The sequence below is a fragment of the Cajanus cajan genome, chromosome 7 (genome assembly GCF_000230855.2).
Source record: "Cajanus cajan strain Asha chromosome 7, NIPB_CcT2T_4, whole genome shotgun sequence".
NCBI lineage: Eukaryota > Viridiplantae > Streptophyta > Magnoliopsida > Fabales > Fabaceae > Cajanus > Cajanus cajan.
Genome location: NC_138523.1, coordinates 45,244,234 through 45,305,181, shown reverse-complemented (window position 1 = coordinate 45,305,181; position 60,948 = coordinate 45,244,234). Strand labels below are relative to the sequence as shown.

At 31.8% G+C, this 60,948-nt stretch overlaps 6 protein-coding genes across 7 annotated transcripts; 1 reads left to right on the top strand and 5 right to left on the bottom strand.

Annotated features, from left to right (window-relative positions):
- Positions 1 to 377: 377 nt before the first annotated feature.
- LOC109818107 (U11/U12 small nuclear ribonucleoprotein) lies at positions 378 to 4,988 on the bottom strand. Of its 2 annotated transcripts, none has more exons than XM_020383511.3 (5): positions 3,836 to 4,988; positions 3,488 to 3,602; positions 3,199 to 3,312; positions 1,687 to 2,378; positions 378 to 1,587 (listed from the first exon to the last, which is right to left on the bottom strand). In XM_020383511.3, exons 1-4 carry the CDS (start codon positions 4,909 to 4,911, stop codon positions 1,737 to 1,739), a joined length of 1,947 nt encoding a protein of 648 aa, XP_020239100.1. In that variant the 5' UTR covers positions 4,912 to 4,988; the 3' UTR covers positions 378 to 1,587; positions 1,687 to 1,736. The 2 variants fall into 2 exon arrangements, with proteins under 2 accessions (XP_020239100.1, XP_020239107.1); XM_020383518.3 differs by having other exon boundaries at positions 378 to 884.
- Positions 4,989 to 10,831: 5,843 nt separating this feature from the next.
- LOC109795110 (germin-like protein subfamily 1 member 7) lies at positions 10,832 to 12,051 on the top strand. The gene is made up of 2 exons (XM_020354531.3): positions 10,832 to 11,011; positions 11,262 to 12,051. Exons 1-2 carry the CDS (start codon positions 10,894 to 10,896, stop codon positions 11,810 to 11,812), a joined length of 669 nt encoding a protein of 222 aa, XP_020210120.1. The 5' UTR covers positions 10,832 to 10,893; the 3' UTR covers positions 11,813 to 12,051.
- Positions 12,052 to 15,034: 2,983 nt separating this feature from the next.
- On the bottom strand, positions 15,035 to 24,876 carry SEC (Tetratricopeptide repeat (TPR)-like superfamily protein). The gene is made up of 28 exons (XM_020378088.3): positions 24,471 to 24,876; positions 23,832 to 23,977; positions 23,607 to 23,705; positions 23,098 to 23,148; positions 22,684 to 22,800; positions 22,494 to 22,550; positions 21,602 to 21,721; positions 21,216 to 21,278; positions 21,045 to 21,123; positions 20,648 to 20,757; positions 20,495 to 20,548; positions 20,321 to 20,388; positions 20,123 to 20,225; positions 19,730 to 19,932; positions 18,792 to 18,888; positions 18,138 to 18,209; positions 17,954 to 18,030; positions 17,736 to 17,852; positions 17,533 to 17,617; positions 17,277 to 17,444; positions 16,921 to 17,031; positions 16,736 to 16,822; positions 16,502 to 16,629; positions 16,287 to 16,369; positions 16,016 to 16,121; positions 15,730 to 15,876; positions 15,476 to 15,596; positions 15,035 to 15,402 (listed from the first exon to the last, which is right to left on the bottom strand). The coding sequence occupies exons 1-28, from the start codon at positions 24,652 to 24,654 to the stop codon at positions 15,289 to 15,291; spliced, it is 2,967 nt and encodes a 988-aa protein (XP_020233677.1). The 5' UTR covers positions 24,655 to 24,876; the 3' UTR covers positions 15,035 to 15,288.
- A 5,269-nt stretch (positions 24,877 to 30,145) lies between these two features.
- Positions 30,146 to 39,659, bottom strand: PTAC3 (plastid transcriptionally active 3). Its single transcript, XM_020380536.3, has 13 exons — positions 39,182 to 39,659; positions 38,932 to 39,103; positions 38,127 to 38,344; positions 37,402 to 37,462; positions 37,049 to 37,121; positions 36,853 to 36,930; positions 35,940 to 36,097; positions 35,204 to 35,372; positions 34,132 to 34,597; positions 33,632 to 34,033; positions 32,734 to 32,937; positions 31,182 to 31,315; positions 30,146 to 30,483 (listed from the first exon to the last, which is right to left on the bottom strand). Exons 1-13 carry the CDS (start codon positions 39,641 to 39,643, stop codon positions 30,297 to 30,299), a joined length of 2,784 nt encoding a protein of 927 aa, XP_020236125.1. The 5' UTR covers positions 39,644 to 39,659; the 3' UTR covers positions 30,146 to 30,296.
- Positions 39,660 to 41,909: 2,250 nt separating this feature from the next.
- On the bottom strand, positions 41,910 to 45,181 carry LOC109794936 (GDSL esterase/lipase At5g33370-like). Its single transcript, XM_020354357.3, has 5 exons — positions 44,891 to 45,181; positions 44,675 to 44,802; positions 44,342 to 44,584; positions 43,909 to 44,161; positions 41,910 to 42,266 (listed from the first exon to the last, which is right to left on the bottom strand). Exons 1-5 carry the CDS (start codon positions 45,132 to 45,134, stop codon positions 42,031 to 42,033), a joined length of 1,104 nt encoding a protein of 367 aa, XP_020209946.1. The 5' UTR covers positions 45,135 to 45,181; the 3' UTR covers positions 41,910 to 42,030.
- Positions 45,182 to 47,815: 2,634 nt separating this feature from the next.
- Positions 47,816 to 50,160, bottom strand: LOC109795146 (GDSL esterase/lipase At5g33370). The gene is made up of 5 exons (XM_020354570.3): positions 49,646 to 50,160; positions 49,345 to 49,472; positions 48,914 to 49,156; positions 48,386 to 48,638; positions 47,816 to 48,296 (listed from the first exon to the last, which is right to left on the bottom strand). Exons 1-5 carry the CDS (start codon positions 49,881 to 49,883, stop codon positions 48,064 to 48,066), a joined length of 1,095 nt encoding a protein of 364 aa, XP_020210159.1. The 5' UTR covers positions 49,884 to 50,160; the 3' UTR covers positions 47,816 to 48,063.
- Positions 50,161 to 60,948: the final 10,788 nt, after the last annotated feature.

Genomic DNA, 60,948 nt, shown 5'->3' with positions numbered 1-60,948 from the left:
GAACAACAAAATTTTAAAAAAAAATCTAATATTAGATTCTTTTCTAACTGTCCATTAAATTTATTTTTTACACAATTTAGTCCTTTTTTGTTTGAACATCGATCAAGTTTTATAATTTTAAATGTAGATGAATTAAAGAGACAAATTTCATACCTTAAATCAATTAAAAGAAAAAATTAAAATCACATTCCAAAATTAAAAATAATCACCATTTTAAAATAACCAATTTAGTCCAAAGTTAAAATATAAAATATCGAAATGAATATATATAAATAAAAATAAATAAATAAATAAATAAATAAAAGAGGATGAAAAGTATAATTTTGTATTTTGAAAATTGAAGTTGGCACCTTCAAAAGTTGAGTTACTGTTACCAATAGAAAAGCAACGTGTCCAAGTTTATTTTAGTACCCCAAGACATGCACAGAACTGTTTCAAAGCTGTCAATAAAAGGACAAATAAAAACATATTACCAAATAAGTTCTTAAAATTCAAAATGGGAAATACAATTCAGAATCCATGTTTTGACATATAAGGCGACTCGGTTCTTGTGTAAAGTCTAGTACTCTGTCTCTCGCTGAGACAAGAGCCCAAGGCCTCAACAGTCGTTATGATTGCCATCTGCAGTTATGAATCAGAACAGACAGAAAACGAACATAGTAACCATTTTCAGTAAGATGCAAACAGAAACACTGGCATACAAATCTCGACTTGAACAGTTGTTTCCCTCACAAGTCACACCCACCCTCCTCCTTGTATTATTACCTCCTAATATCTGGACATGCAAACATAGATCGAAGGGGTTTACTTATCTGACCTTGCTATCATATTTGTAAAAGTCGCTCCATCATAGCTGGAACTCTTACATTAAACAAGGAAGAAACCTAATGAAGACAATCGAAGAATCTGTCACTCTGAAGCAGCAAGTATATAAAAAGAGAAAAGGAATTCAAGTAAAAATTGAAAGATTCTGCTGTTTCTAGCCAGTCTGAAATCAAATTGATCTCAGATAATGCTCCATACATTTATTTTCTCACAATAAATAAAAGGCTAAATTATGACACAGCTTGACCAACCTTGGCATTATACGCCAAGGTCGAGCAAGTAATTGGATGTTGTCGATATGAAAAATACTTTGGAAATTCAAACAGATTCAAACCAATCACTCCTTGTTAAAGACAAAAAAGCATAAAACATACATTTACCCAAAAAAAAAGTTAAAATGTTCAGGGGCTTCTTACAGCTGCTTAACCTCAATACCTAAAGCCTCTGTAAGCGCCATATAATTGCTATAGTAGTTAAAAGATTCAATATCCAAAGTATATCATTATCCAAATTGTTTCATTTCTCCATGAACACCATATGCATAACATAATTGATTCAAAAACGGTTTCCTTTAAGTAAAACAATCATAGAGTATAAACGACAACAATCTAGTTATGTAATAGATTCTACTGTTGGTTAACATAATTTTCATTTGTCTTAATAAAATCAAACTCCAAGGAAAGCTTGCTTAGATGCACTTTCACATTTAAGGATACAAAGGAGGATACATTGATAAAACCTCTGAGGCTTGGTAAGTTATTACTGCAAAGTTATGCAAAGAAACCACGTTAAATGTAGAACTTCACATTCAAATTTATATACATATAACATCTAAATAGGAAATGTACTAGGATAACTTACCCACAGGCCACTGCAAATGTAGTGTCTTCACAGTTCTGACCAAGACAATGCTAATAACTTTCCTTGTCATCAAGTTTATCTGACTTGATACATTTATTGTTGGAGATATCATCCTCACAAATATCAAGAGACTCTGAAGGATGATATCGGTCTGAAAATGCATTCTTCGGGAAAGAATCTGAATTGCGACTCCTGTGAGTGTCCTTTTGCCACCTATCCCTGATTCTAGATGAGTTATCATACTTCTTTCTATTTGAGAAGTAATCCTGTTTGTTATGATGACTACTATACTCTTGTGATCGACCATGACTTAAGTGTCTTTCAGAGCTTGTAGATGGACGATCTCTATGATATTTTCCTCGTTCTGCATCCCGTTGATCTTCTCGATAATAATGGCTCCTATGATGCTCATGTTTGCGTTGTTTGTGATCTCTAGAAAATGCATCATCCTCCACACTTTTGCTTTTGTCACAACAGTTAGTTTGTGATTGTTCCTCATAATTACGTGCATTACTGATTGTCACTTCAGGTGAATCATGATTAACTTTTCTTGAATTATTAGCTTCCATGGGAATGTCAGCAGGAGGCTTGGGTGGAAACAACCCAGTCTCTTTAGACATCTTCACAGGGCTCTCAAAACCTCCAGCCTGCTTGATTTGCTCCATGAAATCCTCTATCATGTACCGCATTGCCTTCAAGAAGGAATTTAAAATGAAGTACAAAATTAGCTAAAATTAATAAATTAAATTAAAAAATATATATTTCTTGAAATAAACAAATAATGTGCTAAAGATAGATGTTAGGAACACACTACTTCCTATTAGTTGAAATTTATTGGAGTGTTGTTAAACTATAGCAGCGTTAACACTATTGCATTGCAGAATTCCTTTAATTCGCTATCATGACTCCATCCGCTATAGTGGCCACTATAGTGTCATGTTTGCAGCCTATATCCTACAACCTCTAGTGATCTCTACTGAGTCTCAAACTAATTAAACTCAGAGTTAATAATTAATATTGTGTCAATTTTTATGCTTTTTACTTTTATTTTATACAACTTACTTTTTTATGCATATACAATTGATATATATCATATATTTTAACCGCTATGCAACTTCCGCTAATTGCCCAATATGATATAGCAGATTATTGCCTTTCCACCATTTTCCACAATCCGCAAATGATAACATAGACTGGAACTCCCAAAAAAAATGGTAGAGGTCTCGCATCATATTTAATGAATCTCTCTCATTCTTTTTTTAGTTTTTAATAAATTTCAAAATAATAGGAAAGAATGTGTTAGGAGTGTATTGTTAGCATTCCCTCATACAAAAGTGGCACCAAGCCACCAACTACAATAAGTATGATAATTACAAGATGCTATGATTATTCAGCTTCAACAGCGAAAAGGAGCAATTGGAAAATGAAACCATGACTAAGCACATGAAGTTACTATGATTCAACAATATAAGTTAAAAGATAAAAATCAGTAACTACTTCAGTACTTCTAACCTGTAAAGGTGATTGTGATTTATTTGCCTTCTTGCCACGATATGACATTCTTCGACGTTTGTAATCCCTTTCTTCAGCAAGCAACTCCTCCCGTGTCTTTTTTTTAGATGTTTCCTATAATTGAAGGCAGGAGTAACCAATGAGGTGCTAAAATTCATTCAAGAGGTTGACATTTTCTAACATAACATAGAAGCAAACTAATTCCCTAATTGCCAATATATCGGGCATTCCATCTAGTCAGACAAATTCAACAGGAGCACTTATTCTCCTGAAAAATAATCAAAAATACCTGATTGGATGATTGCTGCCGATGAAGGCCATCATGATCAATTAGGGGTTCATAATCAAGACGCTTTGTCCGCTCTTCATTTGCTTTCTCAGACAAATAAGAATGCTCAGCAGCCCTAGAGAAATAAAGCCCCATATATTCAGATTATTAGCTCACAATTTTCCGAATCATTTGATTGTATATGATCATAGACAAAATGTAAGACACCACTTATATTTCATAGGTTTCAGTTGGATTTAAATTGCAGCCTCAAGGACTAAAGCAGCAACAATCGCAATTTAGAACCATTTCACCAAAGAAACATTTGTGACAAAATATACAAAATTTAAAAAAGCATATAGAACATACAGCTGATAGTTACTTGGCTGCTGAGAAAACCAAAACCCCTTAATTCTCTGTTCAAACAAAGACCTTTCATGCAACGCCGCAACAGCCGCAGCAACTTGTGGCACAGAAATGCTTCTACTCAGTACACAGTTTTTCTTCTGCCCACACTGAGCACCAGGTTTCGCATTCTCAACGTCCCCACTCCCTGCACTTAAATTTCGGGACTCTTGCTTCGAAGAGTCGTTCCCTAAAGGAAACAGCAACAGAACCGACGCACCAACCATGACACATTTTTTCAAAAAATTAAGAACAAAAGCCTTTGCGTTAATTGCGCCGTAGAGGATCGAAACCTGAGACGCTAACCAAGTCAAAGCCTGGTAGGAGACGGGGCAATCCACGCGCGAGTCTTGGCTCTCCGCGGAAACGGAAGCTTCTTTGATAATCGACTTGAGGCATACGCAGCATAAGCGAAATACATGGCACTGCATAGCGGTATCGATAACGACGCCGTATCGAGGCGAGTTCGCGATAATCCAGTCCGTTAATTGACGGTCGTCGGCGGTTCCGAGAGCCGAAACGGCGCGAGTAACGGAGTTGGAGAAGGAATTGGGGAAATCGTTCCAGTAATCGAGTTCACGCGCGATGGAGAAGTAGCTAGAGGGAAGAATGGGCGCGTGGGTGGCGTTTGTGTGGGTGCATTGGAGAGATAGGAAGGAGGGGAGAGTGAGGGTGGCGGTTTGGGTGAGGGCGTGTGCAGGGGAGAAAGGTACGACGGCGGGGCAATGGCGGTAGAAGAAGTTGGAGAGGGAGTTGAGGTAGAAAGAGAGTTGATCGGAGGGGGGGTTGTGGAGGGTTTGGGGGTAGGCGAGAGAGTGGGTGAGATCGGGGAGGGGGCGAGGAGCGGAAGGGCAACGGAGGTGGTGGAGGAAGAGGGAGTGAGGGGGGAGACGGTGGTGCGGATTGAAGAGGCATTGGATTAGGTTGGTGTTTAGGGTTGGTGGAGAGGGGGTGAGGGAGAGAATTTGGTTTGAGAGATAAATTAGGTTGTTGAGGGAAGAGAGCGTTGAGGAAAGATTAGGGCTTGGACATGGATTCATTCTTGCTCCTCTTGCTCCTCCCCCTGCCTTCACTTTCGCACTCTTCCAACTTATAAACTTTAATGACAAATATGGCAAATACACGCGTGCTGTGCCGTGGTGTTTCTTCTAACAATGCTAATTGATTGTTATAAATTTCATAAAACTTCATTTTTAGTCATTAATTATTGGTCACTGTATATATACTTTTTAATTTTTCTTTTTTTACTTATTTTTGTCAAAGTGTGATCATTATTAAAACTCATTCGTACATTCAATAATTTATTAAAATTTGATTTTCAACAATCATTCTCAAGTTGGAAGATACATGATGTGAGTCAGTCGTACATAAATAAGCACAACATGATTAGAATTGGTCATATACTAACTATCATGTAAAGGCATCAAAGTCACATATTAAAAATACATGACTTGAATCAGTCTTGCATCGATTATCACATGAAGACATTAAAAATACATGACTTGAATCGGTCTTACACCAAATACAACGTAAGTAGAATTGATCGTACATCAACTATCACACAAAGACTTTGAATATAAGTGACTTAAATCCGTGGTATACTAACAAACTTATCATGACATGAATTGGTTGTATATAGACAAGTGCGAAATATTGAAGAACGTGATTTGAATCAATCATAAATCAACAAGTTCAACGTGACCTAACTCTATCGTACATCGACATGCACAGAAGATTGAAGAGTGCAACTCTTAGCGAAATAAATAGATAGAGACATTGAATACAAGATACACTTAGCAAACACTTAGCGAAAGTTTTTGCACTATGCAAGTTAAATCTATCGTACAACAATATATAAACTTAATACTATAGCAAAAGATTGAAATGCATAAAGGGTAGACACCTTTGTTATAAGAAATGATGGTATATGAACAACTCAATTCTCCCTAAACTTCCACTTGAGACGCTTAACCTACAACACCTTGTTGATGTTGAAACAAAGACATGAATGGCCTATGTAATTGCAATCAATTAGAATGTCTTGTGTTTTCCCATCGAATGTGGAGAAAAGTTTGTAAGTGAACATTTATTCCTTTTCAAAGAGGAAGAGTTAGCAAGTGTAGGGCTCATAAACCTTGGGCATGGAGTACACACCCTTTTTGGAGTCGTTGATGAGGAAAGTCATATGGTTGTGAAAGTCAAGGACAACATATAAGCCAAATAGGGATTTGAGGTTAGTGTAAAGTTGGCCTTAGAGAGGTTATAAAAGAGGTGGGTGTTGGAGCCGAGTTTTTTTGACACCATCATTTTTTTCGAAAGAGAAAGGTTTTGATGTGGAGGGAGCAATGAGAAGAAAATATTTGGTGTCGTCGTGTCGATAAGTACATTACATAACATTGTGATGAAATAATTCCAACAATAAATAAAAATGGCACACCATAGACCATTAATAAAAATAATCTACAATAGTATTTGTGTACAAATAAAATTATTATATCTTATTTTTATTTAGAGATATTTACGTCATTCTATAAATATATTCCTTCCTCCAATACTTATAATATCTAATTACCTAATTCATTTTTTATAGCACAATTACCTAATTCATTAGGATTATGAAAGTTGATTTAGTTGACAACATTAAATTTATTTTGAATTTATACTATATTTCAAGTATATGAGAAAAAAATGATTTACAATAATCAAGATTCATAATCATTTAATTGCACCACTTTTATTTTAATTATTTTTACTAAACTACCCTCCACTGAAATTGGATATCAAGAACAAAAATAAGTCATTAGGTATAAAAAAAAACTCAATTAAATTAAGAATATTTTAAAGATGGAATATATAAAATCAAATTAGTAAATTTGCTTATATTTGGGACCAACACCCATCTAAATTTTTTGTTTATATTCGATACTAAATGGAGTATTTTTTTCCCTCAAATTACCTCTAGTATTAATGAGATTCCTTATTTTTGTCATTAGGAAATATTATAATGACAAAAATAAGCTCTTATTTTACCAAAAATTCAAATAAATGATTTTAATTAAGAGTGTCTTGTAAAAAAAATTAAGACAAGATACATTTAAAATTCATTCTTATAAAAATGACTAAACAATACAAATTTTGTAAAAAAGATTGAAAAGAGTTTTTTTTTTTCCTTTTTTTTTTCATTCATAAACTAAACAAAGCATAAAGTTTAATTAGAGTGAGTATGGCGTTAAAAGGATAGGCGCTTTTTATATTTTTGGACCATTCTCATTTGTGAAACTATTCTAAGTGAGGCCCATCATATACTGAAAATAGCCCAATCCTTCTCCCATATGTGCTTCCATAATTACAAGCCTACAAGGTCCGTCTGAATTCAAGGAAAAAAAAAAAAGTTAATCACTATACACTGCTAGTGTAAAGTTTAATCAGAGTCGTTAATAATGTCTTTTTTATTTTAATTTAATTAAATGAGAAAATGAAAAGACACTATTAACGACTTTAATTGATTATTAATATAAAAAAATTTATACTTGCAGTGTATAGGTGATTAACAAAAAAAAAAATAAATGTACATTTGATTTGCAAAGAATTTAAAGATCTGATAGCACCAAAAAAATAATAATATTTAATTTAAATTTAAAAGTGGTCATGAAATAGTATAAAAAAGAAAAGGATAAAATACAGAACAACAAATACAAAAAATATTGTTACTCAATAACTCGAGACACGCAACATTATTATTGTAAAGATAAAAATCAGTGTTTTAAAACCCGGACCGACCCGGCCGGTCGGACCGGTTGGACCGGGAACCGGTGGTCCAGCCGGTCCGAATCTGAAGTTGGATCGGTTATGCAGTCGACCCGTTTCAAACCGGATTGAACCGGTCAATTTTTCGGTTCAACCGGTGAACCGGTGGGTCAAACCGGTTCAACCACTTTTTTTAAATATTTTTTTAAAATTTTTTTAAGGGACCATAAATCACAAAAATAATAATGAAAATTGAATCTCTTAATGAAAAAGCAAGGAGTCTTATTAAATATAACAATGACTACTTGTTCTAATATATTTGTTTGCAATATATACAACTTAAATAACTTTTATAGTATATTATTAATTTTAAATTATATATTTAATAATGCAATATCTATGTAAATATTACATATATTATTTTGTGATATTAATTGCAAGCATATTATATATGTACATATTGTTTATATTTTTAATTTATATTAATATATTGTTTAACATGTAATTTTTTTATGTATTTTTTTACAAAATAAAAATAAAAATAATTTTAAATAATATAGAAAAATTAAAATTTAAAATAAGATATGAATTTATTAAAATTTATAAGTATAAAATATATTTAATATGAATATTTTTTAATAAAAATAAATAAAAATCGAGTCATGCGGTTCAACCAGTGACCCACCGGTTCAACCTTTGACCCACTGACCCAGTACCTTAACCGGTTCGATGACCGGTCCGGTTTTTAAAACTATGATAAAAATGCTGAATTTATTTTTTCATTATCCTAAATCCCAACTCTCTCTCCCCCGTTAATGCCACCTACCATTATCTCCATGATCCATCACCACCCCACTATCAATGCCACTCACCATTATTATCTCCATCATCTTTATCATTGTTTTTATAATATATATATAAAATAAGATTTTCCATTATTATTTACCAAGTTATTTGGTACGCATAAAGCTCTAAATAAGATAAGGATATTATAGACGATTACACATGTATTTATCTAATACCATTGCGTATCAAAAATATATTTGTATTGTATATGGATTACCAAATGATAGAGGTGTCTTGTGACTTATGAGTTATGCCTCAACTATGCCGTACTTTTCCTTAATCCTTATTCTATTTGATCCTATATTATATATATCAAATTTTTTTGTAAGTGAGAATATTTTTAAAAATTACTATTGAATGGTGGTGATATTTTTAGAAATTATCTTTTAATGAAAATATTTTTAAGAGTTGTTTCACTCACATTAAATTACTGTATTTTCCTAATAAATAAATTGAACATTTATTTTTATTTTTATTTAATTTAAATATACTTCTTAATTTTAATTTTAATTTAATTAATCCAAAAAATATATCTTAACTATCTTAATATTTCATATATCCTCATTTTTTTCCTCTTTTTCCTTAATCTTCCCTCTGGTCTCTCTTTTTCTTTCTCTTTTGTCTTTCTCACTTCTCTCTTCTTCTCTTTGTTATTTTTTCTATTTTTCTGTTATGTATCAATATTGACATAAAATTTCTTAATATTTATTTTTTAAATTATTAAATATTTAAAATTTTACTTATGTTTATTTTTTACCATTATTCAATCCCAATAACATAACAAAGAAGATGTTAATACATAGAGAGTTATACATGAGAAAATGTTAATTAAGTTTAAGAGTATATGAAATTATAATTAATTGTTCATTGAAAGATTAAAAAATAGTATTAATTTTACTTTTTTATTCAAATTTTATCTTTTATATTATCTTTTCATTAATTGTATATATTTTTAAAAAAATGCATGTTGTCATGTGGAATCTCATCCTTTTAAGTCTTCTAAATTCTTATAATATGTAAAAATCTATTAAAATCTAGATAATAAAATCTTAATTATAAAAGTGTTTTAAAATAATTTTAAAAGTCATTACATTCCTATAAAATCTTTTAAAATTTATAATATTTTTTCATATTTAAATTTTCTTTTAAAATCAGTCTAATACACCTCTAAATATTTAAAAATATTTATTTGTTATAAATTTTAGTTTATACATAAAAACATTTATTTTGTACATTTCACACGTACTAAAAACATATAACATGAAACATACTGTTATGAGATATGAATATGAATTTAAGAATTCTCCCGTTCGCCTAAGATTATGGAGGGAAAAGAATATGCACACCTGTTTCCCAACTGCCCACTGTTTAAGATATTAATAGTGGGTATATTTGTCCAAAAGCATAAAGATAAACTAAAACACTTTATGCTTGAGCCTTCATAATTTTGCAATTGTAAAAGAGGGGGTCGAGAATAATCAACGATCCTTCCATCGGATATTCCAAGTTTCTAAATCTAATTTGGATTAAAATTTGAAGTCGTTGTCATGAAAACATTTTCATTACCTGCCTTATAACAACTCTTCTTTGTGTACAAATCCTAGTTTATTCTATGCATTTTTTTTTCTAACAATCTGATATCTTTATTGGGTAGGAATCATTCATTTACATCACTTGTGTGAACTATATTGCGAGTTGTCACACGCGTTTGAAATACTACGGTAGAGTAAGAAAATAAATCAAAGAAGCAAATTGTTTATTTATTACCCGGATAAAGATTAAGAGACTTTGTTGACTAGATAAATATGGATTCATCGGCTCTCTTTTCTTTGAGAACATAATTACTAGTTGATAATAAAAATTTAATCAATTTTCTACCTTAAAAGAGTCCATTATTGTCTTCCACTTACTCTAAAAGATATCTAAGCTGCAATATGAAAGACGAATTAAAGACTTTGGCAAAAAAAAATAATGAAACCACATTAATGTGTATATGGGGCACTAGTTGTAGTCTTCTAGAGTTTTAGAAATGCTCAGAAAATTTTAGCCGCCGGGTCTCAAAACTAACAACTCTAAATATGTAATTCACCAGCTCCCATTATAAAAGTAATATTTCAAGCGGGTAGTGGGTACTATGTCGATTGTACAAGGTAACACTCAAACTGAGAAAAATTGGTGTCATGAAGTTGATGATGTGGAGCAATCTCAATCTAATCAATATTTTGACAAAAGTTTAGTGTCATAAAAAATGATTCGACCATTTTCTTAAAAAAAGAAAGCTTCAACTACCAAATAGTTAACTAATCCTAGAATTGGTCAAATATATACCGATGTCTCTCTCCTATAAATAGATACTTCCCATGCACCAAAACTCATCAAGTCTCCCACACAAAACACAATAGTTAAGAGTTTACTAGCAAAGGAGAAAAATGAAGTTTGTTTACTTTCTCGTTGTACTATTGGCTTTGGCATCCTCTCTTGCCTTTGCTTATGATCCAAGCCCCCTACAAGACTTTTGTGTGGCTATTAATGACACTAGAACTGGTGGTATATATACTATTCTTTCATAAATTTTCTGACCACAATCGAGTTTACATATATTTTTACATTAATATTATATTGTTCATTTTAAATTTAAACATTTGTAGATTTATTTTTAGTTATCATTTTAAAGATTTTATATCATTAGAAACTTATGTTCTTCCTTCTATTCTAATAGCGTAAAACTTTGATTGAAGTTCTGATATATCATAATAAGTATCTTCGTGTGATTTGATTTTTCTTAATTAATGTGCAGTGTTTGTGAATGGAAAATTTTGCAAGGATCCTAAGCTTGCAAGAGCTGAAGATTTCTTCTATCCTGGATTGGGAGCCGGAGACACATCAAATCCACTAGGGTCAAAGGTGACACCTGTGGCTGTTAACGAAATATTAGGACTCAACACACTTGGAATATCCTTGGCTCGTATAGACTTTGCACCAAAGGGTTTGAACCCTCCTCACACTCACCCTCGTGGGACAGAGATTCTTGTAGTATTGGAGGGTACCCTTTACGTTGGTTTTGTTGCATCCAATCAAAACGACAACCGTCTCTTCACCAAAGTGCTTAACAAGGGTGACGTGTTTGTGTTCCCCATTGGACTCATTCACTTTCAGCAAAACGTGGGTTATGGAAACGCTGTGGCCATTGCTGGCCTTAGTAGCCAAAACCCGGGGGTTATTACGATTGCTAATGCTGTGTTTGGATCTAAACCACCTATCTCTGATGAAGTTCTCGCTAAAGCTTTTCAAGTGGACAAAAACACAATCGACTACCTTCAGAAGCAATTCTGGTACAACAATAGTTAACGTGGGAACGTGATTCGTGATACCATGCATCTTGCTCGATCGGACCTTGGATAAATAGTTTTCTCATTTTGCTTGTGCTTCATGCAATTCACTCTCTCAAGCAATTACACTGCAATATTAAATAAAATGCATGTGGCTATTATGTGTATGACGTAGTTGATTTGTGTGGATTTGAATTTGGTTTGATATATCAATGTTACGAGTATAATAATAAAAAGAAACAACTAATTTGGCTTTTATATTCATACTGAACAAAATAGTTACCTGTCAGTGTCCACTAATTAATAATCATAATAAATATAATTTAAAGATACTTATTATAAAAAATAATAAGCTTATGATACATGTTATTTGAAAGACCATTGTCTATACTTCATCAATTATATCAACTTTAAAGATTTTATTTTAAAATACAGTGTATACAGAAATTCCAAAGTCATTAATAAGCTTAAAATTAGAGGTAAGGACCTTAAACCTGAAAGAAGGTAAACTTGGAACATGAATCGTAATACCATCTTGCTCGGACCTTGTATAAATGGTTTTTTAAATTTCGTTTCATGCATGCAATTGTTTAGTTTGTCAATATTGCAAGTCTAATAATTGAGTCCATACAAGATCTGATATATATCAATCGGATGCTGTTAACTATAAAAAAAATAAAATAATAAATTAAATGCTAAAGATTTTAAATCTTATAGCTTGTTTCATATATTTTCCAATTAAATCCTAACATTTCACAACTTAAAGAAAAATATTTGTTTTTATCACTTGAGTTGCCCTGTTTAATTGAAAATGAGGGAAGATATAAGGAAAAAAATGTCTCTAATTTGATTTTGAAAGACCTCTTGTCTATATTCCATTTTTCATGTCATTTTTTAAGCTTTTATTTTAAAAATACAGAGTGAACACAAAATAATAAATTCAGAAGTCACTTATATAATTAGTGGCAGTTTATGTTACAAATTTCGCCAAGTACCAAATAAAAAAATAAATAGGAAAAATATACACACAATTTTATATTTTTAAATTTGGAAGGAAAAAAAAAAAGGCATATAGTTATACCTACTTTATTTTTTTTATTCAATAAAAATATGTAACTTTTTCTCACATCTTCATGCTTAAAGTCAGGATCGAATCTTTATAAGTCTTTTGAATAAAAAAAAATCAAAGTACTCTTTGATAATTCAACTTATTTAATTAACTAGTAATTTAAGTATTGTACAATGCATAAACTAAATATTTATTATATGTAACTAAATTTTATAATAAATTATATATTAAAAATATTATATTTGAATATATAAATCATATTTAAAATTTATGATAAATAATTTATATAGTAATATAATATTATTTTTATTTATTAATAATTTAATTAAAAGTAAAATTTTATTTCTTAAATAATTATAATAAATAATAATTAAATTAGATAAAAAGTTAAAAAAATCTAAAAATTCTATCATCCAAAAAAACTCTTAAAAATGTTCTTACATAAAATAGAAATGCATGTTTAATGTATAAGAATTAATTTAAATTATTTAATTTGATCACTCTATTATTAAAAAAGTTTAATTTAGTCCCATAATTTTTTAAAACAATAAAATGCAGTAATTTCTATCTAATTGAAATTAATAATATTAAATTTTTCTACAAATAACATATCAATTTTTATCACGATATGTATAAAAAAAATAATGCTTTAATTTCAATTAGACAAAAAAAATCACATCATATTATTTTAAAATATTAAGAGATTAAATTAAATAAATAAAATAAAATAAGGAACTAAAATAATAAACTAAAAAATTACTTTTCAGATTAATCATCACAAATATTTTACATTAATAATATAAAAATTAAAATATATTTTTATTTCTTTAATATGAAGTAAAAATCTAAAAAAATAATAATAATTTTTTTTGAAAAAGATAAAACTTAAATCAATAATATACATTTTTATTTAATACAAATATCATTAATATATATTTACATATGTTATCAAGATAAAACTCTCATTCTAATTAAAGAACACGTATCTAAAAATTATACCTAAATTTTATTTTATTTATAAATACCAAGGATTAGAAAGTATCAATTTTAAGTTTAAAGAATAAAAAGAAATATACCCTAAACTTACATTAAAAACATTTTTTTTATCTAAATAAATTACAAAAAGGCAACAAAAATCAAATTTAGTTGTCAACTTCTACCTAACAACTAAACTACCGAACTAAAGAAAAATATATATATTTAAATCATAGTATACTTATAAAAAAAAATCTACAAATTGCATTATTTAAAAAAAAAACTCCATTTAAATTTAAAGTAATAATTTTTATTTAATAGGAATCTAAAATTAACAAATTTATTTAATAAAATAGCCTTTATTAAGTTTATTAATTAATACACATAACAGGATTCATGAGAGAAAACTCCGTTTATTATTTTTTAGATAACTTCTTTAACTAAAAGTATTATTTTCTATATTAATTCTAACAACCAACTTTTAACACCTGTCCTGCCCAAAATACTCCCAATATATTAATCAAATAATTTTCAAGATACCAGTAAAATTTTTATTTCAATAACTTTATATTAAATATAAATTTTATAAATTTAACCATTAAATTATAATTTCATAACACTTTATATATTTATATTTTATTATATTTTAATATATATATATATTATATCAAAATTATTTTATAAAAATAAAATATCAAATCATCTCATCTTAAATTGATATAAAATTATATATATATATAATAAAAAAATACTTTCAATTTGATTAAATTTATAAAATTTACATCATGCCAATTAAGATTCCCAAAATATAATCTACACAGTTCAAATAAATTTTCATTCATAAACAAATCCCATAAAACTAATTTCATTATGTTTTATTTATTCAAAATTCCTTCATTTTTGGGTATTATTTAATATATTTATTTTACGGGAGAAATAAAAATCCTTTTAAGAATCCTGTAAATTTAATGTTCAAACATGATATTTTAAATTCACTTAAAAATTAAATCCTGTCAAATTTTCATCCAAATACAATAAAAGACGTAATATAACTGTAAATCAGCAGTCCTGCTGGTGGGGAAAAACCGCATAACTCCAAAAGCAAATAAATCATGATATTTTAAATTCACTTACAAATTAAACATGCAAATAAATTATACACACCACACTGCTCTGATGTTTGTGGAAAAAAAGGCATAACTCCAAAGCAAACACTTTCTATTATAAATAAATAAAAATAAGTCACATTTTTTACTCTCTTACTACTGCTACTACATGAGTACGTCACAATTTTTCTCTTTTACACTTTTACTAATACAAGGTAATACATCAACAATGAGCAACTAAAATAACCCACCAACATTTTTGAGTAACTAGGCCTCAACAATGTGGGTAGGCTAAAATACGACTCTCTTAATTTTCTTATCTACATTCCCGTCTAATTCCTATGTCTATCTGTCATAAGGACATTCGAGATCATTTTCAGTGACCTTGAAGTGTTGTGGGCGCTGACCTGAACAATGCAGATTCCACATTTTAAAATACGATCTCTCAAGATTCCTCACCTGCAACATTCAAAATATTTAACTGTGTGTACAGGCAATGGAAAAACCATAGATTCCAGTGTTTCAAACTCACCCAGCGCGTTGTGTCAAATAGTGGGCAAGTCATGCGAACAGATTTAAGCTTGTTAGTAAGAGCTTGAAGCTTCGGCCGATTCAGAGCCAATGATACAGCTCTATCTTCATACTCTTTCATGCTACTCGGTTCCACAGAAGTTTAAAATTAAGTAAAAAGCATCAAGTTAATAAAAATAATTGTCAAGAGGGCATAAGCACATGGTTATGTCTGGCAGGCATTACTAAACAAAAAACAAATTGGAAAGTGCTAACCTGCTAACAATCATTTCCTCCCCAAGTCCAGTAGCAAGACAGAGTGACCCAGCAACCCTAGTAGCCATTTTCTCAAGAGGCAGAGTAACCATCGGCAAACCTGCCCATAATATATCTGTTCCTGTTGTATGTGCATTGCATAAAGGCCTGGAAGAAAACAGAAAAACATATAAGATCAAGATATACTATGTAAACAGACAACTACATGTAGAACATAAAGAGAGAAAGAATCAACTGGATGCAACAGAAAAATGAAGCGAGACAAATAAAATGGATTAGTGATTACGAGTCGAGGAATAAGTCCGCTAAAGAACTCCGTCTGATGTGTTCATTCTTCATTGCAACATCCGTGAAAATAATTTGATCTGGCTGTACCCCTTGTGCAGCAGCATCTGAAAGAGGTCCATAAATTGGAAACAGTGAATACAAATAAGATAATAGTAACTTTAAAAAATCTATGCGTATTCACGAGATGCCCTTTGGAGAATTAATAAAAAAGAATCAGATATTATCGATCGTAGACTTCGATAAAAGTATAATTTAATAAAAACACGTACATGCTCTCAGTCTCATTTCGCCTGCAGCAGGAAATCTCAGGAGCCAGAGTGCACTGTTGGGTACCCGTTTAAGAATGTTGCACCTAAAAAAATACAAGCATAGTCAGACATGCGATGGATAAGATGCCAAATTTTCGAGGGAAAAAATGAAGGGAATATAATTGAGAGATCATATATTTTATATAAAAAGGCAACAAAGAACATCCTGGCATTACCATGTATTAAATATTTCAGGATCCATCTTGTAAAGTTGATTGAAGCATGCAAATATAAATTTATCCTCAGGTAGACCATAATCTGATCGTTTGTGGGGGCAGTTTGGATCTAACACATCTTGATTTTTCTGAACAAAACATGCAGAACAAAACCACTAAATGCCCATGCATATAAATACATAAAAGGCACAGATAAAATTAAACCCAAGGTTCTCAAAAGTTCATAAAAATAACCTGTTTATAATCATTTACAAAGTAGCAATGGGGGAGATGGACAATCTTCTCAGAATAAATATGTGCATACCGTAGTGGTGAAACAAACTGCAAGAGAAGTAACAAGAGATCAGGATGCATGTAATGCGAATTAATAAAACATTATTCCTTATTTATTTGGCCTTCCTGGAAGCATTGTATCTCACCTCATCAGTGACCAAGTAATCTATGTAAGTAGCCCCAGTTGTTCCGGGGAATCCCATATATGAAACTTGAATTGGTGCAGGTTGCATAGCAAATATCTCATTTCTGGCACCCTGAAAAATAATAAGGAGAATTACATCGTGCAATAGAAAAGAACTTGAGTCATCAGGAAAAACTACAAAAATCCAATCATAAAATTTACCAGGTCATGATCTAATTACGGTTTCAAACAAGGAAAAAAGTTCACTCACAAAGACTAGAGTCAACAAGTAAAATAAAAGGCAAGTTTGATATAACAAAATTTGCACTAATTATGAAGTTTAAATACTTCAAAGATCATAAAAGAATTACTCCCTACCTTTGTATAACCATTAAGGTTGACAAGGATATGTATCTTATTCTCATTGATCAATTTTGCTATTGCATCCGATGACATGGCAGAAACATCCACAAAGTGCTCTGCTTCAGACTGAATACGTTGTCTCCATTCAGTACCATCATTTGCACTCAAGGCATAGCAGAACACCTACATATATAAATTGATAATAACACAATGAGAACAGCAGGAATAAAATTTGGAAGACAGATAGGTTGAATAAAACCACATTAAATACCTCAACATTCTTCCTGTTGTGCATACCAAAAACAGATCCCATGAGATGTGATAAGGGGTGATTACCGAAGTCACTACTGACATACCTGCCAACCCAAAAGTTTCCCACATTTAAAAATGTAACATAAAACTTTTTGGTACAGATAGAACAAAAGTAAAAGACAGAAAATTATTTAGAGATTTGGCTGCATAAGTATGACATACCCAACCCTTAGTCTCTCATATCCTCCCTCCCGCTTGATTGGAATAGGTGCAGGATGGTTGAATGCAGGAAGAGCAAAACGAGATGCAATTACAGAGCAGTGTGCAGCATATTTACGGCTGCAAAGAGAGAACGGAAAGGACATTATAAACTGAATATATTATGGAGAATTTCATATTTTTTAATCGTTCATGCCTGCTGTGAACAGTATTATTCATACCTAATTTCCAGAGCAAGCATTGGGTCAAGTGGATATGCTATAGCATGGAAAGGCTGGACACTAGGAAGAACAGACATCTGAAAAACAGAAAGGATATCAATTGAAGGATATTCAAAAACACATGCTTGTATCATATATATTTTTAATAGAATAAAAGAAAAATAGAGTATTGATTGCTCCTAACATTAATCTGCCTCTTGATTATCCCTTCAACTTCCTTGAACATTTTCTCACGATCCTCCCAACAGCAGACACACTGCAACATGACAAAAGATTATAATGATGCCAAATGAAGTTACAAACTACACGAAAAAAATTAATACTACTACTGGCAATTGTTCATTTATCAGCAGAGCAAAGCATTTTCTAAAACCAGACAACAGAGAAATGACATTTAAATACATCACACACCAAAAGACAGGAGGATAACCATCTTAATTCCTTTTTGCCTTGTGGGAAAGGGCAGGGTTATATCACAAGGCAATGCTAAACATAAATGTAAATAACAATGAAAAAGGACACCAATGCATTATAGCATATTGTGCACTATTTAAATCATGACTTCAACCAACCATACTGAAAAGCATATTAAAATCCAAGATTATGATATAGTCCAATCAGGTTTAACATACAACAGCCAATACTTATTATTTCTTCCAACCACGTGAACCGAACAACTTCATCTATCTGAGGCTAATCAATGCAATGGTATGGATGAAGCATTGGGACAGAAAAAGATGATAAATTCATATAAGGCATAAGCAACAAGATCATATCAAAAGGCACTCCACCAAACTCGCTTTAAATAACAAACATTATAATAATTAATAGAGAAAACCTGAAGTGTATGTAGGAGATTGCAAGTTGCTTCAGGGAAGTCCGGACGAAGAATCAATGCCTGTTTATAGCTCTTCACAGCAGCCTCTACATGTCCACTGAAATAGGAGACATAATTTAGATTAGCTTACAGCTATGACCAACTATCTAAAGATGGCATTGCTGACACAAGTTACAGACAGGTGTTGCAAGGGCAACAGGAGGATAAGAAGTCTAGGCAACACAAGAAGTAACTTAAAACTAATGGTGCAACCAACAAGAGTTAAAATATAATAATTCTTAGAAGATGTAAATTCCACGGATAGCAGGATGCCCACTATTCAAATAATTAATATATATATATATATATATATATATATATTAAATAATAATTTATAAGCTTAAAAAAAGAAAAATAACCCAAAAATTCATGCATTAATCATTTGGTTGGACCATGGTTCTGCTGACTACCAAAGAACAAAACCACACAAGTAAAAAATGAAAAGAATAACAAAAATTTCTGTGCCAGCAATAAAGAAAATAAGGAAGAGAAAAAGGAAAATGAAGGAAATGAAAAGAAAAAATAAGAAAAGAAGGGAACAGAAAAAGGAAAGGAAAAAAGAAAAACTACAAACAGAACAAGAGACTCACTGGAGCAACAGCCAGCGGACCCGCTGGAGAAGAAGAGAGGAGGAGGAGGAGGGGGGCACACACACAAGGTCAACGAACAATAAGATAAAAAGATTTGAAAGTGGAAAGACAAAAACACCCTCATTAAATGGGGGTATTTTGAAATTTTGTAAACTGACCCAGACCCACTCTACCCCATCGATTCGCAGCCACTCCAGCCACAACATTGAAAGACCACACAACAGTATACTGTGGTGGGCCACTATTGACAACATAGATACTATGATGTGGGTTTTCACCACCATGAAGCTAAATTAAAAATTAGCATACCTATCTTTATAAGCAGAAGCCAAATTAGCATGGGCTTCAGCCATGGTGGGCCTGACAGCAATTGCACGTATGTAATCCTGGATAGCTTCACTAACTCGACCAATCTCCTTATATGTATTGCCTCTATTTACTAGCCCATCAGCTGCCAAGGGATCAATGCGGAGGACCTCATTGTAGCAGGATATGGCATCTACATAATTACCCTGCAATAATTTGTCAACAAAAGAATAAAATATTAGTAAAGATATACTTGTATCAACACTTTTTTGTAAAGCTTGTGATCATCACAGTTCCCCCGTTTTTATCAAGCCTACATAAACCTAACGCAAGTAAAGCATTAATAACTGACTCAGAAACACCATAAGCATGAGTTGTATTTCACATCAGACTTACCTGCTGCTTATAGATGATTGCAAGGTTGTTATAAGGAGCAGACAATCCAGTTGTTACATTCAGTGTAGCTTTATAATATGAAGCAGCAGCAGCAGCCATGTTCCTGCACCGCAGCAATTTTAAGCAAGAAAGCTCAATATTTTATCAGGTACGACAAAAATTACTACCATTAACATAAAGATACACGGGACCACATACCATTCCATGTATATATTTCCAAGATTGGTCAATGCTTGTGGGTGGTTAGGCTGTAATGTAAGGCATTGCTTCATCCCACAAAAAAATTACATTGAGTAAGGATTTTAATGGCATTAAAGCATAATGACTATAATTATATGTAATTAAGGCCACAAGATAAAAGATATAACATACATTATAGCACTGGATTGCTTCCTCTACTCTGCCAACATCTTTTAGAGCATTACCCTACAAGAAAATAAAATAAAATACAATATTATACAACTGCATACGAAAGTGCATATGAAGGTTTCTTTAACTAATCATAACACAAAAGAAGAGACCAACCAAGTTATTGTAAGCTTCCAAAAATCTAGGGTCACATGCAACAGCTTGTTTATAGTGAAGAATTGCCATGTCCAGTTGACCTTGCTCATAATATATACTGGCCAAATTACCTGTGCACCATTTGAAGTGATTAGTGCCATGGTTATACAAATGATTATTACTTCCTAAAGAATTGATTAATTATTCATAACAAGACTGTCCGCAGCAGCGGCACCAAGGAAACCTTTAGGACCAAGGCTAGAAACACGCAAAATACCATAACCAAACTTTTAAAAGAAAGAAAACAAAAATAGTCAGATCTTCATCAATATCTAAGATTCCAAAGTCTTGAGCTGATATTGTACAAAGAAAATAAATAAGCAGCAAAAAGAGAAAGAAATAAAACAACAAAACCCACCATAAGCCATGCCATAGTTTGGCCGTGTCTGAAGAGCATGTTGATAACATGCAATAGCTTCTTGAGGCATCCCTAGAGCCTGATAGGGGAAGAAAAATAAAACATTAAAAGTTTCCAACAACACAAATTTAAGTAGTAGTCCTATCCAACCAATCATGCATAACACCATACCTTGTACACATTCCCAAGGTTCAGATATGCATCAGGGAAGGAAGGTTTTAGTTTCACTGCTTCCTGAAATATTTAAAAATTAAAAAAAATAAGAGAACATATAATGACAGAATTGTCTGAGCAGCATCATAGACAATTATAAATATATCATGGCTTCGGGAGCATAAAGCAAACACCACAAATTTAAGGGAGACAAATGCATAGCGCATATGTATGATATAGCAAAACCTTCAGTAGTCCCTCTAACACAGCTAAGCATCATTTAATAATGAGAAATGAAACATCTTAAGCAAATTCAACAAAATTAACTAGAAAATCTGATGCACCCACTACTTTCTATCAAAAGTTTAAAATTTTCACTCAAGTAATGTAGAAAAGAGACATACCTTGTAATACTGAAGAGCCCTGTTGAAATCACCCGACTCCATGAATAGACCGGCAAGATTTGACCATGCAATAGCAAAGGTAGGTTGAATGCGCAATGCCTCAAGGTAACAACTGTATGCCTGCAAAAAATGTTAGATTCTGACTATTTGCAGTCTTGGAGATGGAAGTTACAACAAGAGCAACCATCATCTGAGCCCTGGCTTGAAGACAACAACTTGATATCTGTATCGAACTGTGGATAATCCACAGTTCCACGCACGAATTATTTAAATCAGTAACTTAGATGTAAAGAAAGATGTAGGGTACAAAATACTAAGCATTGAAGGAGCCCTCCAGGCTTCCCAGGCCAGCACACAGCCATTTTTATTATTTTTATCCGGCTATACAGAAAATGGAAGATGAGTATGACCATCATAATTCCCAACACTTGTCACTCACTCTAGGGAATCCAGTAGATATTCATCTCAAACTAGAAGCCACATTAGGGTAAAGAAACTAGAATGGCCCTGACAGAAGATGTGGTTACACCAAGATCTGAGTAAGTAGGTAGAAGCATTGGGGCAGAAAAGGTCTTAAAAAAGTCTTATATCCAACATAAAACGGCTAATCCAACAGGATGGAGTATCACTCATACATCAAGTAGAGCATTGTCTAAAAATGGGAAGCCCAATTTCTCTTTAGAGAAACTGTACTAGCTAACGAAGCAAGAAGAGGTACAACAAATCCAATTTCAGATATGGTCCACTGTGGCAGATACGTCATTAGGAAAAGACTAATCTCCCATGCGATAAGAAGTGAAGGTTCAAAAACCAATTATAGGTTGTAGAAAACCTCAAAAGTCAAAAGAATAACACATAAACAAGAAAATACATATCAAATGTAAGGGCTTACTTCTTGCACCAAGCCTTGAGCTTTCATTAGATTACCCAAGTTGCTATGAGCATCAACCTGTAGTACATAAGGAACAATCACATAAACTACATAACAAAATATAGAAAGTAAAAGATTACACACTTTATGCCTTCTTAATAACTACATAGCATGGGAAGCTATTGATCATCAAATAAAAAGCAAATAATACCATTAGAGGATTTATAGCAAGTGCTTGACGACAACACTGAGCTGCTTCAGTGAGTCTTCCTTTACGCATGTATGCGCTAGCTAGATTTGACCATGCATCAGCAAAATTGGGACGGAGCTACAATAGCAAATTCAAAAGGAGGGAAAAGGTTAAACAAACTAAATAATCAACAGAATCAGATCCATTTACTAGAATTGAAATTATACAAGATATGTTACCATAAATTTGATTTATAGTTGCTTGGTACAAATATTGGGTATTTTCTTTTGGAAACATGGGTACTGAACTAATACAAAATAATAATAATAATAAGACGTAAAAAAAAAAAAAAAAAAAGCTAAACCAAAGCAACGAATAAGCTCATAAAACATTAACAAAACAAACTACAGTTATTGGACGAGATTGCATACAGACCTCTATGGCAATCAAGTAGTAGCGAATTGCAAGGTCAATGTTTCCTTTTTCCTGCACAAAATAAAGCTCCATTAAATATGGCAAATGAATGAAATTTGCCTACTGCAAACAAAAAATAGTATAACAAGTTCCATCACAGTCATACTGGACTAACGTAAAAGAGGCACGCCGTATGTATTTTATTTAAAAATAAAAAATACTACATCACAACCTCTTCATAGAGTGGCATGTCCGTTACCAAAAGTGAGGTTAAACTGAATTAACGAATTGATAAGATACTGGCAAATATGTCCACATAGAAGTGAACTCGAAAGACGTGAAAGACGTTTACTCAAAAGACGTTTACCAAAAGTGGTATCAAACAGTATCGCCATTATTAATAGTTATAGTATAGATTATTATAGAATAGTATAGATCATTAATAGTTATAGTATAGAATAGATACAGAAGTATAGAGATTTATTAATACTAATAGTATAGATATAGAAAGATTAGCAGCGGTTGCTTACCTTCCATGCATTTGCCATATTCCCATAACACTCAGCAAAGTGTGGCTCAATTCTCAGAGCTTCTTCATTTTTTGCAACACACATGTCAAAATCATGCAACTGCCAGCAAATAGTACCATGTGTTAACAATGCAGTACAAAAGGAGCAAGAGATCATCGCCAAGGATTATAAGAAAATTATCCAACACATGAAAGACAAAGCCACAACAACAAAAGAAGAACAAACCTGATAATAAATTGCACCCAGGAGTAGTAAGTTGTCAGTACGGAGCGGATTTCTCTCATAGACAGTGTTGCTGTGCTCTAGGGCTTGCTTATAATTGCCAGTCTTGTACATTTGATGCGCAAGAGACAAGTGCACATCTTCATCAACTGCATCACCGAATTTTTTTTCAAATAATTAGAGCAAATTGTTTTATTCGATGTTCAGGATACTGAAAATTATTCCACCGTAAAACTTGTGACTTTTCTTCAAACGCTCTCACAATTTACCAACTAAAAAGACAAAAAGCTAATAAAATATGAAATAGGCTATTCCTGCTCACCAAAACAAGCCTCGATAAGATATAAAGGATTGAAAAATCAGTACAGAAGCTCCCTGTAAAAGATCCCCTATTAAACCCTAATTATGACATTGATGAAGCCAGAACAGAATCAAAACTAATTTCCAACACATTTGGCGCACAATAAGCATTAAACTCCAGAAGAATCAGCCTCCAGCTGAATTAGCAACATCAACAGCAACCAATAAACAACGCACTGAACCGAAAACACAAACCAACAAATAGTGCAAGGAAAAAATTAAAGTTGACACAAAATCAATAAACAACCGGATTTCTAGTGAGAAGTGATTAAAGGAAAAAACCTTCATTGGAATCGTGACCGCGTAATGGCAAAAGAGTGAGCGACGCGGGTTCCTGCTTGACGGAGAAGGGCTCAACACGATCCCCGGTGAACTGCGGCCGAGAAGTGTCGGCGGAGCCAGGGAGCTGCGGCTGGTGGTGGTAGTGATGGTGGCGGTGGTGGTGGTCGCCCTGTACGGAGATCATGGTTCCGGTGGAGGAACACGGCGAGAGAGATCAGAACCGAATCAGAGGCTGTCGAAGACGACGATCATGAAAGCGTGTGGGATCGGAATTGATCGCGCGAGATGAAGTGACGGAGAGAGAAGATTGCTCGAAAAATCCAAACCCTATGTGAGAAATTTCTCGAGTATTTCTTCTTCTTTCTCTCCTGTTTTGGGGCTTGTGTTTCTGTTAAAACTGGGAACGGTGACACGACGGAGGAGTATTTTATAGGTGATGAGGATCTTGGTTTGGGGAGATCTCAGCCGTTGATGTCAGACAGCGAAAAAAGGCCACCGTTCGGTAAAGGCAGATTTCATTATACACTGACACGTAAGTGCTGATATTTAATATTACGTGATGTGATTATTTTCTAATTTCTTCCTTTTTCGTTCCGACAAACCATGATGGATTTATTAACCTTTTTAATTTTTTTCCCTGCTTTCTTTTTGTTTTTTTAAATAGTAAGTAGAAAATCAAATAAAATAACTTAAAATAACTATTTATTTCATATATTTTATTTATTTTATCTTTTAATTTTAAAAATTAAATTTTAATTCTTACACTTATCTTTTTTAATTTTAATAATTTAAGATAAGTCTTTTAATTTTTATACTTGTAATTTTTTTAACCTTTTTATGCTATGTCGTTAATTTTTTTAATAATATTTTTTTTATATTGACATAATAAATATATTAATTTTATGTGTCTGATGTTAAATTTATTTTACTATAATTATTTTAAATTAGTTTGTCAACTCTTCACATCTCTTTTATGTTGAAACATCATTTTTTATTCTCACAAAATTTAAGATATCTACCATATCAATATAAATAATATTAAAAAAAATAATGATAAAAATTAAAAAATTAAAAATATAAGAATATATATATATATATATTAAATTATATGGAGTATAAAGGATTAAAAAAAAGTATAAAATTAAATATGTGTATTTTAAATTATAAATACTAAAAGGTAAAATAAATGAATCAATAGAAACTAAAAATATATTATGTTGACTAATAGAAAAACAAAGGATTATATATATATATATATATATATATATATATATATAGTCTTTAATATATTTGTGCGTTAAGAAATCAAAATTATATATTCATTTAATGCATTTTTAAATCTTTATGTTGACATATGGGTAATGTATTCTTTGAAGTTTTAGTTAATGACTACTTTTAAAATTTATTTTGTAGATATAAATTAAATATAAATTATAAGACGGTAAAATAATATATTTTTGTTAGATTCAACAAAAAGAAATCTTTATTAAACATAAAAATAAAAAAGAACAGGAGTGTTATATTGGTTGGTCGTATCACGTATGAGTACGACATTGGCATTTTGAATCTTTTACAAACATGGAAAATCCAAAAGGTCCTATTTGCACATGAGTCATTATGGGTTTGTCGAGATCCAATTGAGTGTAATTTGATAGGAGTTAAAAAAAAATGTTACATTTATTAATTTTTATTTGTTTGGATTGGAACGTGGTTTTTTTTTTTCTGTTGAAGATGACAACTAAAATTAGTATTGTGAAAATTAGTAATAAATATTAATGAATTACATTCATTCCAATTAAAAGTATATCACATATATATATATATATATATATATATATATAGTTAGGAGTATGTATGGGCAATGTGGCTTTTGAGAATTTAATTATATAAAGCGACGTGGTAGATTGATTTTAGGAATATTTTGTTGTGGATGGGTCTGTGACAATACTGCTGGAAGTCATAATAAATTAGTTATTGCTTATAACACCTGTCCCGGAATCTATGCCAAAGATGGAATTACAGGGAATTTGGTTGCTTTTATCTTCCAATGCTTTTGCTTTGCCTATGACTATTTCTGCGTAAATATTTTGTTGGCGGAATGCTGCACCATTTAGGGAAGATATTTAATGCCAAAGTACAAGTGACGATGAATATTGAACGACCAATTTTTTACAATTGGCTCTTCTGTTCCTATATTGTAAATTTAAATTCTCAATGTTATTGAATGAAAATGTTTTTAAATATATTTTTTTTATTAATCATTCTTAAATGAAAACATATTCAAGAATTATTGCTTCTCTTATCTCAATTCTCTCTTTCTATATGTGAATATTCTAATAATTAGATTTTTTTATATTAAAACTCTAAATCTGTTTAGATCATATATAGTTTGAATTGATTTTTCTAATATTTTTATCATAATTTGTGAAACATTTTTTTTTTGTATATTAATGTTTAGATTAGGGTAAGGTATAACTTTATGTAAAGTCAAAATTAATCATTAATTTTTTAAAGATTTTCAGTAGAATTATGATAACGTAAGTTTGCATGAAAAGATATAAAATATAAGAGAAATTGAATTCGATCTCAAATTATGAAAAAATTGTTTTTTTAAATTAATTTTAAAAAACATTTACTTTTCATTTTAAAGTCTGAGTTCACGTTCAAATAGTTATATTCAATTAAAGCATAAGTGCATGGAAATTTTAGTGGGAAAAGTTATGATAAAATGACGTGTGAAATATTACGTGTACAAGTGTGAATGTGTGAGTAACATTAATATTAATTGGATTTGTTGCAACTTGCATGCCAAAGGTTAAGTCAAGAAAGAAAATGTGCATAGTTTGAGCAAGAAGAATTATGGGTGCCTCTTATAGTGGTTGCTGTACAATCACGTATAGATAATGGTTTGGGGTTGAAGTGGCAGCATTGTACTGATGCAAATGAAAGGTGTACATATGAAAAACAGGATGCATGAACCACTGTTCCAAATGTGATGTTTGCCTCCTTATTCTTTTCACACTGAGCCACGTGACCATATTCTTACATGATTTGACTAGACCAACAATTTGATGCGGCCAATGAATTAATGTTTGACAAGAGAACAATATAGTTAAAGCAAAAACATCTTATAAATTTTAGAAGAGGGGAAGCAAAGGGAGAGATTAAAGAGTGAGAAATGAGCGTTTTAGAGTGAATGTTATGACTAAAGAATGAATATGTTAACTATCATATGATGACTACAACCGAGGCAGAGAGAAAGAAATTTCAGATGCCATATTGAATACCCAAAACTGTGCCATTGTTGTCCACTAAAACTTTGTTATTACCATCATAGGTGGCATTTTGGTGTGAGATGATAGGTCCTCATGGATAAGATGTTTGATAGGCCCAGCGTTAGAGAACCATGCAGGATCAGTAGCTAATGCAGCCGGCACAAAGTATTGTTAGATGATTTAGCCATGAATGTTCTGATCAGACCTAGCTAACTTAGCATTACCAGGCTTTATGGTCAAATTTTCCACATTCTCTGTCCTTGTCAGATTTACCATTATTTCTGCCACCATCTGCCATGATAAATTGATAATTACCACCAGAATTCCCAAAATTACCTCTTGTGACCTTGCATTGACTGAACATTTTTATTTTATTTGTAACATGTTTTTGGGCTATGTTTCCGGCTACAAAATCTTATCTCAGTCTCTTCATATTTGCTCCCTCCACTCTCCAGGCTCTTTCATCCTCTCACTTCCTCTAGCATTGCTCTTTATTGTCCTCTATTGCCTTCTCTTGTGAGATTTTGCACATCCATTGCTTCTTCTCATACAATTTTGTTATTATTATTTTTTTTCATGTGAAGCCGATTTGACAAAAACTAAGTTCCTTGTGTCAAAGCACACAACATAAATTGACAAGATGCTCAACGATATCAGAAAATACAAAGAAGATAAACTACAATTGTTCATTCCTACGTTGCATTTGCAAGGCTGAGCAGGAGTAGTTTCCATTGTTAATAGAATAAATCCATTTGATTAAACTTAATATATATATAAACACTTATAGGAGAATAAAATATAAAAAACAAACAAAATTTCTCCAAAAATTTAAAATTGAACTTATAAAAAAAACTTATTTCATTTTTTCTTTCTCATTTTCTTATGTTAAAAGTTAGAGCCGTCAAAGTAGGTTTCGACCCGTAAATCAACCTGATCCACCTTGAAAATGGGTTGGGCTTAACCAAAAAAAATGAAAAAATTCATAATGAATCAAAAAATGTAACTCGATCCACTTTTGACCTGGCCCATCCGGGTTTAGCCCGTGACTGACCGGACTGCTTACCTAACCCACTTATACCCCTATCAATCCAATTCACTAACAACTCACTTAATTATTTATTATTATATATGTATTATTTAATTTAAATTTAATGTTGTATGCATGATACTTAGTTTAATAATTTTTACTTTAGATTAAAAATTATTTTATAACAAAGTTTATTTAAAATTAGAATTTAAAAAAAATTAGGTAAGTTGATGAATTAACCCGTTTAGCCCACCAATCCATAATGGAACTAAATTAAGAAATTTTGAACAACAAATTTGATAGATCAGGTTCTTGCAGGGTGGAACCGTGCAGTACCAGACACGAGATAGATCTTCCAAAGAACAAGGCTTTTTTCAAATAAGCCAATTCATTTGGGATCCTGCGGATCCACTCTTTTTCCTATTCAAAGATCAGCCTCAGAAACATCTTGTTCTTTCCAGGCGATCGGAAAATAAAGAAATAGTGAATTTATTCAAGATAATTATGTACTTACAAAATACCGTCTCAATTCATCCTATTTCATCATATCCGGGATGTGATATGGTTCCGAAGGATGAACTGGACAGTTCCAATAAGATTTCATTCTTGAACAAAAATCCGATAGACTTATTGGAGGGAGGGTCCCATTGGCGTGCATCCAGTAGGAATTGAACCTACGAATTCGCCAATTATGAGTTGGGCGCTTTAACCATTCAGCCATGTTTAGGGTTTATGAGTTGGGCGCTTAAAAAATGGATTGAGGTAGGCCGAATTAAAAGGATCAAACTGACCCATTTTCACAACTCTATTAAAAGTGCTTACAAAAAATTCAAACATATTCAAATCTTGCTTCAACACTATTGCATGCACCTAACTAATGACTATAATTGGAAATTGGGAATTTAACTCTTTTAAAATAAGAATATACTTTAGAAAATAAAATAAACTCACAATTGTTAATTATAAAATTAATAACTAAAATATGTGATAAAATCAATTTCTTATAAAATAAAAATATAAAATAATGGTTATTGATGCAGTTTATACTTAAAGCACAATTTCATCACTTTAGAAGAACTAGATCCGAGTCCTATATATGTCATTAACTCCTTCAATAATTGTTATTAACAATTTTAAACATTTTATATGAAATATAGTACTAATCAGTCAATGAAGTGGATCGAGTCTTGACAATATAATCACACTATTATCCACCGTGAAATCCGAGTTATTGGTTGGTTGGTGACGTTGAATTTTCAACAGCATCATTTCGTGTCGGTGGAATGAATAAGCATTGTCGTACCAACAGTGATGCCTGTCGTTGCTTCATTTTGAAACAATAGATGGTGGCGGAGTAGAAGAGAACTGAAAGCTGGGAGAGAAGAGAACAAATGCTACTAATTTTGGTAAACTTTCTAGGCCTGATACTATACATACATTAGGCTCAGCACAAAATTTGCACATTTGTGCAATGATCAATCATGATACATTAAACTACAACCAGTACAGCATGGAGATATAGTTTTACAATCCTGCATCCGTTATGTCACCATTGGAGGTATTGTCAATCCTCTGTTTGGCAGAAATCACCCTATCCAAAGTCTGGTCTGAAACCGAGATCCCTGTGGTTTCCAAATCTGCAACTACAGCAACAGCCGCATCCAGTTCCCCAAGATCAACGCAGAGAGAGATGATCTCATCATAAAGAGGACTGTAACATGGGGGGAAATGGGGAAACAGTAAGCTGAAAACCAAGACTCGGGATGGCAGAAAACCAAAGATTGCCTTCATTTTGCAGTTCGTAATCATAGTGAATAAAACGTTGCATAATCTAATCCAACCCAGTCAAACAGTTATGCCTTCAACGATAGGAATTCAAAAAAAAACAAAGCACACAGTAGTTAAATCCAACATCTCATTTTTAAACACGGCAGTAATACACAGTTTTTTCACTTTTTCATTCCAAGGTGAATTATGCAGTCCATTATGCTTTAGCTCTATAGGGAACCGTGATGACTATTTAAGCCCTCCCAACCTTAAAGTCTAGAGCCACAAATTGGAAAAGAGAGTTTCTTGAAATGTAAAATGACAAAGGTAAAGGGCGCTACTAAGTCACTTGTTAAAACTCAAAATTGGAAAGTATTAAAGAATGTAAAATATTTTAAGTTCACAAATGCATCATTAAATACTTTCTATTTTTCATTCCTTAACAAGTGTCCTTAAAATAGTGAACTATAATGAGGAACAGTTAATTCATATAATTTAGGATGGTAATTCTTTCCTCGGAAATCTCAGTTGGTTTAGTTTTCTTCCCCCCTGATCAAGCATATAAAAGGTCTAGATTTTTGTTGTTTGGGTTGGGTTACTCACTCGAACAAGAGTATTGTTGTATAAAGAAAATAGGATTACCTCCCAAACTTATAACCAAGGCCATGAGTTGTTTGCAAAATTGTCAAGAAAGCAGAAGGTAGAGGTGCCCTTATAGCTGCACGCAATATCATGGCACAATCTCCTATAGTTGGTGTCCCTCCCAATTCTATGACCTGTACAGTACAGCCCAGAATCTCATTCAACAAAGACACACCATATGACTGAAGAATGTTGTTAGGTTAAATAAATCCAAAATGATCAAAGTAGTATTGCTATTTGCTAATAATAACTATTTATTGAATGTGTTAACATCATAAATCAGAGGGAGCTTCAAACTTAAAACATAATTAGTGGAAGTCTCAGCAATATTTACAAGAATGATGAATATATCTTTACTAAATTGTAATATATAAGCCAAATTTCAGGAAAAAAAGTGATAACCTGAAAACATAATCTCAATAGTATTCCTTACATTTAACAAATAACAAATGTAGAGGGATATCCTCCAGTATTCAGTATGTAAAATGGTAGTGAGGCTTTGATGAATCTTTCTCACAGTATATTTCATATTCTCTCTATTCCTTTTTATCTGTCGGATTTTAGTAAAATTTTGTTTCTATTTACTAGTCATTTTCGAATTTCAAGACAACATTAATTGTTATGTTATCGATTATATCCTTATATTTCACCTAATTTTTAATTAATTTATACATGACAATTAATATGCATTTATTATGAAAAAAAAAAAAGAAAGAGGGTATAATAGGAAACATTAAAATCATTCCATGGAAAATAGGTAAATTTATTATGTTTCTTGCTTTGTATAAAAAACCTTAAACAACTATTCTAAAGGAATGGATGTTGTAGTTTTTATGATATTCAGTTTCCTCATTGAGTGAATGAATAAACTCAGAAATTGGAACTAAAAATAATTTACGGAATAAGCAACAGCACCCAAAGTCTCAAACTAATGGAACTTCTGGATTCTGACCTTCACTAGTATAAAGGAGGGAAGAAACTAAAACAGGGGATACAATAATATCCCCAACCCCTACCAAGTATGGGTATCAAAAAACAAAGACAGTTAACCAACAAAAGCATAAAATACAATAAAATAAAACACTTTCATTTTTTATTCGACTATCAGCTACTTAAAATAACCAAAACACGCTCATTAAGTAGAACTAAAAGCCAAATGACAGAGCCTGAGTCTTTTCCAAAGGTGTAAAAGCCTTTTTGTTAAAAGTTCCAACCTAGAAGTGAATATAAATTTTATTGTGGCATCAAATACACTGATGGTTGAAACCTGTATGAAAATAGATGTCTTAATATAAGAGCATGTCAATCATGAGTACAAGATAATTAAAACTATCAAAATCAAAATACGAAATTTAGTGTCATTCATTATACATCATTTTGGATTTAAGTTTACTTTCAAGTGAAGTGTTATATAGTTTTTATTTGGTACATGTGAAGAGTCAGTAATTCTGCTGTCTGTCAAGAAACTGAGGAGTTTGATCATTTAAAACCATTTCAACAAGAAGCAAGGTTGCAGTTAAACGGAAAAAATAGTCAAGGTTTAGTTATATACCTTCTGCATAACTTTGATTGCCAACTCAACTTCCCATTCCTGTGACCATTTACGAGGGGGTTTGTTCTTCAGTTCTCTCTCCCATGTCCATCCCCAAGCATCTGCCAATGTATACATGTCTGACACATCAAAAATTTTCCGCTTCCTCATTTCCTTAAACGCCTCAAACAGGTCCAGGGGGAACCAATCATCATCATCATCATCCTGCCAGGAAGCAAGATTAGATTCACCAACAACAAAATGTTCTCATAATGTAAAAACTGCAACAATGATTGAAAAAAACATAATGTTGAAGTGAATGTGGATTCATGGTCCAAACATGAAACTCTCCAAGAAGTACTTCGGACTACGATCATAGGAGGAACAATACCTAAACCTACATGTGCTCCAGAATCTTTTTGATTGCTTGTTTGAAAATTACGATCTTTAGATATGGAACTGAATCAATCACATATTCACATTCCACACAAATGAAAAATAAAGTAAATATTCAAGAGGCCTGAAAAGATCAAGATAAAAGATAAAGAGGAGTGAGCCAACTTGAATTTTGGCATTATAACCCAAAAGAGTAGCTTTTGTATTTATAATTTTCTTATCATTAGAAGAAAATTATAATCATAGTATTAGATTAAATAAAGAAGTTTCAAACTTCTATTATACATATCTGCTTTCATTACAACCAATATTGGAGTATTTTGTTTGAGCTGTACAGGATGAAATTCTCATACCAAAATCTCAGGCTCCTTTATCAGTTTTATCATGTTAGTTATTACATCCCAATATTTTGGGATCTTTTGTATGAAGACAATTGCCTGTATGTCTAAACAGGTTGCAGAACCTCACTCTCCTACCCAAACTTACAAAGGAAAAGAAGAATATCATGTAATTATCTATGTACCTGAACATGAAATTTGGAAGACTTCCTAAACTTTTTAGATGTGGTAGTAGGTTGATCAGAATCTTTCAATAACTGGACTCCAATCATTTGAAGAGGCTTTTTAGCTTCAACTTCCTTGTCCTTTATCCTGTTTACATCTTGGGTTTCTGCTGGTTCTACTTCCTCTTCAGCCTGTTCTGCTTCCTCCTCCTCCTCATCCACTTCATCATCTTCAACCTCTTTTGCAGCATCTTCTATAGCATCAATGTCATCTGGAACTTCTGGGACCTCTGCTTTACCTGCATCCGTTGGCATTTCCTGATCACCAGTTAAGCCTTCTCCTAAAAAGCGACGTTTCCAGAACTCTGTATTTCCTTCCTGCAGCTGTATACGTGAAATTAATGCATCCAGCTCTTCATCCACCTGGAACATGAATCACATTTAAGTTTAGGCATATATATTAAGGATCAAGATGCAGAGAAAAGAAAAACGTATTTAACTTAAACAAATGAAGAATCAACCTCTTCTTCCTCCTCTTCAATGGGAGGAACCCAAAGGGGCCTACCACGAGAACGATTTATTCTCCTTGCTTTCTGTACTCGCTGGTAAAGAACATTTCTGGTTCCATCAGTTGGCAAACCTTGTGCTTCTAGTTCTTCCTTCAATTCAGACACAAGCATTTTACTAGCAGCTTTAGGCTTTAAAACATTCTGGTCAGGTCCCTTTATGAGTTTCTTTAGCCTCTCCTGCACTCTAATATAATCAGATTCAGATACACCATCCCCTAAAGCTGCAAGTCCTTCATTCTGCAACGTCTTTAGAAGCTTTTTATTGTACAACTTCAACTCCTCCTGGCATCTTTGTTTGAAGGAGGTCTCCATTGGGTTTGAATAAATAAATCCATGAGCATCAGGATCTAGAGGTGTTTTACCTCTTCGAGGCACCCACCGCTTGCGCTCCCCAGTTAGGCCACCCTCTGCAATATATCTGTTTCAATTAATAGCAATCAACACATTAAAAAAACAAATCAACACAATAATAAGCATTAGTTCATTAAGCCTATCAACTAACACATACTAGATAAGTGATAGAACATGCCTGCATTAAATAAGAATAAAAAGAAAAAAAGAAAAAGTTGTAAACTTTTCTAACTAGAAAATTTACTGCAAATTCTTAGGACCGCTGCTTATTTTGATTTCCCCTATTTTGCCAATATAGGCTACTTTCAAAATATTAAAGTTACCCCTGGTAGGCAAACTAAGCTGCACACAAACACAAACCATAGAAACACAATTTACGGATCAAGAGGTAATTTAACGTGCATTTAGTGTGCACACTGCTCTTTGACAGCATAAAAATAATCCAGATGAAACCACTAATTGAAATAAAAGAAACAAAGAAAAAAAAACATGTCAAATTTTATAATAATTTCAATTCAGGTTTCAGTTCCCTAGCTGAGACTATATAATAATTATATATGCAAACATAAATAAAATAAGTAGTTAGATCAAAATAATAATAACAAGTTAACAACAATAACCACCACAACAACAACATAAAAAATAGCAACTCTTGCTGAAATAGAAACAATACCTAGCAATATAATCAATCTCATAGCCAAGTTCAGCCTCCTCTTGTAAAGGTTCAATCCATGAGCTCACTAATGTCCGGTATTTTCTGCTCAATATCATTGCCCGTGAGGGGATTGGCTGGTTATCTTTGGCCAAAGCTTCTAAAGCTTCAAGCATTTCAACAATTCTTCCTGAATTATGACAGTAGGTTGAGGCAAAGCATTCCAAGACAATGACAGAGAAGTGCAATATCATGATGACTATCATTAGTTACAAAGTTCTTGGTCTTTACAAGGGCAACAAACATATAAGAAAATAACTTCCGAGGAAATGATTATGTCTTGTGGAACCAGATCATCTACATGTAGTGGCAAGGTAGATTACCCATCAACTACTCCCCTGAATGTGCTGAAATTTTATTACTACTGTAGAATACATGTCATCGATCTACTTACATTTCATATAGAAGGGGTGATTTTTTCTTGGGCAACAAGTGTTTTAGGTTAGGGAGATGATGCCCCAATTCAATGAAGGGAAAGCCTCTGGTTTCAAAGAATACTTATGAAAGGCTTACATTTACTTCACCTCAAGGAGACAAGTGAAGGTTCAAAATTGTGACTTGTCAAATGCGAGACCATGTCCCATTTCACTCACTCAATCTCTTAAGGTTGATTGAATGGATTTTAAATTTTTATACCAATAAAGACAACATTATCTAAGAATGAGAAAACTAAAAATACATAGCCAGTATAGCATACCTTCCCGACATAATGCCCGAAGATACAAAGAAAGTGGATCTCCATGGTTCCCTTCATTATGTAGAACTTTTGTACCCCCTTCAAAGTTTTTAAGGGCACGGAAATGCCTAATAGCTTCACGTACCACACAGTACTTGGTGAAACACTCCACTAACAACCTGAAGAGACAGTATTGTATTAATTAGATCAAGAGGGCATTTCATAGACATATATTACAAAATTCATCACCAATAGGAAATTATTTTTCATTTAAATAAAACAGCTTAATGGGTAACTTCCTATATGGTCCCTAAAAAACTACAGGTCATTACTCAGTTTACCTGATAATCCAAGGATCCTTCAGAAAATAGAAGAAAATTTTCAAATTAAAGAATGGCACAGAAACACTAAGAGTCAATATATAGTTGAGTGGAGACTACTTATAGCATGTTTTATGTTTATTTTTTCATTTAACAGGTCCCAAACCCACATTCATATGAAATATACAATTTTTTCTTCTTGGTAAAAGGAGCAATGGAACATGAGCCTATGGAGTATATCATGCATCCAAACATGCTTTTCGTCATTGGTGTGAAGTATACTCCTTGTTAGTAGGCAGTATCACTAAAATCTATATATTTGATTGGAGAAGTATGCTCTTGTTTTCAAGGGAACTCTTAGCCCATACAATTGTTATGCTAAAGATTCATGTTTATATTTTCGCTAGGGTGCTCACTCATTATTGTTTTTAAGGGAAATTTCCTGACTGACCCGGTTTTGTAGCAATTTTTAGCCTCATTGTTTTTTCCTTTTCACTTTTTGGATTAGGAAGGACCTCATCCCCCCCCCCTCCTCAGTATATTCTTGCTTTACTCTAACAATGTTTACTCTTTTTAGGATATAGGGTTAACAATGCTAAAAATATGTGTCTTACGCATGGGTCTTCACATTTGGCTGTATCCGTTTGTGATCTTCAACCATCATGCCAAGTAACTCAGCAACATCTTGTACTCTAGAAGTCACACAGAAACAAGTTTAATTGGATCACATCATAACAAATATAACTCAATCCATGATATATTTAATTAAAGAATTTTAATGGGAAACATCAGAGTGTTTAAATATCTAACCTGTCATAAGATTCAGCTCTAGTATATGCTTGAATAACCCAGTTGTATGTCTCGGTATCAGGCTTCATATAATCTGTTATGAAACAAATTAAAGATAATTTACCTAACATAGAATTAATAATGAAGAAAGAGACCTCAACAATTTAGAAAAGAGAGCCCCACATCCAACAACATAGAAACAAAAAAAAAATGAAAAATAAGAAAATGCCATGAGAATTGAAAAATGATTGTGAAACAAGAGTATAAGAAGTAGAAACAAGCTGCCCTTAAAATGGTAAATGAAATTTTTATAAGTAAACAAATATAAGCATCAGAAAAGGAGGACGAAGAGACAGGAGACATAAACTGCAAACCTTCTCCATATTCCATATTCTCAAATGTTGCAAAAGCTATTTCAGGTATTCCGCAGGTAGCCTAATTAATTTGAAAGAAATAATATTAAAAAAACATAATGCAAGGAGAAGATCAAACAAGCTCATAATTTGCTTTATCACAGCTAATTGAAATTTGAAAAGCTAATTAAAAAAAAAAAACCAGAAGCTCAGCATCGTTTGCCTTAAACATGTAAAACTGAAGAACCATTGTATCATATTCCATATCAATTACCTCAACAGATTATATAGTAACAAATATAATGAAAAATCATGAAGCAAGAAGGATTTGATAGATGTTTTCAAAAAGCACTTATCCATACAATGATAAGAATCATTGCCGTAGGATAGGAGTCACATAATTAAATCCAATGATCAGTTTGATGGACAGAGAAAAATGAAGGTACAAGATATGTATGAAAGATTTTTTTTTCTAGAGAAAAAAGGACCCCTAAACGTTTTCAATCCCATTTTTAAGATGACACAAAACCAACCACTAATAGTCATAAAAAACAGCACCTGATGATATTGATTTCACCATTTCCCTTGAAAATTCTAGGAGACAGGAAACAGTGTAAAAACAACATGACACTTTCATAATTATAAACAACATCATTACCAACATCTGATAATGAAAAAAAAGACAATCCAAAGGTCACCCAAACTGACCTCTAGAATCAAAGAAAAACTAAATCGAGGAAGGTAACCTGCACACTGAGGAGGCAATTGAAATGAAATGTGGTTGCCATCCGGCCAGCCGCCTCCATCTCATAGGCAATGTCCAAGGCATTAGAATGGTCCCCTACTTTGCAGTCTTCCTCTATGAGAAGATCATAAACCTCATCAGTAGCTCTAAGGCCACCCTTGGCACCCTTCAGGAACACTTGGTTGGCATCTTCCAAATGCTTGTTCTGAACAAGTTCCTCTACATAACACACCAATTAAAACACACCATAAAGAAGAGACCAAAACAAAAACAATAAGTAACATTATGTTTGGATAAATTTTCTCCATAAAAACTTAAAAGTTAAATGAGAGTTTCTATAAAAGTTAAGTTCATAAGTTAATTTTAGCTTATGAGATCTTAAGAAAGTGGAATATGGGCCTAACTCAACCTCATAAATCAGCTTGTAAGATGATGATTGTTCCCTACTAATATGCACTAATATGGCCTTATTTTTAGTCGAATTGAGATCTTTAACACACATCCCTCACACTGGGGACCGGACATATCCAATGTTCCCATAGTAGCATGATAGCCGGTGACACGATAGACCAAACAACAACCAATAATTGTTGAGATAAACTATGGTAAGAAAGTGAATTATAGGTCTAACTCAACCTTACGAGATGAGCTTGTAAGGTGAGAATTGCTCCCTAATTATATACACTATTATGACCATATCTCTAGTCAACTAAATTCATTTTAGCTTCCTATTTTCTTATCTATAAATGCTCATGAAGAATTTTATCCAAATAGAACATAAATAGCAATATGATAAATGAATATACCAATAAGGACAATCCAAGCTTGGCGAATATCATAATTTAGCTTCTCCATAGCTGCAAGTATTTCTAGACCTCGAGTGGCGCGACCTTTGGACCCAAACAACCTCACCAATGCCAAGAAGGTCTCGTGAACCGGTCGAAGCCCCGCAGCCAACTCTCTTCTCAGCGATTCCATCTACGAAACAAAACAACAATCGGTTAAATTCACTTGGCAGAAACGGCATTTGGCATCGTGGTAGAGAAACTAACATACCGCAGCTTCTTCGTCGCCGTTAAGGGCGTGAGACACTACCAAGCCATGAAACGACCGCGGACCGGGGTTGAGGCCAGCGGCGATCATGTCGTACATGACTTCCGACACGCCGTTTGAGTCGCGGCTCCTGGCGCGGTCCATGAGCTCCTCCATGAAGCTGAAACGGAGGCCGTTCTCAAGTGCGGTTTCGTCATCCTTCGCCGGCTTCTTCTTCCTGCTCCGCTTGTCCGGGGATGAAACCGCCGCGCGAACCGTCACGGTTCGGGGAGAGAAACGGTTGAATTTGAAGGGGAAATTAGGGGCGTAACCGTGAGTGCAGGTGTAAGGTAAGATGAGTGAGGACATGAATGCATATATAGATTTGTGTTGGAGGGTGTAGTGAATGGGTTTTGGTTGTGAGTTGTGACAGTGTCCAGTGAGTGAAGCAGCAGTGGTGTGTTTGATGATGATAAGGGCATACATACACGGCTGCACTACCGAATTCAAGTTGACCGAATTTACTACCGAATCCGACCCCACTTCTCTGTTTGGGCCTTACACTAGGGCATTGCCTCACCTACAAGGTTTATTATAATTACCCGTACTAATTATTAATTAATCTCGCAATTACTTTCTCTTTCTCTGTTTTCTTTTTCTGTGAAGATAATGTAAGTTAAACAACATATTTTATTCGAACAGTATATAAATTTATTCGTGATTAATGATAGAAATAAAGTAAATAAAATGACCAGTGTTTGATTTTATTTTATTTTTAGAGAAAATGATAAATTGGAGAACGGAAGTTAATTCTGAATCCATGACAACTTCTAATCCCTCTCTCTATAGTAATGAATGTCGTGTTGTTTTACACCGATAAAAATAAATCAATCAATAAATAAAATAATAATATAATATAATTAATTTTATGATTAATTTTTTAAAATGCATACAATACAATAACTATATTTAAAAATATTATAAGGAATATAAATTAAATAACTAACATGGTATTTTTTTTCAAACATAATAATTATTGTGAAACAAATGTAGTATAAGCCTTCATTAATTATGTCATAATTTGAAGAAAAAAAATTCATTAAATGCGATAACAGATATTTACTGAAGGAAAAACCTTAATTAAATATACTGTAATACCATCCTAAAAATACATAACACTTGTAAAAAAAAAATTACAATAACATACGAAGATTAAGAAAAGCTAGTCTTATTAATGAAGATAATTTTTTTCTTTTTTAAAGCTATCCCTAAACTAGTAATTTAACTAATATTTATTTTATTTTAGAAATAATAATTGGTAATTTAATTAGTGGATATTAATATTTATTATCAATTATTATCATTTATATTTATGTTATGTATTATTTTTTTTTATGTGTAATTATTTAGTTATCATATATACTTATAAAAAAATAGACTAGTCATCTCTCAAAGATAATATATTAATCATATTCTTTTTTCTCTCTCATGTTGTCTTATTTGTTCTTTTTACTATAATCTATAAATAAATGTTTCGTACAAGAAAAATATTTCAAAGACATATTTTAATAACACTTTATTTTATTATTTTAGGAAATGAACACAAGAAAAATTTTAAAAAATTATTAAAATCAACTACCAGTAATCACGCAACACAATCATATTTGAAAAAATCATAGCTTTTTAGTGTTTACATCTTTTATTTTTTTTAAAGTTAATCTTTCTCATTATAATGATTAAAAAAATCACTTAATATATCATTGTTAGGTTGACTTTAAGGAAAAAATAATGTTAAAAATTAGAGAAATTATTCTCCTTATAAATGTATTAAAAAAAGAAATAAAAATTAATCATATTTTCATTAAATTCCATTATTCTTGTATAAATCACAATCAATTTAATATGCATTAATCTCCATCAATTTAATAATGATATAATAATAAATATATACGATGTAATAATAAATATTTATGAAAATACATAACACCAATTGTATTAATAAGATTTGAAATCAAGTCTTTTAAAATTTAATAACACAACACATAACATGTTAATTATTTCAACCAATTCAATTAAGAACAATATCAAATTACAAATTTAAAGAACTCATAATCCTTTTAAGAAATTATGCATAAATCAAAAAAGATTTAGAATTCGTTTCACTACCCACAATTCTTAAAATTGTTTCAAATATTATTTAACATACAATTAGATAAAATTATTTCACTTACAGTGATACTCTTATTTATATTTATATCATATTTCAAAAAGAAATTCTCACTTCCGGTAAAAATTAATTTCTTTTCAAATTTTGTTTTATTTTTTCACTTATTTTTATTGTTGCACAATTTTTTCAAATCAAGTAAATAAAAACATTCCTAATTTTTTTTTAATTTGATAATGTCTTCTAAACTATTGAAAAATGTTTTTATAATGTTATTTACCATTTTATGATTTTCTTAAATTATATTTTCAACAAAAAGGCAGTCATATTTCTTCTTCTTCTTCAAATATATATATATATATATATATATATATATATATATATATATATATACTAGATGCCTCAAAATTATTTATATCACCCAAATAAGAATAGGACGAAAGACAAAATAGAACTCTTAAAAATGTCTTTATAAGAGCGCGCGTGCCCACAAACACTGATTCTCTATGCGGTTTCTCTTTGCTTTTATAGTAAAGGTACTCTCATTGGATCGACCAGAACATGTTTATTAGTTCATTAGGTGATATATGTAGGAACTAATCGTTCATTAATTTGGCTCCAAATTTATTTTTCTGGACATTCCAATACGGAAATATCACACAAATTTAACGCAGCTAGCTTTTTCTGTAACTGTAGTGTATGGGAGTAGCTATATATTCTTGGAATCCAAGGCCAAAATGGTGCTGAGATTCATGGGGTGAATGTACTTTGTGGTTCCTGACATAATCTTCTGAACAATGAACTTGTTAGCCCTTTCCGATGGATGGAATGGATCCCAAAACGCATAAGCGTCACGGTTTGGACATAAGTTGGATGCCACCGTGCACAGTCCGATACCATTAAAGGGTCCTTGACCGCAACATGCTACTTTTGACGTAACAAATCCTGCGTGCATGCAACAAATTGTTAGTTCAGATTCAAATTTTCTTTCATATAATTTGAACACGTAAAATAAAATATGAGATTCCATGTGAAAATAATGTGATTTATTCAAAAAATCTTAAAAGCCTTTAATGTAAGAGTGAATGCTCACATTTAGTATATATTAAAAATGACGAGAACCATGTGAAAATAGTTGTAAAATAGAGTAATTATTAAAAAATTAAAAAATACCAAAATTAAGTCATTGGTAGTGATTTTTTAATCTAGTACCAAAGTTCAATCTTTTAATTTGGACATAAAGTTGTAATAGGATATTCATTTTATTTTTGTACGAAATAATCCGGTAAAAATGAATTATATTTCTTTATTAAATAATAAAACAATATGAATAGATTATTTTAAATATTTTTGACAAAATGAAATAGGTATGCCTCCGATCCATACATGTAGCAGATACTATGTATTGATCTTACATATCCACACCTCACGATATAAATATTTTAAATTTACATTATAATTGGCTTATAATATAAAATTAACTCTTCGTTTCATAAATAAAAATTATATTTAAAATACATTAATAGTTAAACTAGTTAAAATCCATCAATATAATTAATTTTATTAATAATAATGCATATACATATACTTGTAGGTTTCTTTTAGTTTATTTGTCTTCCCATCACTATAACAAAATTTGTTATTAATGACAATTATTTAATGGTAATAATTTAATTGTCGCCATATATAAAAATATTAATGGCTAATATATAATAGCTACTAAAAATATATTTATATTACACTAAAATTTACTATTAATGACAATTATTTATTGGAAAAAAGTTAAGTCCTACATCAATTAGAGATAAGATAATTAAATAGTATATAAGTGAGTAATAACTATCACCTTACAGGTTTATTTTATAGGATTGACTCCTAATACACTATTCCAAATTGGTATCAAATCACCTATTATTACCAAATTTAATAGTGTTATAAAACAATTAGAGAACAACTTTCACCTTATAAATATCACATTTTTTAAGAGACAAGACAATTAAAAAAATAAATTAAAAAATATATAAATAAAAGACAACTCTCATCTTACAAATTCCACATCGAATAGAGATAAAAAAAAAGTATATAAGTTATGAATTTAGAAAAAAAAATTATAGGAATAAATTATTTAAAATAAAGAAGACAATTGAAAAAAATAACTTTTAATAGCCTTTAAAATGACTACTAGAATTGTCACTAAAAAAAATAAATTTTTCTGACAATTTAATAGATCTTTACCAGCATTTTATATAAATGCCGGTAATAGTATTAGCGATACTGGATACACCAATCTTTATTTAAATGTTAGTAAAAAAAATAATGATCATTTATATAGTCACTAAATAATAAATTAATAGTTAAAAAAAATTAATTTTGGTGTAGTGCATTATTCCTTTGGTCCCGATCTAGGGTGGTTGACTTTTGTATTGTTGTAATATGTAAAATTAATTGTAAGCCTACTCTCTTCTAAGCTCGCTAAGCGTGTGAAAAATATTTAAGGACGTAATGATATTTGGTATGGTAAAGGTGAATGCAGGAGGATCATCAATATATATATATATATATATATATTAAATATTTAACTAATTACCAAATGCTTGTGGATCAGTGACGAAATCATCGTGCACGAGTTGTGTGTTGACTGCAATGAAGACATCCGAACCAACTTCCTCATTGAGTTGTCGAGTCATCTCAACAAGCTGTGGATTGAACAAGGACGAGGCCTTCTGTAGCTCCTCTGAGCATTCACCATTTCTGCCTCTCAGGGCTAATTCCGCTGGAACACAACCCAGTGGACCAGTTCCTGTCACCAACACCCTACGTGCTCCAACATCATATAGCCTCTGATCCAATCACCATTATAGCATTACTCATATATATTACCAAATTATCATGTCATGCAGTGTGCGTTCGCACGATATTTGTCTAGGAAATTATAAGGTGATAGAGATAGGCCATATATATATGTGTGGAAAGAAAAGAAACTTATAACATAGAGAAGGTTAATAGTTTGAGAATTATACCCGTAGAATCTTACTGTACTCAGAGATCACATAGTTGACATAATCTGGTAAAGCAAATTGGCGGGATCTAGCAGAGTTAGGCACCAAGTAGTAGTTATTCACAAAATCGTTACCTCCACAAGTGATAAGCACTAGTGCTCCATTTACTAATTGCCTTGTTTTCTCATCTCCGATAAGGCCACTTACTCTTCGTTGATATTCTTCGAAGTATTCTATTTGTCTTGACATTCTGATGATGTTTACCTGCAATACCAAACGACATGTCATTCAACAGAATCGCACATGTGAATCAGACGGTCCATATTATTATTATATTTATGTGTGTTCACATACAAATTGGACTCCAGTGTCATTGAGGACTCCAATGCCAGCAGAAGCAAAGTTGGCACCAACAAGCAATTTTTCCCCGTCTAGATCAGGACTTAAATATGGCAACGTGGACTCTGACCCAAGTTCTTGACCTGCAAAAATTAACTTACACTATATAATATTAAGCAATACAAATCAATTTAAGGATGGAGAAATCGAAATTAGAGAGGTGAACCGAACTGATAAAATCAGGAATGTTGAGGCCATTAGAAAAACGGCCAGTGGGTCTGCGAGTTGGATAATCAATGCCATAAGGTGGAGCATCTGCACGAGCTGTGGTGATTAAGTAGTTGTTGTTGCCATTATCAACGAGAGAATCACCAAACACAAAGAAGGCACGAGCTGCCTCTGCCCCCTTCAAATTGAAACTGCTAATTGCTAGTGCCAAAACAATGTAAGACGTGAAAACCGGAAAACTAGCCATGATTGGATGAAGAGGATTAATTGTGATTGGTGGCTACTCTAAGAGATGTTGCACACATATATAGATTTGTCAAGTGCAAGCATGGAAATAGGTCTTGCATAGTTCGGACTCGGTGGTTGTGATTTTAAAAATCAATGACCCACAGGTAGTTGCATTTTGCATATGTGGTTAATTGCATGGATAATTAATACAGTTGTATTGAAAATTAAGGTCGCGACTTTGGGAGGTTATACCAGACACAACTGCACTGGTTCTAGCATTATCTAACAAATTATTCATGCAAACATATGCATCATATATTGTGGGTAGATTTGACCCTTTTTTAGAAACTTAACTATGTATACGTTTAAGCCTTTGTGATGTAATTAACTAAACTAGTGGAAGCATTGGCAATTTGATTCCACCCATGTTTCTGCTGGAATTTTCCCCCGTTAAATTAAAAGAAGAACATTGGATATTTGCAGCATATATGTTTCGTCTTTTGTTTGACTCTAGCCTAAAGTAATAGAATTAATTTTCGGGAAAATACTATTTCCAGCCTTTATTTGTCTATAAATTACTACCAAGCTATAAGGATACTAGCTACCCATTTGATTGGCTGTAAATTACTAGCTAGCTACCCTGTTAATTGTCTCCTGTAGCTTAGTGGGCACTAGGCACAAATTCTTTAAGTAGTACATGATGTTAGGTTAATTTTAAATGAATCTATATACTCATTCAACCCGTACTTAGTTTTTATCATGAATCTATATATTCGTATTCAACCTGTACTTAATTTTTATCATGTGTAAAAACTCGCTATAGTCACCCTGTTGCAACCAATATTAGTCTTTGGTCTAGTGTACTAAAAGATAGTCATGGCTGAAAAAAAAACTCGCACCTTATTCACTTCTCTTTTGTTTTGCATGTACACACATTTATTTCTTTTTCATATAGCTTTTCTACTAAAAGGGTGTAATTTTTTTTTAAATTCTGAAAATGGGCAAGTTTTGAAATTTTTTTCAAAATACGATAAGTCAAAGTCGTGTTTCTCTAACATGACTTTTACTTTATATTTTTTCTCTTAAAAAAAAAAAATCAAACTCGTGTTTTGAAAACATAACTTTTTTATAAATAAAAAAATTACACAAAAATTATTATTTTAATGTTAAAAAAAATTAAAGAAGTCGTGTGTATTGTCTCTCAATTTTGCCTTTGAAAAAATAAAAAAAATAAATAAAAGTTTTGTTTTTAAACATAATTTTTATAAATAAATAAAAAGAAACCATGTTTTTAAAAGAAAATCGTGTTTCACAAACACAACCTACCCTATTTCTAAAAAAATTTAAAAGCTTAAAAAAAAATTACACCACCCTTTTGGTAAAAAAAAAATAAACCTCCCCGCCCGCCAGTAATAAAGTTCAAACATTAATACGCCCTCGTGATACATCCATAAAAATAAATGTGAAAATAAAACCAGAGATATTAACATTTGTTGACGTACTTGTGACCATAAAATACGGCAAGTTTTAATATTTGTAGAAATTTTAACCAGAGACCTTAACATTTTAAAAATGCTTGTGCCCATAAAAATAAATAATATATTTTTAATATTGCATGTACGTATGTATAGGTGTACCAAGTCTTTATACATTGTTTCTATGAAAATGGAGAAGGAGAAAAAGAAAGGAAAAGGATATAATAGCAATACTAAATTTATAAGTTTGTTAGAGAAAATAAATACGATTAATTAAGATTTTTCTTTTTGGGAACACAAAAAAAGCCTCCGAAATTGGTACGAAATAGGAGACCATAGGCACTTAATGGTCTCATATATACTACTTAATACAGTACTGTAGTAATTTCTTCACAATGACAGTTTCAATGTTCAACATCTGCCTCAAAGTGCATAATATTGCTGATCTTATTTATGCATGTTACAGGCAGGATACCAATTAAACATGATAGGTGGGTCAAAAAATGGCTTCCGAATAAGAAAAACACACTGTAGTTTTGAAAGTAGATGATAGCTGTGTTGGTGATCTAGGCAAGGCTGGATTTACTTAACTAATCTCTTTTAGAAGATCTAAAGGCACTTAAAAGTAGGTTGGCCTTTTTAACCATGTTTTCACCATACACCACCTATTGTTCATGCCCAAAGATCGAGACCATGCATTTTTTCTTGGTCCTACTTATTTATTGAAAGCTATGTATATGGGAATTGCTACCTAAGCTTGATACGCTCTTAAATGCTTTTGGGCTGTTTTGTATATATTGTGGGTGCAGGCCCTCACTTATTACCGCGTAGCGTATGCATGACATGTTATTTTAAATTAGTGTGATTTTTATTCTTCTCATTACAATTGAATCTGATAGAATTTTCACATGTACCCATCCTGATTCTATCATCTTATATATCCGAGTTAGTGTGTATTATAAAGATGAATATATAATAATAAGTATAGTCTTCTTCATATATTAAGTATACATTTCTTAAAAATAATTGTATCGCGAGCTGTCTTCTTGTAGATCCGGCTAAACTAATGTATGATTAAATTTTCCAAAAGTAATTTTCTTATGCAACCTGCGAATTATTGTTTTTATCTAAATCACAATTTTTTTTTGTGGAACGCAACCCTATTTAAGTTAAAACATTTAGAACATGATGAGATTAATTTACAGAACTTGACTATGACTTGGAGTGGCCGTTAAATGTGCATCGCTCACGTGCATTATCCACCATTAAACATACACAAGACTTGAGTTTTACTCAGATTTCTACAACATTTTTAGGGAGCACATAAAGTTGAGAGCTAGCCATATATGATCACAATAATTAACATTCTCCAGTACACACAAAAATTCTCACAACGATGCAATATCAGAGGGACAAGCCACAAACGACACTAGCTAGGGGATCATCATCATCAGATAACAAAACTTGGGGAAATCAAACCCTGGAATCTAGGACCATGATGGTGCTAAGATTCATGGGGTGCATGTACTGGGCAGAGCCAGTAAACATCTGTTGGACTATGATTCGGTTAGCTTTCTCCGATGGGTGAAATGGATCCCAAAACGCGTATAGGTCTCGACTTGGACACAAGTTGGAAGCGGGTGTGCAGAGTCCAACCCCATTGAACGGGCCTTGCCCACAGCAAGCTATTTTCGATGTAACAAATCCTGTTGGCCCAAGCCCATAGCAAAAGTTTAAAAGGCGAAATAACAAAAGAGAAAGAGAAATTGGACCTAAAACTAAATTAAGTAATTACCGTAAGTTTGAGGGTTGGTAATGAAATCCATGTGCATTTCATATGCATTTACAGCAATGAAGACGTTAGCACCAATCTCTATGTTGAGTCCTTTGATCATTTCAACAAGTTGTGGATTATACAATGACGCAGCTCTCTGGAGTTCCACGTCACACTCACCATTTCCACTTCTGAAGGCTAACTCTGCTGGCACACACCCCATTGGTCCTGTACCCGTTACAAGAACCCTACGACCTCCCAAATCATACAGCCTCTGCATTCGTTAAGCATGTGCATGCATGCGTATATAAGATCCAAATAGTGTAATCAATGTACACGGTGATCTTTAATGTGCTTAACATAATTTATTATAAAAGTTTTCTATTATTATTGATTCATTCCTTGAGGGATTATGACAAATATTAATTTTATAGGATCACTATTATTACCCTTTAAACTAAAGATCTCTGTTATTCTGCAATCTCAAATTCTTAGGCATGAAAGGGCGTGCATGGATGAAAGATATAGTATTTATTGGGAAATTAATACCCTGAGAATTCGGCGGTACTCAGATATGAGATAGGTCACGTAGTCTGGGAGAGAAAACTGGCGAGATCTTGCTGAATAGGGGACCAGGTAATAATTGTTCACAAAATCGTTGCCTCCAAGAGTGATGAGGACTAGTGCTTGTTTTACATGACTCCGAGCTCCCTCCTCACCAATATGTGCACTCAACCTTTGCTGGTAATGCGCAAATAGCTTCAGTTGCTTGTAGATGTGGATGATGTGCAGCTGCCAAAACAATTTACATATATATATATATATATATATATATATATATATAAGTAAATTAAAAACATGTTAGAATAAAGTTTAAAAATATCTTAACTTCTGTATTAAAAATAAAGAGTTTCTTTTCTAGTAGTAAAGTTCTAAAAACACTTCTAAATTGTATTTAGATATAATTTAATTAAACTTACAAATTGAAATCCGGTATCATTGAGAATTCCAATTCCAGCGGAAGCAAAATTGGCACCAACTAGAAGCCTCTCTCCCACGAGTAGAGGGCTCAAATATGGCAAAGTAGGCTCCGAGCCAAGTTGCTCACCTGCAATTAACCATTTCACATCATCATACACATGAAACAAGCCCAACTTTCAGTCATGCATGCATGCAAAAGCAATTTTCCATCACTAAATTCGGTCACAAATCCATTCACTTTTTAGTAGTATAGTTAGTTCAACATGTTGACTAATTTTCAAACATGGCACAAACTCATACTAATAATGTCAGGGATGTTTAAGCCATTAGAAAAGCGTCCAGTGGGCTTGTGTGATGGGAAGTCAATGCCATAAGGGGGAGCATCAGCGCGTGCAGTGGTAGCCAAGAAATCATTGTTGCCACTGTCTACGAGTGAATCGCCAAAAACGAAGAAAGCTCGCGCTGGTTGAGCAGAAGCAAAACTTAGGGACATGAACAAGCTTGTCACTATTATACAACACACTAAAGAACTAGCCATGATTATGAATATGGTTATTGTTGCAAGACTTGATGGATCACAGTGTAACACTGGTGGCTTGGGAAGGGGTATATATATAAGGTGTGAGAAGTTGAATTAACATCTTTGGAATGAAGACCACATTCATAATTCATAAATGTGTGCTTGTCTACCACCTCTACAAAGTTTGAAGGAACCGCCGAATGAAGAAGAGAAAGTACTTCAATTAATTGGTGTGGTTGATTGTTTAAGCAAATGTGTGACTTTTTCCTCAGACGAACACAACATTGTGGTCCGCCAACCCCCGTTACCAGTGACTACTCATTACTAGCCGTCTATAAAGCGTGGTAAAAATCAGGGACTGATGCGTCTTTAAGCAACTTCGAGTTAAATATTTTTACCTACAGCTTCACTTGTCGATGATATGCCTATGCTATACTATATGTTACGATAGAAGGGTCTTCGCTGTTAAATTTGAGTTTTTCAGAAAAAAAATTATCCTAATCAAACATAAAAATAATATATAGTTTAATTTGATTCCATTTAAATGAAATATCAAATTGTGCTGATAGAAATGCTATTATGGCAGAGTTTTAAGTTATGCTTAGCCAGCTTTGGCGTCAAGCTGGATCTGGAAGTTGTTAGTTCCGATGTCGTTTGAAAGTTCAAACTGACCCCATGTAAGCAATGTCGCCATGTGCCTCAAGTTACTTGACTTCAATCTCGTGATGCTTTTAATTATTGGTTAATTAATCTGGTGTGAATTATATTCATTAGAGACTTTGTTGGAGAAGAAAGACCAGTTGGACCAATTTAAAATTAGAGCTAATATATAAAACTATTTTACATTATTAACCGATGACAAATTTATAGTATATATAATTTTTAAGTAGTTTTCATAAAAATTAATAAATTTATTGTACATGATAAATTTTAAATAAATGTTCCACATTTTCTGCATATATATATTATTTTTCAATAAATTATTAGATTTATATAAGAAATAATAAATTAAATAAATTATTTCATATGTACATTTAATATTACGGAAAAGATAAATGAATGAAAATTTAAAACAGTAAAAGTGGATAATGAGAAATGTTTAATAATTTCATTCCATGATTCATTTTATTTTCATCTGAATTACAAAATATCTAATTTTGCATGGTTAGTGAAGAAAGGGAATGGAGTAAACATGGAGAAGGACGCATGAAGAAAACCTGAGACATAAAGACAGTGTCCTAACTACGGAGTCCGGACAGTGTTATTTTCCTGATATTTAAGTTTGAGGTGGTGCTTAATCAATAATCATTGATGTTTCTATTATAGGGGTTATTTATAAGTAATTTCCTGTGCCACATCATTATCACATCAATGCTGATCTATTTTATGAGTTGTTTAAATTTTAGCAAAGTTACTTTTATTTTGCTAAAATTTAAACAACTCATAAAGTAGACCAGAATTAATGTAGCAATGATGTGATACAGGGAGTATAAGCAATCCTTATTGGAGATGCTCTTAAATCCTATTGTCATTATCATATCTCGGTTGATTTCGACCAAAATAGGAAATGGAGAAATGCTCTGTTTTGAACAAAACACCATTTAACGAGGTACCTAACCCAGGTGTTTTCCTTCTTAATAAGGATTTAGCTAACCAAGGGTGGGGACCAAGAGGGGATATATACATATATACACATAATACAAATACATGTGATGAACATTAATAGGGTGTGGGGTTAGCCACAACAACTTCCTCCGGTCTCACTGACTCTTTGCTTTTATATGGTTAATACATAACATAACTTACAATCATAACTTTGCCAAAAAGGCACGTGAAACCGCCTCAACCAAAAGCCTGATACAATCTTAGCCAAACCAATCTGCATCACCTTTCTTATTTTTATTTTCTTCCCTATTATGCTTGTATCTACCAATCTGCTAACAGGAAAAGACTCCCATGCAATGGTTTTCCAATAAATAGGACCATCCATTGTAAGTACAAAAGCTTACACTTCTCGGAACTTAGATAGCGACAGAAGACACTGATTTTTTAGGGTCTCTAGTACTATATTCTTTACTTTAATCAGCATTTGTACTACATTCTTTATTTTAATCAGCATTTGAGGGATGACTTGTTTCTGTATGTTGCGCGTTTATTTTATATATATACATAGAGTGAGAGAGTTAATCACTTATATATTATCAGTGTAAAGTTTTTTTACATTGACAACTAATCATATATTTTAATAGTGTCATGTTAGTTACTTATTTAATGAAATAAAAATAAAATAAAATAATTTAAAAATATAATTGATTGTCAGTGAAATTTTTTATTAATAGTGTATGAATGATTAACTCATATATATATATATATATAGTTTGATTACCAAAATTTAAAGAAAAATAATAAAGAAATATTTGTAAATTTTTTCAATTGAATAAAATTGTGGGAAAAGTCTATATAATTAAATCAATATGGATAAAAGCGATAAAGGTTTGATTTTACTAGATCGTCCACATATGCATCCAACAATAACTTATTAGGTTCTAATTCATGTTAATTAATTCAAGAATTAATTTTTTTATTTAAAATCCTAATCTCTTAAGTGTAAAACTCTAAATTCCAATGCATATATAAAAAAGGACACCCTTAATGTCAAAAGAAAACTCTTTTTTATATATATTTTAATAAAGTGCAGAGCATATTTACTATGTATATACATCATATCAATAAATATTATATTTACTAAAAAGTAGATATTGATAAGACAAATTTAATGATTTGTTGGAATTTACCAATATTTACTTTTTTTATTAATATAATATCTATTAGTGTGATGTATATATATAATAAAAAAAATTACATTTTGTTGGAATGTATATAGAAGAGACAATTATTTTAGACACAAAAAGTGTCATTATATATATATATATATATATATATATATATATATATATATTGATTAATCTCTCAATTATTTGTTTAAAAATTATTTAAATAAGTTGTATTAAGATTAGATGCTATAAATTTCGGTTAGTATTTCTTACAATATCCATAGTTTTAACTTTTATTAGGTTGTTCTAGTTCGTAACTTAAAAAAATTAATTTCAAGAGAAATCTAAATATAAATGGTGAAACCATAAAAAATATTAATTGTAGAAAGAGAAAACAATTAATTAATTAAATAAAAAACTTTAATAAATAATTAAAAATATATGAATTTTAGTTTAGTTACATTAACAATAACAAGAGTGAGTTTAGTTAATCATATACATATGAAATAATAAAAATGATAAAGAAACCAAAACGATGGATGTGACATGTAAGTGTTATGTGATATATTTTTTTTTAAATACCTCTTTTGGTCCCTTACATTGTTTTTTTGTTTCAATTTAGTCTCACTTTAATTTTTAGTCTCAATTTGGTCCTCAATAACTTAAATTAGTGCAATTTGGGACTTCCGTCCAAATAATTTAGACGGAGTTAATTGTTGGCCACGTGACATCTACGTGGATGCCACGTGGATGCGCACGTGGACGCCAAAACTCTGGAAAAAGAACTTGAAACCAGAACGACCTGTTCTGAAATCAAAACGGGCTGTTATGAAACCAGAACGGTCCGTCCGTTCTTAAACTAGAACGGGTCGTTCTGATTTTAGAACAGGTCGTGCTGCTTTTAGAACGGGCCGTTTTGCTTTTAGAATGGGCCGTTCTGAATTCAGAACGGCCCGTTCCAGAACGCCATGCTTTTTATTATATTTTTTTGTTATATCTATATTAATAAATATATAATAAATAAAAAATACAATAAATTAATATTCATTTATGAATAAAACTAAAAAAAAATCAAATAAGATAAGACCTTCCAAAATATTTCTTTGATTTGAATTTATTCAGTTCAAAATCTTGACTAAAATGCCACAATGTATTTCAAAAATTGAAAATAAAATTCAGGGTTTAGGGGTACCTCCTCAAGAACAGGTTGTTATTGTTGGAGTACATCGTCAATGACTTCAAGGAAAAATAATGTTTCATTTTATCCTTGACTGTATAGTGTCAATTTGGTAGTAAGTGGTTCATTCTAGTTTGACTAACAATGAAATAAAACTTGTTACCATTGTCCTTAGTGATACACTGCATCATCCTTAATGATATACTGTATAGTCCAAATGTTTAGCAATTGAAGTTATTAATCCTCATTAACAGTATTACCAAATCTAGTGTTTGAAATGCTTTGTATTTTTGTTTTTTTGTGCACGAAATTCTGGACCAGAACGGGCTGTTGGTGTGTTAATTTTGGACTTGGAACGGCCCGTTCAAGGTGCAAATTTTACACACCAATAGTGTAACCAGAACGGCCCGTTCTGGTTTCAGAACGGGTCGTTCTGGTTCCAGGTGTATTCAAGTATTTTTGGATCCACCTACGTGCCATCTACGTGGCATCTACGTGGCATCCACCTGGCATCCACGTGGCCACCAGTTAACTCCGTTTAAATCATTTAGACGAAAGTCCTAAATTGGAACGATTTTTAAATTATTGGAGACCAAATTGAGACCTAAAATTAAAGTGGGACTAAATTGAAACAAAAAAATATTGTAAGGGACCAAAAGAGGTATTTAACTTTTTTTTTTAAAAAAAAAAGAGTATGATCTTGTGTAATAACTCTTTTGTTGAACATTTATATATTTTTATCAAGAATAATTATGAGTCTCGTTAGTTTCCATTTAAGCACACCAAAGTAATGTGTTTAAGCGAGATCTTGAATGTAGATATCTAGAAGTTGTCTTGCTTAGACATGCAAGATTTGATGATGAAAATTTTCCTATTTGATACACTACTTCCTGTTTAAGTGACCACTTGTCTTGAGTGTAACTATTTGTTCAGAAAAAAAAAAATCGGATCTTGCTTAAACAACATTTATAAGAGATGTGTTAAAAAGTTGGCTTTTTGACCGAGATAAATTAAAAAGAAAAAATACACATTGACATTTTGAATTAAACATAATTCATCTCAACTCTTTCTTATATTTTGTAATGAATTCAAAATGTTATTTTTCTCATAAATTAAAAAACATACATCATACATGTCATAAAATTTAGAAACAGGTTATTTAAGATATTAAACATAATTCATCTAAACTCTTTCTTATATTTTATATAATGCATTTAATTCTTTATATTTCACTAAATAATTATATTCTATTAACTTCTTTTATTTATATTTTTCATACTAATGTCAAAACTATATTTTAACAAAACTGTCACTTTTAAATACTTAAAACCAACCTTAAAAATTCCTTTTTCATATATAACAAATATTTTTGTATTGATCACATAACACATTATCTAAAACAGTAATAAAGAGGATATTCTCCTTTATATTTATTTTTATTAGACTAATTTATTCTTTAAATACTTTCTAAATTATTTATTATTTTATCTTTTAACTATTTTTTTTAACCAAAATATGTTCTATCCAAAAAGTTAAAGATAAAACTCTCGATCTCAAGGTACTGATTAATATTTTAACTATAATTTTAACATAATAGAAAAAGATAATTTTTTTATATAAATAAGAATGAAAAAAGAGAATATTGTTTAAAAAAACTAAAAATGTATATATTTATATATAGTGAGAGAAATAATGAATATAATAAAATAAAAAATGAGTATAATAATTATATTTTTTTATAGTTATCAATTTATATTCTAAGAACCGTGATTAAAAAATATTTAACATATTTATTAAGTTTTTTTAATTTTAAATAAGTATTTTTTACTAAAATTATATATATATTTTTTAATTAGTGTGCAGTATGCATAAATGAAGTTTTTTGGTTGCCTTACAAATATCTGTACCCCGTATCGTTAAACCCTAATATTTCTCAACTTTATCTATAATCGCTATCGATATTATTGCAGGCTTCGAGGACCTAAAGGCCCACAGATATTCTTGGGCTTGAAATAAAGGCTCAAACGTATTGCCAAGTTTCTTTGGTAAGTCGAATATTTTTCAGTCAACTTGGAAAAAAAAAACACAAAATGAAAAGAAAAAAAAATCACTGGGGATACAAAAATATGAGTAGAAAAGTATAGTAAAGATTACTACGCATTTCTATACGGAATGGAAATAATTTGGACTTTGGAGGCATAATATTATCTTCAGGAAATGAAAGATCATACTAGTTATTTTGCAAATTGGTCGCTTGTAGTTTCTTTTAGCCCTAGTTGTTTCACGTTATTCATATGTCAACTTGTTTCCGTCTTTGAGACCCGATGGTTTCATAATTTTTACATATGCTGTGTCATTATAAGTACTGTTCAGATGTCACGATAAATAAAAGTTATATTTCACCTACCCGAGAAGTGGATTTGTCAAATGTGTGCAACTCATTAATTCTATTTAGTGCTATCTAACAGTAATAATAATAATAATAATAATAATAAAGGATCGATGAATGATTAAAATTTATTTCAAGTTAATTTTCATTAATTTATATAGTCTATGATTATTTATTATTATTAGATTGAATAATACTGAATTTGATTTTTTTAAATAAGGTTTTGAGTTTAAATTTTGTGTATATAAAAAAAAACTTGATTAAAATACCAAATTAGATATTATTTATCAACAAAATCGATAAATATTTTATATTAATAATATAATTAAAAAAATTATGATTAGAAATGTTCTTGCTGGCAAATGAGTATAAGAGATTTTCGATAGAAAGTCTTCAACCTTCGACTTCTGAATATTAGGTGATTTGTATCAATAAAAGAGATTTTAATGTTAAAGTTAGTAAATATTCATAGTGATTGAGTGTCTAGTGTATATGTTATGTACCTTTTGCATGTGAAGTGCAATTATAAATAAAAAAGATAAAATAACTATTATGAATTCAAAAAATTAAATATATTTAAAACCTTTTAATATTTATATAACGATCGAACTTACTATTTTACCATGCTAACATGAATAGCTTTGGATCAAATATCTTCGACCAAAAACTTTTATCTAGGTATTCCTTTATCGTGTCTCTTGACCGACAAATGCAAGATGGATAACTTGGCAGATGTTCAGAACCTATCTGGTATAAGAAAAAACGTGACGATGAAATTGATAAATGTATATGCAAATAAAATAATTAGTATCCGAAATAGGTAGCGGTGGAAAGGCATGAGGCGAAGGAGGTGGGTGCTGAGATGAAGTTGATGATTGGTGTGTTTTGAGATCATGGCAGTAGCAATAGCCACGTCTCATCTGAAATAACCTTTTGAATGCATTGCTTCAGTATTATCATTCTATACACGTATAATTAGGTGCTGCTAGCAGCTACCTAATATACCTCACTTCTCATCACTCATTAACATTAACTCACATTGAATCCTGTACCAATTATTAACTTTAGATTTCATTTAATCATAAAAGATAGTAACTTCAAAAGTTAAAATTATTTTGGCCATAATATAGAGTCTTCATTTTTAATCACTTGCCTTTAAAGCAATAGAGCTCATTTCATATTCAGAATCACTAGATTGCCCTCACCCAATGTTCACCAGCAGCAAAATCAAAACTAATTAATAATATGTATAGTGAAATGACATTTTTTCCCTCTTTTATATTTTTAAACAAATGAAAGGATGCTGTCAATATATATATATATATATATATATATATATATATATATATATATATATATATATATATATATGAAAGGATTAAATAACTAAAATGGTTCGAGATACTTAAAATTACATTAATTAATTATTCACAATATAAAAAGATTCACGTTAACCTCTTAAAATGATAAAAATATAAATTGTATTTTTTTCTATACGTTGAATCCATTAGTTTCTGGAAATGATCAATATATCATGTGTTCTTACCTGAGATTGGTCTGATGAGGATCTCTCTGATGAGATTGGTGAGCCTCCTCTGGTTCGCAGGTTGGTCGCTCCAAGATGGGAGTGGTACCTGCAAAAGAGACTCCGATGTTTAATTTGCACAAATTTTGCACAAATTCTGCATTTTGCTGCACAAATTCTGCATTCTGCTGCATTCCTGCTGACTTTTATATATTGAATATGGAAGAGGGATTCTCCCGTGGTTCTTCCGTTCCAATTATTTTAGGTAGACCATTCTTGAAAACAACTCGAACCAAGATTGATGTCCATGCTAGTACACTTTCTATGGAAGTTGGTGACATAGTAGTTCGGTTCAATATTCTTGATTCGAAATGTCCATTTGAGGATCATTCTGTTTTTCGAGCCGAATTACTTTCTCATCCTGATTACATTGATTTTCTTGAATTCCTTGATTTCGTTGAAGATGAGTGTATATCTGATTTTGCACTTGATATTGATTTTCCATCTTTGATGGACACTCATCATGTTTGTTCTGATTCCATGAGATGCGCTATCTGTGTTGAAATTGAAAATGCTTTGCATCCACATTCTTTAGATATAGTTGTATCCATGGATATTGAGGGCGGCTCTGTTTTAATTAATACATCTAACCCCTTTAGTGAGGTGCGTTCTGCACAAGCCCACTTTCTTTTTGCAGGTTCTTATTTTGTGCCACCACCTCCATTGAGGAAGGATCATTATCCACCACCCTTTGATGATTGGTTGTTGGAGATTTCTCACCCGCCGCTCCACTCCCATTCCCATCTTTCACCTGATGCTATTCCCAATGCCATCTCTGCAGTCTCTTGGCTTCCTCCATGATTTATGGAGTTTTCTTTTTCTCTCCTTCCTTCAGTGTCACTGCATATGTCTGATTCTAGATTATTTAGACTGATATGTTTGCGTCACATTGGGACAATGTGTAGTTTAAGTGTGGGGGGGAGACCTTTTGCTTTTGGTCTTTTGTTATTTTTTATGTTTACGGTTTTCCTTGTGAATTCCTGGATCTGTATAGGTAATAAATGTTAGAAAAGAATGGCCAAATCCAAGAGGGGGGGTGAATTGGATTCAATGACCCTTTAAAAAATTATCAGAGTTTTTGGATCTTCACTTTCAATTACAAACTTTTCTATGACAGAATTCTCACTTGAAGCACTTCTCAAGACTTGTTATGATAATATGAATGCAATATGCTAACTTGATTACAACATCATGAGGTTCATCAACAATGTTCAATTTACAGATTTAAAACATCAAGAATTACATTCACTTGTTAATCAAATTTTATCTTCTTTAAAACTCAACCAAGAAATTACAAAACAAGAGATAAGGTTGAAGAAGATTGCACAAGTCTTTTATACTGGTTCAGCCACTCCACATGTGACCTACATCCAGTCCTTAATCACCACCTGATTAAGATTTTTCCACTATCTTTAAGCAAGAAGGTTTACAAGCAAACACACATGCATATACTTCACTACTAAAAGATAATCACTTTCTTGACCCCAAGAAAGTACCCCTTGTAGATCCCACTACAAGAACCTTAATCACTTAAGAAACCCTTCTCAAGATTTTCCACAAAGATTCACAAAGAAACAAAAATGAAACGAATTCACCTGGAATTCTTGAACAATTCTTTGTCCTTCTCTTTCAAGAGTATGATGATGATGATGATTTTCACAAGTTCTTTCACAAATGTTTTTCTTCTTGGAATTTCACAAAGAAACCTTTCCAAGATGTCACACAGACTCTCTAAAGTGCTTTTAGAAGTTGATTATCAGTTCTCACTCAATTGTCTTATGTTTCAAAATAGTTCAAGTCTATTTATAAAAGTTCAAACCCAGATAATCGATTATTTTAAAGAATAATCGATTATTTTGTTCTTCAGATTTCTGGAAATCAACCAAGAACAATTTAATCGATTATTTAGCTGGATAATCGATTATTCCAGAGAGTTGTTTCTGAAATAATCGATTATTTTGACAAATAATCGATTATTACAGCAAGGCATTCCACTTAGCCCATTTGCTGAAATAATCGATTATATTTAACAATAATCGATTATTTTGAGTCAGTTCTTAAAACTTCATTTTAAGTCTCAAAATAATTTTCCAATGTTCTCAACTCATCATCACCTACTCCCTACTTGATTTTAGACAAGATTTGCTTAATGCACAAAGCACACACACAAGTATACACAAATATAAAAATTCATCTCCTAAGTTCTATTACATAGTCTTAGATCATAGCATTCTCTTGACTCTTCTTTAACTTTGTTTTTGTGTTCTCCAAGTTGTTGCATGTTGTGATCATCAAAACTTCTTAAGCTTCAAGCTCTCCTAAGCTCAACAATCTCCCCCTTTTTGATGATGACAACCCATGGATAATGATCTCAGCCCACAATGCACTTTGTGCCTGAAACTTCTTATTGTACCATGAACCAAAAACCTGCACAATACACACACAAGCACAATACCTGCAAAAACAACAACTAAACACACACCATTTATACCATTTCTCCCCCTTTGGCATTATCAAAAACAAAGTAAGCCAAGGTTAACAATCATAGGCTATGTATAGAATATATTCAGCCACTTGCCAAAAACATTGGTTCAGCAAGTCAGATCAAATCATTTGTGCATTAGAAAACCTTAATTCAGATCAACTTAAGCTAGGCAAAAATATGCATCACTTAAAAAAAAAAAACAGAGTATGATAATTTTGAACCAAAACAGATGCTCACAAATCAATATATATGCTCACAAAAACAGATGCTCACAAAAACAGAGCATTGTGCACCAGCATTCCAAATCAAGCATTGGAATTAAAAAACAAATCAACATATTAACAAACAAACTTCAAATTCATCAAATTTAAAGTGTTCAACACCAAAAGCAATAAAAGTGTTCAGAAATTAAAATCATTACAACCCAATTGAACTTAAAATTGTCTCAACCAGAATTAAAAATCCTAATGAAATCTAGTAAAAACAATCATTCTTCATCCTCAGGAATGCCAAGTTGAGTCTTGATCAGCCTAACTTCGCGATCCAGATCATCAAACCTGTCCAGCAAACCTGAAAACAAAGTCTCATGTCTCCTTGACATGTCCATCACAGCATCAATCTTATTAATCATGATCTGCTCAAAAGGTGAAAACGGCTTCAGTTCCGGCTCAGC

What these genes read in the sequence shown, in the direction of transcription:
- LOC109818107 (XM_020383511.3), bottom strand. Translation starts at nt 4,911, where the DNA reads ATGAATCCATGTCCAAGCCCTAATCTTTCCTCAACGCTCTCTTCCCTC. An exon ending in CAGCCAAGTAACTATCAGCT is followed by an intron (nt 3,603 to 3,835) that starts GTATGTTCTATA and finishes TTATTTCTCTAG; the next exon opens with GGCTGCTGAGCATTCTTATT. An exon ending in GGCAGCAATCATCCAATCAG is followed by an intron (nt 3,313 to 3,487) that starts GTATTTTTGATT and finishes CTTCAATTATAG; the next exon opens with GAAACATCTAAAAAAAAGAC.
- LOC109795110 (XM_020354531.3), top strand. Translation starts at nt 10,894, where the DNA reads ATGAAGTTTGTTTACTTTCTCGTTGTACTATTGGCTTTGGCATCCTCT. An exon ending in TAATGACACTAGAACTGGTG is followed by an intron (nt 11,012 to 11,261) that starts GTATATATACTA and finishes ATTAATGTGCAG; the next exon opens with TGTTTGTGAATGGAAAATTT.
- SEC (XM_020378088.3), bottom strand. Translation starts at nt 24,654, where the DNA reads ATGATCTCCGTACAGGGCGACCACCACCACCGCCACCATCACTACCAC. An exon ending in ATGCTTGCTCTGGAAATTAG is followed by an intron (nt 17,853 to 17,953) that starts GTATGAATAATA and finishes CTCTCTTTGCAG; the next exon opens with CCGTAAATATGCTGCACACT. An exon ending in GCGGACTTATTCCTCGACTC is followed by an intron (nt 15,877 to 16,015) that starts GTAATCACTAAT and finishes GTTTTCTTCCAG; the next exon opens with GCCTTTATGCAATGCACATA.
- PTAC3 (XM_020380536.3), bottom strand. Translation starts at nt 39,643, where the DNA reads ATGTATGCCCTTATCATCATCAAACACACCACTGCTGCTTCACTCACT. An exon ending in ACGGCGACGAAGAAGCTGCG is followed by an intron (nt 39,104 to 39,181) that starts GTATGTTAGTTT and finishes TTTGTTTCGTAG; the next exon opens with ATGGAATCGCTGAGAAGAGA. An exon ending in TCGGGCATTATGTCGGGAAG is followed by an intron (nt 35,373 to 35,939) that starts GTATGCTATACT and finishes GTCATAATTCAG; the next exon opens with GAAGAATTGTTGAAATGCTT.
- LOC109794936 (XM_020354357.3), bottom strand. Translation starts at nt 45,134, where the DNA reads ATGGCTAGTTTTCCGGTTTTCACGTCTTACATTGTTTTGGCACTAGCA. An exon ending in ATGACACTGGAGTCCAATTT is followed by an intron (nt 44,585 to 44,674) that starts GTATGTGAACAC and finishes TTGGTATTGCAG; the next exon opens with GTAAACATCATCAGAATGTC. An exon ending in CACTGATCCACAAGCATTTG is followed by an intron (nt 42,267 to 43,908) that starts GTAATTAGTTAA and finishes GCATGCACGCAG; the next exon opens with GATTTGTTACGTCAAAAGTA.
- LOC109795146 (XM_020354570.3), bottom strand. Translation starts at nt 49,883, where the DNA reads ATGGCTAGTTCTTTAGTGTGTTGTATAATAGTGACAAGCTTGTTCATG. An exon ending in AAACATCCCTGACATTATTA is followed by an intron (nt 49,473 to 49,645) that starts GTATGAGTTTGT and finishes GGTTAATTGCAG; the next exon opens with GTGAGCAACTTGGCTCGGAG. An exon ending in AGTACCGCCGAATTCTCAGG is followed by an intron (nt 48,639 to 48,913) that starts GTATTAATTTCC and finishes TAACGAATGCAG; the next exon opens with AGGCTGTATGATTTGGGAGG.